Consider the following 72,089-nt stretch of genomic DNA (forward strand, 5'->3'; position numbering starts at 1 on the left):
ATTGCTGCAGAAAAACATGCATTAAATTTCAGGTTGCTTCTATAGCGTACATATGAAGAGAAGAATATGTCACCCAGTGTTACATCGTGGTAGACAAAAGCTTTCTAACATCTACATTGAAGACCGAAAGAAACTGGTACGCCTGCTAGTATCGTGTAGGGCCGTCTTGAGCAGGCATAAGTGCCGCAACACAACGTGGCATGAACTCGACTATTGTCTGAAGTAGTGCTTTAGGGAATTGACACTATGAATCTGGCAGGGCTGTCCATAAATCCGTAAGAGTACGAATCGTGCAGATTTCTTCTGAACAGCACGTTGCAAGGCATCCCGGATATGCCTCATAATGTTCATGTCTGGGGAGTTTGGTGGCCAGCGGAAGTGTTTAAGCGCAGAAGAATGTTCGTGGAGCCACTCTGTAGCAATTCTGGACGTGTGCGGCGTTGCACTGTCCTGCTGGAATTGCCCAAGTCCGTCGGAATGCACAATGGATGCTGGTGGTCAGACAGGATGCTTACGTACATGTCACCTGTCAGAGTCGTATATAGACGTATCAGGGGTCCCATATCACTCCATCTGCAAACGCTCCACACCATCACAGAGCCTCCACCTTCCCGACATGCTACGTCCATGGATTCGTGAGGTTGTCTCTATACCCGTACATGTCCATCCGCTCTATACTCGTCCGACCAGGCAACAAGTTTCCAGTCATCAACAGTCCAATGTCGGTGCTGACGGACCCAGACGAGGCGTAAAGCCTTGTGGTGCAGTCATCAATGAGACACAAGTGGGCCTTCGGCTCCGAAAGTCCACATCGATGATGTTTCGATGAATGGTTCAGACGCTGACACTTGCTGAAGGCCCAGCATTGAAATCTGCAGCAATTTGCGGAAGGATTGAACTTATGTCACATTGAACGATTCTCTTCAGTCGTCGTTGGTCTCGCTGTTGCAGGATCTTTTCCCGGCCGCAGCGATGTCGGAGATTTGATTTTTACCGGATTCCTGATATTCTCGGTACACTCGAGAAATGGTCGTATGGGAAAACCCCTACTTCATCGCTACCTCGGAGATGCTGTGTCTCATGGCCCGTGAGCCGACTATAACACCACGATCAAACTCACTTAAATCTTGATAACCTGCCATTGTAGCAGCAGTAACCGATCTAGCAACTGCGTCAGACACTTGTTGTCCTATATAGGAGCTGCCGACGGCAGCGCCGTGTTCTGCCTGTTTAGATATCTCTGTATTTGGATACGCATGCCTATACCAGTTTCTTTGGCACTTCAGTGTATTTTTCGCAATCCTGTAGTATGATGCGTCATTCGTTTCTGCTCTGCTTATACAGGGTGATTCAGAAGACCCTACTCATGTCGCTTTATGCAATCACACATGACACAACAACGTTGTTGGCTAGTTCGCTCTCTGCATGAGAAGCACTCTGTCAAAATGTCCCAGATACCAAGAAGTCTTCGACCTATCGCACAAATTTTGTTTATGAAGCTACTTTAGCACATTAACGTGGGGAGTCAAATATTGGTCTTTTCACTGGGTTATACACCGAAAAGTCGTTACTTCTACACTTTCTATTTCGATATCTCCTGTTAATTTCGATGTTTCTGTTGATGAAACACACTTTATTAGGCAACGTTTCTGAAGCACTGACGAAAAATTAAACATACTATAAACAGGATAATCTTTCAGAGGTACCAAAAACCTGTATGACTTCACTGCTCATTCCGCAAAGGAAGATTGGAGATACTTGGATAAGTATGACAGAAGTAAGGTAGATGACCTCTATGAATACACTGTCAATTACACAAAGAAAGATTGCAGACACTAAGTGTGGCAAGTATAAGGTATATTTTGGCCCAAAAATACTGCGTAGCTCAGGGCCAATCATCACTTGTATTTGTTACAGTTTTGCTTTTGTTGGTGTTGTGGACTTCAGTCCGAAGACTGACTTGATGCAGCTCTCCATGCTACTCTATCCTGTGCAAGCCTCTTCATCTCCGAATAACTACTGCAACCTACATCTTTCTGAATATGCTTACTGTCTTTCTCTCTTGGTCTCCCTCTACAATATTTTGCCCACACGTTACCCTTCAATACTAAATTGGTGATCCCCTGATGTCTCAGAATGTGTCCTATCAATGGGTCGCTTCTTTGTTGTCAGGTTGTGCCACAATTTTCTTTTCGCTCCAATACTATGCAGTACCTCCTCATGAGTTATGTGACCTACCCATTTGATCTAGAGCATTCTTCTGTAGTTCCACATTGTAAAAGCTTGTATTCTCTTTTTGTCTAAACTGTATATCGGCCATGTTCAACTACCATACTTACGCGCCATATAAATACTTTCAAAAAGACTTCCTAACACTTTAATCCGCATTCGATGTCAACAAATTTCTCTTTTCCAGAAACGCATTTCTTGCCACTGCCACTGTCCATTTTTGCCCTCTATACTTTTTCCATCATACATCATTTTACTGAGCAAATAGCAAAATTCATCAACTATTTTAATGCCTCTATTCTGAATCTAATTCCCTCAGCATTACCTGATTTATTTCTATTGCATTCCATTATCCTCGTTTTGCTTTTGTTGATGTTCGTCCTATATCCTCTTTTGAAGACATTGCCTATTCCGTCCACCGCTCTTCTAAGTCTTTTTCTGTCTTTGATAGAATTACAGCACCATTGTCAGACCTTAAAGTCTCCAAATTTTTCTGTGGTATCCTTTACTGCTTGCTGAGTATATAGACTGAATAACATCGGAGATAGACTAGAACCCTGTCTCATTCCCTCCGTGGCCTCGACTCTTATAACTGCCGTCTGGTTTCTGTACAAACTGTAAATAGCCTTTCGCTCCCTGTATTTTACCCATGCCACCTTTAGAATTTGAAAGGGAGTATTCCTGTTGACATCGCCAAAAGCTTTCTCTAAGTCCACAAATGCTATAAACGCAGGTCTGCCTTTCCTTAACCTATCTTCTATGAGAAGTCGTGGAGTCAGTATTGCCTCTCGTGATCCTACATTTCTCCGAAATCCAAACTGATCTTCCCCAAGGTCTACTTCTACCAGTTTTTCCATTCTTGTATTAAGAATTCGAGTTAGTATTTGTTTTACAAAACTGATAGTTAGTCAATATTCACACTCATTAGCATTTGCTGTCTTTGGAATTGGAATTACTATGTACTTCTCGACCTCTGAGGGTATTTTGTCATATATCTTGCACACTAGACAGAAGAGTTTTGTCACGGTTGGCTCTCTAGGCCTTAAATAAGTCTGACAGAATGTCGTTTACTCCAAGGGCATTATTTTGATTGTAGTTTTTCAGTGCTCTGTCAGATTCTTCTCACACTATCGTCTCTCATCTCTTCTTCTCTTTCTATAATATTGCCTTCAAGTTCATCTCCCTTGTGTAAACTCTCTGTATACTCCTCCCATCTTTAAGCTATCCCTTCTTTGCTTAGGACCGGTTTTCCACCTGACCTCGTTGTATTCATACAGCTGCTTCTCTTTTCTCCGAAGGCGTACTTAATTTTCCTGTAGGCAGTATCTATCTTTACAGTATGATTCCGGTTGCTAACAGTCACCCAAAGCTCTGACAGGGAACGTACAATACACCCATTACGTGGCTGTCGCCTTTCTGGATACCGTTCCTGGTACAGATATATCGCGGGTTGCATAAAACGACATCGGTAGGGGCAATTGAATTGCCCTGTCTACTTTTCTTACAGTGTCAAGTGGTCGCAGTGGGTGGTGGTCACCATTCTTCGGCTCACTGGCGTATGTTTAAAAATACAGACGCCTTTACCACAATGTTATTTTGGGGTAAGGAAGGAGATCGTTACCCTGTACTTTCTCTATACCTACGAGTGCTATGAAAGTACGTTTGCCTTTCTTCTAAGGTTAACCGCAGGATAAATATTGGCTATGGAGTTCCTACGTTACTCAACAACTCAAACTGATCTTGTTTGATGTTGATTTCTACCAATATTTCCATTCTTCTGTATATGACTCGTATCAGTATTACGTAGTTTGGTGCATAAGTTCGTAGCATTTTTATTTTCATGTACAAAGATCTGTGCGCATCATCAAAAGTTAATGTTATGCATCTGGTGGAACAGCGACTGTGGGATGTACTAAGAACTGCTCCCCGAGCTGTAACCATAACTGCTGAGATTTTTTGTTAACAACTGAGACGTCTTGCACACGCAAACCAAGAACAACGATCAGGAAGACTAAGTGAACTGATGCTGCTCCACGGTATACGAGGTGCGGCTAGAAAAAAAACCGGACTGATGCTGGAAAAAACATTTATTTACAATTATTTACAATTTCATGTTATCTCCTTCAATGTACTCTCCTCCTCGGTCTCTACACCGCTCCATACGAATTTTCCACTGTTCATAGCAATGCTGCAGATCATTTTCGGTAAGTCCATGCATTACTTCCGTCGCTTTTTCTTTTACTGCTTCAACAGTCTCAAATCTAGTTCCTTTCAAAGCTGACTTGACTTTAGGGAAAAGAAAAAAGTCAAAGGGGGCCAAATCAGGTGAGTAGGGTGGATGATCTAAGATGGGAATGTTGTGTTTTGCCAAAAACGTCTTCACTGACAACGCACTGTGAGCTGGGGCATTGTCTTGGTGAAGGATCCATGACTTTTTTCTCCACAAATCGTTCCGTTTTCTCCGTACTCGCTCACGTAGGGTAGCCAGGACGCTAATGTAGTAATGCTGATTCACTGTTTGTCCCTCTGGTACCCAATCAATGTGCACAATCCCTTTGATGTCAAAAAAAAACAATCATCATTGCCTTGAATTTCGATTTTGACATTCGTGCTTTTTTTTGTCGTGGAGAACCAGGAGTTTTCCAATGCATCGATTGGCGTTTAGTTTCGGGATCGTAAGTAAAAAACCACGATTCATCACAAGTAATAACATTTTGTAAGAAGGTGGGATCACTTTCAATGTTTTCCAGGATGTCAGAACAAATCATTCTTCGGCGTTCTTTCTGTTCAATTGTGAGACACTTTGGAACCATTTTTGAACACACTTTGTTCATGTTGAAACTTTCATGAAGAATCTGCCTAACACTTTCCTTGTCAACTCTTGTTAACTCAGACACTGCTCTGATTGTTAAACGGCGATCTTGTCGAACAAGTTTACCGATTTCTTCAATGTTTGCATCAGTTTTTGCTGACAATGGTCTGCCAGTGCGAGTGTCATCACTGGTGTCTTCGCGGCCATCTTTAAATCGTTTAAACCACTCAAACACTTGTGTTCGCGATAAACAATCATCGCCGCACACTTGTTGTAACATTACAAACGTTTCACTTGCAGATTTTCCTAGTTTGAAACAAACTTTGATGTTAACACGCTGTTCTTTCTGTACACTCAACATTTTCCGACGCACAGACAAAACGTCAACTACTTAAAACAGACGCCACGGGCAGACTGAGTGCAGGAGGCAGATGAAACTCGAGCAGTAGGCGGAGCGAGAGTCACGTGACAGGCCACGCGACTTTCAGCCTTATTGCATTCGTTTTATTGTTTCACCAGTACTAGTCCGGTTTGTTTCTAGCCACACCTCGTATACTAACAAAAAACACTACGCCGGAGCTGTATTGAGAAGTCAATCCGCATCCGCCTTATTCACCTGATCTTGCGTCCTTAGACTTTCACCTATTCCGGTCTGTGTCAAAAAACCTTTAAGGAACTTCCTTTCGCGGAAGAAAATGCGCTCCGAACATGGCTCGACGAGTTCGCCTCGAGACCACGTCATTCCTACAGTCGCGGAATCGGAAAGTTACCCCAGCGTTGGCAGACCACTTTAAATAGTGAAGGAGAATATATCATTGATGACTAAAGCCTCTGTTACGTTTAATAGTTGTTTTCATTATGGAAAAACGCTACGAAATTATGCGCCAACCCGGTATTTTGCACGCATGACGGTTCGGTAGTACACCTGTCAGCACCTCACTTCTCTGGAATACCTTCGTAAGGCTGAGGATGTGTCACCTGACACATCTTGTATGCAAGCTCAAACAGTTCTCTCATCTCTCTCTCTCTCTCTCTCTCTCTCTCTCTCTCTCTCTCTCTCTCTTTCTCTCTCCCAAGGATCTCAACGATTCTGAGGAAATGCCATCTGCTCCAGCGGACGTGTTTCGACCTGAGTCTTTGAGACCCTGTCAAAGTCCTATCTCCATTTTTTTCTCCTCTGGTTCGTTTGGTTGTAAAGAACGGCGATTCTATTATCGGCCGGATCTAAGCCAGCCCGCTTAGCTATTTGAAATGGAGAATGAAAAGTTCAAGGAAAAAATCTCGAATATTGTCTCGAATTCGTTTTTCTTGTATTGCCCTTCTATATATTCCTTCCACATTTTAGCTTTTCCTAAAAGCGGCTGTTTCAAAATATTGAGCGTTGAGTGTAAAATCGCTGAGTCATACAGCTTTTTTATCGTAGTAAGATTCAACACACTAAGCACCACAAGAATACACCAAAGTGATTAGAAACTTTTCTTCATCGTTCGCTTTTTTTTATAATGAACATGTCCGTCGTAATACTAATGTCCTAGTAAACAAACTCCTTGAAATATTAGAAGGGTACGCTGTCGCGTATAATATTACTGCTCTTATTTTCAGCCATAATGGCTATGTTTGTGAACCGTGACTGTGTGGGATAATTAATTATTCCAAGTTTCTGCTATCAGTCACTGGTAGCAGAAACTTGAAATAAATAATTACTGCTCTTGATAAACGAAATACTTTCTGTAAATTTGACACCGGTTACATGCTACCATGTGGAACCATTAACATGTGAAGGCCGTTCCTTGAGCAACAGTAACAAGTCTGTGTTTTGATGATCATACGTACATGGCTCACTAAATACCGTTAACTGGCAACCGTTTCGAATAAACAGCGCGAAGAGAAACCACTGAGAAATACCTTCACGTTGCAGTCATATCCTGGCAGCCTGTTCCTGAATTTTCATAAAGTTCCTGAGTTGCTAATCAGCATCGTTAGGTATACCGGTGGAGACTTCCTTATTCCGTAAACAAAACACGAGGTATTCAGAATACGGAATTACGCAATTTGATAAGGAGAAAGTGGAAAGGAGGGCTGCTCTGAAACTTTCCTCTCGCCCGATCCGTAAAGCATGGCACTTGTTTTAATAACCGAGCATAAAATTAGCTATTAGTTGACGTACACGTGTGACAGGAATCGCGGCGCAGAATTATTACGATCACAATGTTGACCGCTCAACAGGATACGGGAATGAACTGCAGCTGATCCGCCTCCAGCGCGGGGAAACTTTTGCGGGAATGGAGTTGAGCCGGTGCCTTGAGCATGCAGAAGTACAGCAGTTAACAGACCGGTCTAGGCGGCTGTCTCGCTTAAAGAGGTGCCATACAGAAGCATCTGCATCCACATCTACATCGATACCCCGCAATCCACCTTACGGTACGTGGCGGACAGTACTTCGTACCTCTACTAGTTAATTCTTTTGCTATTCCACTGGCAAATAAAACGAGGGAAAAACGACTATCTAAATACCTCTGTGTGAGCCCTAATTTCTCGGATCTTATCCTCGCGGTCCTTGTATGTTCTGTAGCATACCGATGTTATGGATATTGGTCTGGAATTAGGCACGGTAAGGTGAGGTGTTTTTGGCGTTTCCATACTTTCGTCCACTCCGTATATTTTTTATGAATATGATGTTAAATTCAGTGTAGCTTTATGTGGTACAAAGACTGCTGTGTTATAGTTGTCAAATGCATTTCGTTCGGAAGTATTATCTGTAGCGGTCCATCACATTGCGAGGCCTGTATAGAAGGAAGTGAGAAAAAATTGCAGATATTTGAAAACTGTATTGTATTCATTCTAATACTAACCAAATAACGCGTTCGAGGTCTTAACTTTCGCAGATACTGTTTTAATGCTGTGGTAACTATAGAACATCTCTATGGCTTTTATTTTCAGCTAGCTTACGATTTAATCTCATACTGACAACACAGTTATCTGTACTATATTTCGTCAAAGTACAATTTCATCTCGATGAAGATGAATTGAAGAGTTATATACCCTCTGATGTTTGTACAGCATACCTAAGATATCAATCACTGCAAAATTAGATATTAACGGATGCATTCAGTTTAGTACAGGAATCAAATAATACGAGACCCGAATTATAAGCTATCACTACAAGGCCCAAGTACTCGTTATCTTATAATAATTACACCAATAACCTCTAAAGAACCTGCAAGTGCAGATATTTTTTCACTATACACACGACTGCTTCCGCGTCTATGCAGCAGACGTTTTACTGTATTTGATGAGGGAGATAACAACAACGGTTCCAGGTGATCTGTTGAGATTTTTTATCATTCGGAAACTTTTTGCTTCTCAGAGTTAGCTAATGTCCCTAAGAAACTCTGGTGGTTTAATCCGTGAAGTTTTTAGAAGAGAGATCAGGGATAATCTTTTGTTGTTTGACACCAATTTTATATACGGTGTGTGGAACCGTTTGAGGATAATATCGACTTCTGTTGTGCAGTAAACATGACAATGCAAATTCTAATCATAGTGGAATGGAACTTCTTGAGGGGGGAGTAAAACGCGTAGATATCAGATCTAGATAACTAGCTCGATTTGGAGAGGTATGTGTGGGAACCATCCTGGCATTCACTTCAAGTGATTAGAGTGCAGTCGAAAAACCTTATTTCTGGTTTTTGTTCTCTTTCTTCTGAACAGAATTTTAGGCAAGTGTACCACGATAATGTTTGGTACTGTGTGGTACCTTTCATTGCTGCCATGTTTCCAAAAATAATCGCACACTCTCTCAATCTCGAAAGGTGTGCTATTAGGTCATCATTGTACACTGACCAAAAACAAAAAATCGCAACACCATAAACTAATTGATGTGTAGTAATGAAATTTTGAGAATATATTCGTTTGGGTAATATACACTCCTGGAAATGGAAAAAAGAACACATTGACACCGGTGTGTCAGACCCACCATACTTGCTCCGGACACTGCGAGAGGGCTGTACAAGCAATGATCACACGCACGGCACAGCGGACACACCAGGAACCGCGGTGTTGGCCGTCGAATGGCGCTAGCTGCGCAGCATTTGTGCACCGCCGCCGTCAGTGTCAGCCAGTTTGCCGTGGCATACGGAGCTCCATCGCAGTCTTTAACACTGGTAGCATGCCGCGACAGCGTGGACGTGAACCGTATGTGCAGTTGACGGACTTTGAGCGAGGGCGTATAGTGGGCATGCGGGAGGCCGGGTGGACGTACCGCCGAATTGCTCAACACGTGGGGCGTGAGGTCTCCACAGTACATCGATGTTGTCGCCAGTGGTCGGCGGAAGGCGCACGTGTCCGTCGACCTGGGACCGGACCGCAGCGACGCACGGATGCACGCCAAGACCGTAGGATCCTACGCAGTGCCGTAGGGGACCGCACCGCCACTTCCCAGCAAATTAGGGACACTGTTGCTCCTGGGGTATCGGCGAGGACCATTCGCAACCGTCTCCATGAAGTTGGGCTACGGTCCCGCACACCGTTAGGCCGTCTTCCGCTCACGCCCCAACATCGTGCAGCCCGCCTCCAGTGGTGTCGCGACAGGCGTGAATGGAGGGACGAATGGAGACGTGTCGTCTTCAGCGATGAGAGTCGCTTCTGCCTTGGTGCCAATGATGGTCGTATGCGTGTTTGGCACCGTGCAGGTGAGCGCCACAATCAGGACTGCATACGACCGAGGCACACAGGGCCAACACCCGGCATCATGGTGTGGGGAGCGATCTCCTACACTGGCCGTACACCACTGGTGATCGTCGAGGGGACACTGAATAGTGCACGGTACATCCAAACCGTCATCGAACCCATCGTTCTACCATTCCTAGACCGGCAAGGGAACTTGCTGTTCCAACAGGACAATGCACGTCCGCATGTATCCCGTGCCACCCAACGTGCTCTAGAAGGTGTAAGTCAACTACCCTGGCCAGCAAGATCTCCGGATCTGTCCCCCATTGAGCATGTTTGGGACTGGATGAAGCGTCGTCTCACGCGGTCTGCACGTCCAGCACGAACGCTGGTCCAACTGAGGCGCCAGGTGGAAAGGCATGGCAAGCCGTTCCACAGGACTACATCCAGCATCTCTACGATCGTCTCCATGGGAGAATAGCAGCCTGCATTGCTGCGAAAGGTGGATATACACTGTACTAGTGCCGACATTGTGCATGCTCTGTTGCCTGTGTCTATGTGCCTGTGGTTCTGTCAGTGTGATCATGTGATGTATCTGACCCCAGGAATGTGTCAATAAAGTTTCCCCTTCCTGGGACAATGAATTCACGGTGTTCTTATTTCAATTTCCAGGAGTGTATTTAAGAGCTTAACACTGCAAGATAAGAGGTTCACCCAAGCGCGCGATTAGCCACTGCAAATGTGAAATGCTGGTAGATTAATAAGCGGCATAACAGCCAGATTGTTGAATGCAACCTTGAAAACGTGCGTGCATTGTGTTGTACAGGTGCCGGGTGTCAGTTTGTGGGCTGGAGTTCCACACGTGTTGCATCTGATCGGTCGTACAGGGATGGTTAATACTGTTTGTTGATGACGCTGGAGTTGTCATCCGATGATGTCCTATACGAGCTCGATTAGATACATATCTGGTGATCGTGCAGGCCAAGGCAACATGTCGACACTCTGTAGAGCAAGTTAGTTTACAACAGTGGTATGCGGTCTTACGTTATCCTCTTGGAAAACACCATTCGAAATCCCACCCCAGACCATATCTCCTGGCGTAGGTTCAGTGTGTCAAGTTGGTTGAAGACCCTTAAGATCGCTCCTTCTAACCACCACAGGGCCATCACTGGCACCGAGCCAGAACCAGCTTTCATCAGAAAACACGACAGACCGTCCTGCCCTCCAATGAGCTCTTGCTTAACACCACTGAAGTCGCAAATGGCGGTGGTTTGGGGTGAGTGGAATACATGCTACAGGGCGTCTGCCTCGAAGCTGTCCTCGAAGTAACTGATTTGTAAGAGTTCGTTGTGTCACTGTGGTGCCAACGCTGCTCAAATTGTTACTGCATATGCAGTATGATGCGCCAGAGCCATACGTCGAACATGATGGTCTTCCTTCTTGGTAGTGCCACGTGTCCATCCGGAGTCCAGTCTTCTTGCGACTGTTCATTCTCGTGACCACAGCTGCCAGGAATTGTATACAGTGGCTACATTCCTGCCAAATCCTTCTGCAGTGTAGCAGTAGAAACGCTGTCACGCCAAAGGTATTATTGACATACATCAACTCACCACGTCAAAGGTAACTAACCCTCACGACCGTTACAGCGTATATTTAAAAAAAAACTTGATTTGCACCCTCGTAGTGGCACTACTAGCGCCAGTGTTATGCGACTAGTGCGATATCTGATAACACATCACTTTTCAAATGTAGAAACACGTCTATGAACGTTCGAGTATGTGACACATCTACTTCTTGACGTTGCGATTTTTTTTTTTCTGTCGGTGTATATGGTGTCTACCTATCCTGTTCAGACAGCTTGTATCATGATTTAATATAGTGAATGAGAGAAATAGTTTCCTGTGTCTTGATGATTCCTAATACAGTCCAAATGTGTAGGGGTGGTTTAAGATAGAAGCGGCACAAACCGCTTCTTCGAGCGTCAAGCAGAGAGGAACGCCAAGGTCGGCCAAATGAGAGATTGGTATACGGCGCGTATCATAAGTAGTAGCGAAAATTAACAAGGGTCAAAGGGAACGAATGAAAAAAAGGGGAGGAGGGTCGCCAAATTATGAGCCACTCGTATGGAGAAATGTTGTCGAAACGATCCTGAGAATTACACCACTGGCCATTAAAATTGCTACGCCAAGAGGAAATGCAGATGATAAACGGGTATTCATTGGACAAATATAATATACTAGAACTCACACGTGATTACATTTTCACGCAATTTGGGTGCATATATCCTGAGAAATCAGTACCCAGAACAACCACCTCTGGCCGTAATAACGGCCTTGATACGCCTTGTGTCAGAGCTTGGATGGCGTGTACAGGCACAGTAGCCCATGCAGCTTCAACATGATACCATAGTTCTGACAAGCCAGTTGCTCATCCACCATTGACCAGACGTTTTCAGTTGGTGAGAGATCTGGAGAATGTGCTGGCCAGGGCAGCAGTCGAACATTTTCAGTACCCAGAAAGGCCCGCACAAGACCTGCAACATGCGGTCGTGCAGTATCCTGCTGAAATGTAGGGTTTCGCAGGGATCGAATGAAGGATAGAACTACGGGCCGTAACACATCTGAAATGTAACGTCCACTGTTCAAAGTGCCGTCAGTGCGAACAAGAGGTGACCGAGACGTGTAACCAATGGCACCCCATACCATCACGCTGGGTGATACGCCAGTATGGCGATGACGAATACACGCTTCCAATGTGCGTTATCCGCGATGTCGCCAAACACGGATGCCACCGTCAGGATGCTGTAAACAGAACCTGGATTCATCCGAAAAAATGACGTTTTGCCAATCGTGCACCGAGATTCGTCGTTGAATACACCATCGCAGGCGCTCCTGTCTGTGATGCAGAGTCAAGGGTAACCGCAGCAACGGTCTCCGAGCTGATAGTCCATGCTGCTGCAAACGTCGTCGAACTGTTCGTGCGTATGGGTGTTATCTTGCAAACGTCCCCATCTGTTGACCCCGGGATCGACACGTGGCTGCTCGATCCGTTACAGCCATTCGGATAAGATGCCTGTCATTACGACTGCTAGTGATACGAGGCCGTTGGGATCCAGCACGGCGTTCCGTATTACCCTCCTGAACCCACCGATTCCATATTCTGCTAACAGTCATTGGATCTCGACCAACGCGAGCACCAATGTCGCGATACGATAAACCGCAATCGCGATAGGCTACAATCCGAACTTTATCAAAGTCGGAAACGTGATGGTACGCATTTGTCCTCCTTACACGAGGCATCACAACAACGTTTCACCTGGCAACGCCAGTCAACTGCTGTTTGTGTTTGAGAAGTCGATTGGAAACTTTCCTCACGTCAGTACTTTGTTGGCGTCGCCACCGGCGCGAACCTTGTGTGAATGCTCTGAAAAGCTCATCATTTGCATATCATAGCATCTTCTTCCTGTCGGTTAAATTTCGCCTCTGCAGCACGTCGTCTTCGTGGTGTAACAATTTTAATGGCCAGTAGTGTATGTGGGACCCAAAACCACATCAGTCGATGCTATACACTAAGAGAGTATTACGTCTACCTGTGGTGTCGACCACAATACTGTTGTAGAGTATTAGTAGAACTACCCTTCAGCCAGTTTTGGAGCCAGCACAGCTACCGAGAAGAAGAGAAGAGGCTTATGCACAAAGAAGTAGGTTTGTTCCAAGTGGTAGGAAGGGAATTTAGGTGAATGTGCGGAAGAAATGATAATAAACACTTGCATTAACGTGTATCACAAAACATATTATTTGACAAGAATACATTTTCAACACTGCAGTGAGAAATCCGTTTGCTGGTGTTGTGCGAAGTATTCTGTTTCGCTGCTCGTGCGCGCAGTGCCCGTTCAGGCCGTGACGTCTACGATTCGGCGATCCTGGTGAAGTAGGGCAGGGTGCTGAGAGGCGCGTAGTAGTCGTAGAGCCAGCGCGGGCCGCGCACCGTGGGGTGCTCCGGGTCTGCCTCGTCCCTCCAGGTGCCCGCCGGCAGGTAGACGTCGCGCGCGACGACGCCCTCGTCCAGCACCGGGGCCACCAGCAGGTCCTCGCCCAGCAGGAACTCTGCGCACAAGGACACACAGAGCGCTGTGTGACAGAGGCAGGTTACGTAACATTTACCAGAATACTACCGCCTGACTACAAGTGACCGAGTGACAAATCAGTACCTGTCGACAGTACAGCATCGCTAAGCTGCTGACATTGTACCCGGTGACCCTACCGAAAAAATTAAGCGGTGAAGAGGGGAACTTGCAAATAGTTCAAATGGCTCTGAGCACTATGGGACTTAACTTCTGAGGTCATCAGTCCCCTAGAACTTGCTGTTGTTGTTCTGGTCTTCAGTCCTGAGACTGGTTTGATGCTGCTCTCCATGCTACTCTATCCCGTGCAAGCTTCTTCATCTCCCAGTACCTACTGCAGCATACATCCTTCTGAATCTGCGTAGTGTATTCATCTCTTGGTCTCCCTCTACGATTTTTACCCTCCACGCTGTCCTCCAATACTAAATTGCCGATCCATCTATGTCTCAGAACATCTCCTACCAACCGATCCCTTCTTCTAGTCAAGTTGTGCCACAAGCTCCTCTTCTCCCCAATTCTATTCAATACCTCCTCATTAGTTATGTGATCTACCCATCTAATCTTCAGCATTCTTCTGTAGCACCACATTTCGAAAGCTTCTATTCTCTTGTTGTACGAACTATTTATCGTCCACGTTTCACTTCCATACATGGCCTCCGGGAGAGGCTACAACCCTGTCTCACTCCCTTCCCAACCGCTGCTTCCCTTTCATGCCCCTCGACTCTTATACCTGCCATCTGCATTCTGTACAAATTGTAAATAGCCTTTCGCTCCCTGTATTTTACCCCTGCCACCTTCAGAATATGAAAGAGAGTATTCCAGTCAACATTGTCAAAAGCTTTCTCTAAGTTTACAAATGCTAGAAACGTAGGTTTGCCTTTCCTTAATCTTTCTTCTACGATAAGTCGTAACGTCAGTATTGCCTCACGTGTTCCAACATTTCTACGGAATCCAAACTGATCTTCCCCGAGGTCTGCTTCTATCAGTTTTTCCATTCGTCTGTAAAGAATTCGCGTTAGCATTTTTCAGCTGTGACTTATTAAACTGATAGTTGGGAAATTTTTACATCTGTCAACACCTGCTTTCTTTGGGATTGGAATTATTATATTCTAGAACTTAGAACTACTTAAACCTAACTAACCTAAGGGCATCACACACATCCATGCCCGAGGCAGGATTCGAACCTGCGACCGTGGCGGTCGCTCGGTTCCAGACTGTAGCGCCTAGAACCGCTCGGCCACTTGCCAGTGGTGTGTTGTCAGTTAAAGACTAAAGAACTCCCATGAGCTGTTAAATAAAGACCTGAACTGTCATCCAATTGGGAAGGTGGTCTCATCACAAGTGTTTTTAGAAATAATGACATGCGAATACATTTGTTTAATGTACAGCGGGCGATGAAAAAATTTCATTCTGGGGGAGTTGCCGCAACGTAGCGGGTCCCCGATGTAGGTATACAGGGTGAACATTAATAAAACCGACAAACCGCAGGGTCGGTATTTGACTGGAAATGGAGGATAGAGGTCCTACGAACATGTGTCCTGAAATGTGTCACTGCCACGGTAGAAAGCGATAACGAATGAAAGTTCCTCTGACCATGTGCCATGTGTTCCTTGTGTGTTGAAGGCTGTGTGATTGACGCAGTTCTGTGACCAGCATAATGGTCCGGTATTCATAGCGGGACCAAGCCAAAATAGTCGAATCCCTGCCCACACGCTGATGTTTAGATTAGATCAGTCAGTTTTTTGTTCCATAGATACGTGCTGAGGAAATCGTCGTGGATGTAAAACATGTCTTTTTTTAGCTGAAATAACAATAATAATAGTATGAATATATACAATACATCATTTGTTTCTATTAAAAAATTCGTCAATGGAATAGAAGGAGTTGGCTACTAGTAAGTCTTTCAGGCTCCTTTTAAACTGATCTTTATTTGTAACTAAATTTTTTATGTTTGCTGGAAAATTATTGAAAATGAGTGTTCCTGAGTAGTGGACTCCTTTTTGAACTAAAGTAAGTGCTATTAAGTCCTTGTGCAAATCACTTTTGTTCCTGGTATTGTATGTACGAACTGAGCTGTTTGTTGGGAGAAGAGATATATTATTTAGAACAAATTTCATTAAGGAGTAAATATACTGAGAGGCAGCAGTTAGCATACCTAGTTCTTTGAGGAGGTTTCTACAGGACGTCCGTGAATTTGCTCCACAAATAATAAGTATTACACGCTTTTGGACTCTGAAAACTTTTGTTTGAGTTGAAGAGTTACCCAAAAATATTATACCATATGACATTATGGAATGAAAGTAGGCAAAGTATGCAAGCTTTTTCATTTTTATGTCGCCTATGTCTGCTAACCCTCAAATTGCAAATACAGATTTGTTAAGGCGTTTTTGCAGTTCTGTGGTATGCTCCTCCAAACTGAATTTATTATCAAGTTTTAATTCCAGGAATTTAAGACTGTCAACCTCTTCTATCTGCTCTTCTTAATACTTTGTACATATGCTGGGTAGAAACCTCTTACAGGTTCTGAATTGCATATAGTGAGTCTTTTCGAAGTTTAATGTCAGTGAGTTGGCTTTATACCATTTATTAATATCCATGAAAATATCATTAGCAGATCTTTCTAGAACTACACTCGACATACTATTTATTGCAATACTTGAGTCATCTCTTAACAAAACGAACTCTGCTTCTGGCAGTGTAACTGTTGAGAGGTCATTAATGTACACAAGAAAAAGCAATGGCCCTAGGGTGGATCCTTGTGCGACACCACATGTAATTTCTTCCCATTCTGGTGATGACTGATGACATGCTATTTGCTCCTGTTCCTTTCTGGTTCTACCAGTCTCATGCTGATGTTGAATCAGTGCTGATGAGACCCCTCGACCATTCCCTGAGGATTGTTTGTAGTCCACAGATATCCATTATGCAGATTAACGATGCCAATTCTGGTAAACGATCTTCGTCGGTAAAGAGGATTGATGATAGAAATACAATAATTGTGATGGTCTGGTGCAAAAACCATGGACAAAATTCTTCCCTTAGGGTGAAATCCGCTGCTGTTAAACCTTGCAGTCGCAGCAGGTTATACGGATAGTAGCGGCTGTCATGCAGGGGACTCACAATCGTTCTTTGGTATAGACTATCTTGGCGGGCCACTTCCCTAGAGCTTGTACTAGGGTCTGTTTCAGTATCCCATAGCACTCGGACCTCAAAATCTGGTGTACGGAGAGTCCGCCGCCTACCTGCACGTTCGTCTGTCTGAAAGGATCCTTGATCACACTGAAACGTCCCCTTAGAAAAATTAATGAATTACTGTGCTGCTAAACCTCTTACATTATTTGCTTTTCAAACAGCTGAGCAAAACTGAACGTGCTCACACATTTCGCTCTTTATCTATTCTGATCAACACTAAACTGACACACAATATTTTTAGCGCAACGCAATCTGACTTTCAATAATCCCTACAAGAGAATGGCTCTGACTAACATTAACCTATACGTTTCACAAATCACTTACCTCACAAGAATCTTCGTTACTCGAACTACTGCAATACAGCGAGCGCCACTATTGCCAGCTAAATAAAAGATTCAAACTACTGAAGGCACTAACTACTGATAGCAAATGAAAAATTTTGATAAAGAACAATATATATATATATATATATATATATATATATATATATATATATATATATATACTCCTGGAAATGGAAAAAAGAACACATTGACACCGGTGTGTCAGACCCACCATACTTGCTCCGGACACTGCGAGAGGGCTGTACAAGCAATGATCACACGCACGGCACAGCGGACACACCAGGAACCGCGGTGTTGGCCGTCGAATGGCGCTAGCTGCGCAGCATTTGTGCACCGCCGCCGTCAGTGTCAGCCAGTTTGCCGTGGCATACGGAGCTCCATCGCAGTCTTTAACACTGGTAGCATGCCGCGACAGCGTGGACGTGAACCGTATGTGCAGTTGACGGACTTTGAGCGAGGGCGTATAGTGGGCATGCGGGAGGCCGGGTGGACGTACCGCCGAATTGCTCAACACGTGGGGCGTGAGGTCTCCACAGTACATCGATGTTGTCGCCAGTGGTCGGCGGAAGGCGCACGTGTCCGTCGACCTGGGACCGGACCGCAGCGACGCACGGATGCACGCCAAGACCGTAGGATCCTACGCAGTGCCGTAGGGGACCGCACCGCCACTTCCCAGCAAATTAGGGACACTGTTGCTCCTGGGGTATCGGCGAGGACCATTCGCAACCGTCTCCATGAAGCTGGGCTACGGTCCCGCACACCGTTAGGCCGTCTTCCGCTCACGCCCCAACATCGTGCAGCCCGCCTCCAGTGGTGTCGCGACAGGCGTGAATGGAGGGACGAATGGAGACGTGTCGTCTTCAGCGATGAGAGTCGCTTCTGCCTTGGTGCCAATGATGGTCGTATGCGTGTTTGGCACCGTGCAGGTGAGCGCCACAATCAGGACTGCATACGACCGAGGCACACAGGGCCAACACCCGGCATCATGGTGTGGGGAGCGATCTCCTACACTGGCCGTACACCACTGGTGATCGTCGAGGGGACACTGAATAGTGCACGGTACATCCAAACCGTCATCGAACCCATCGTTCTACCATTCCTAGACCGGCAAGGGAACTTGCTGTTCCAACAGGACAATGCACGTCCGCATGTATCCCGTGCCACCCAACGTGCTCTAGAAGGTGTAAGTCAACTACCCTGGCCAGCAAGATCTCCGGATCTGTCCCCCATTGAGCATGTTTGGGACTGGATGAAGCGTCGTCTCACGCGGTCTGCACGTCCAGCACGAACGCTGGTCCAACTGAGGCGCCAGGTGGAAAGGCATGGCAAGCCGTTCCACAGGACTACATCCAGCATCTCTACGATCGTCTCCATGGGAGAATAGCAGCCTGCATTGCTGCGAAAGGTGGATATACACTGTACTAGTGCCGACATTGTGCATGCTCTGTTGCCTGTGTCTATGTGCCTGTGGTTCTGTCAGTGTGATCATGTGATGTATCTGACCCCAGGAATGTGTCAATAAAGTTTCCCCTTCCTGGGACAATGAATTCACGGTGTTCTTATTTCAATTTCCAGGAGTATATATATATATATATATATATATATATATATATATATATATATATATATATATATATATAAAATCAGTCCATGATATCCAATATTACAAATTTACTCTTTCTGATGAACACACGTCCAGATCGTCCGCTCTCAAAATTCCGCCATCTCTCTCCCCACATCCACCACTGCTGGCGGCTCACCTCCAACTGCGAAACGCTACGCGCTGTTAACAGCCAACTGCCCAACACTACAATAACTTATTCCAACAATGCCGAACATCCACAGGCTGCACACAGCACAGTCAGTGATTTTCATATAGAGCGCTACATGGCGTTACCAACATAAAAACCTAAACAGCCTACTTACAACACGAACTCCGAAAAAGGGCCTTGAAATGTTGCCTGATGTGGGTGGTGTCTGTGAGGGTACTTGTTTTGGTATAGCCGTGGTCCCTGTCGACACTTTTTCATCTGCTTGGCTGCAAACAAACACCATCTCGGCTTGTTCCCTACATGAATACCAGACCATTCTGCTGCTTACAGTACGCTGCATCAATCATGCAGCCTGTAGCACACAGGAAACACACGGCGTGAGATCAGAAATTGGAAATTTGTGGTGAGTTCCTATGGGACCAAACTGCTGAGGTCATCGGCCCCTAGGCTTACACACTACTTAATCTAACTTAAACCAACTTACGCTGAGGACAACACACACGCCCAAGCCCGAGGGAGGACTCAGTCGGGGGGAGCCGCGCTAACCGTGACAAGGCGCCGTAGACCTCGCGGCTACCCCGCGCGGCTCGTGATCAGAGAAAGTGTTATTAGTCAGTGATATCTACCGTGAAAACGATGCATTTCCGTACACATATTCATTAGAACTTTTTTTCCCCACTTCCACACAGGAATCCGTTCCTGCAGTTTTTCGGTTTTATTAATGTTTACCCTGTATATGCACCGACATGGAGACAGGGAATTAGCGAAGCATTCTTGTCTTTCCGGCGTGTGTGCGATAAATCAGGAAACGTGAACTATAGTGACGTCATTACCAAATACGTCCAAACAGGGTGAACGTGCTGTTATTCTTTTCTTGGCTGCCGAAAGACAAACACTGGTAGACAGTTATCGGAGAATGGAGAATGTTTATGGGGCAGCACGCCTGTCGAAACCACCGTTGTGGAATGGTGCGCCAAGTTCCACGCCGGTCGCGATTCAGCACAAGACGTCGGTCAGTCTGGACGTTACGCAGAAGTTACACAAACTGAAGTGGGAATCAGTCGAGCACCCGTCGTCCTGATCTCTCTGCATGCGATGATCACGCCTTCTGTCTCTGAAAAAGGCATTCAAGCGTCGACAGTTACTGTCGCACGAGGATGTGCAAGAGGCAGTTACGGACTTCTTCATTCAGTGGGTCACGGCATTTTACCAAACGGCTATCTTGAACCTGGTGCGTCGCTGAGAAGATTGCCTGGATGCTCACGTCGATTTTACCTGATTGCCATACCGATTCTCGATTGTACGGCCTTCGAACGGACACTGTTTGATCGCTCCTTATAGCTATAACGGAAATGAATTTTGTACAGTGAGTAATGAAACATCGAACAATAGGTCATCATTCATCAAGAACCTGTACAAAAGTAGTATAATGTGTACGCTTTCAGTTTATAGAAAAGCCTTGATAAGAGGGTGATCTCTCATACATGCAGTCGCTGAATTTGGACTTGAAAAGAATGTTTATCGTAACACTTCATTATACGATGTAGATCAGTACATAATTCAAGAACAAAATCTCGGCACAGTATTGCAAATAGAGGACTTCTCGCTATCATATGTTCTTCGGAACATCTCACTAACATATCAGAACACTCTACATTTCATTGAGAAATCAGCAGTCTTCCGAAACAGCATCAATCGACTTATCTGCCGCAGCTTCTAACCTTGGTAACTCAGAGCAAATCAGTAAACATTCTCAAACCAGTGCAGTTAATTCAGAAAGCCCACATGGCTTCTTAATGTAGCTAACGCAAATTAAGTTTCTCGAGAAGAGTAACCAGATTACATATGAGCCGTGCGCGGATAGTGTTCCCGCCATCATGTATTTTACACCCTGTTTTTAACGTACTTCCACCTCACTACGTTAATTTAAATTACTACTGTCACTGAGTTGTTGCTTCGCCTGACCGTGAGCGGCGTTAGCAGCGCGTATCGATATATCCCCTCTCGTAGTATCTTTGCTGGACTGCTATTACTTCCCGGTCGTTGTCTGTCGTAATGAGTTCGGGTTGGGAGTTCGTCCGAAGTTTGGGCTGCCAGTCAGTGAGAACGCGTCTGGAGCGCAGTCCGGACCTGCCAGTCGGGGAGTTGCAATGCGGCACTAGTGCAGTCGAGTTGGAGCAGCAGTGAGGTCTGCGTCGACATGGCTCGCTCGACCACTGCCGCCACGCATCACTTGAGCCGGGCCACGGTCTTGGGGATTAGTCGGTCGGTCGTCCTACCGGACGACGCGTTTTGGTTCGCCGATCGTTGATGAATCGGCTGTGTGTGTGTGCATCGACTCCCGATTTGTCTTCGTGCGTGTTTAGTTACTGCTGAGTGTCGTTTAAGTCTTCGTGCAATGTTTGTCAGGTTGTGGGTGTAGTTGCCGTTATTTCCACTGACGTCTATATTAGATGTTGCCGGCATTCTGAAGGAGTCGGTCGGTCTGCTGAGAAGAGACCATCTCGTTTACGAGTTGGCAGTGAGGCGTCAACTGTTCCGGTTACCTGCCCTGGCCACTAACGTAATTTCAGGCAGCGTCCTTTTCCTCACCGGTTGTCGCTGTCCAACATGGTGTGTAATTTTGACAGCTAATACATACTCCATTGTGGATTTTCACGTTTGTAACGTTGCCGGTTTGAGTTCTGATGTACAGATTGACGGGAAGCAAGTCGTTGTGTCGGTCGGTCCGAGGCTGTCCTCTGGTTGGGTTCCGACGGATGAAGTATAGCTGGGCTCACCACCTGTCTCACCTAAGTGAACGAGGGCAGACCGACCTCCCTCGAGGCTTTCTGAGTGCCACCGGTGTTTAATTATGTGTTGTCAGCTATTTTAAATTTTAGGCTTATGGTTATTTGTTTTATTTTCTTAAAATTTTGCAAAATTAATTTTTAAATTTATCTTTCAAGCTTAAACACTGCGGCCTTCTGCCTTTAAAGTTTATGGTAATATATTTTAAAATTTTGAAGTTTAATTGTGGCTCTCAGCCATTGGTATTGCACCTTGCCTATGTTGCTTCTTTAAATTATTTTATTGCTATCTTAACTGGATTTTTATCTTGTTAAGATTTCTTGTTGGAGGCCCTCAGCCGTGAAAGACGTGCATGCGGTAAAGATTCGGCTATGTGCCGCTTTGGTTGTAAAGGTTATTAAATTACAATAAATGACCATTAGAAGCAGAAACTGACCTCAAGTCTTGGCCCTTTCCACAATGCTACTACCTGTTCTGCCCAGCGGGCGTAGCGGGCGTCTCAAAATATTCTCAATAGACGACTGCTAGCAGTGCAGTAAAGTGTTTACAATGTACTAGAGGGTTACAAGTTTGAATCTACAAAGAGAAGTACTGAGAACATACTACTCGATCAGCTTTCATTTCACGAAAAGTGAAATGACTACGAAATTCGTTTCAAAATGCGGAAGGGTACCATTGATTCCGTATGCGAAGAGATCGCAAAATAACGGTTCGAATATTTAGCAGGAACTTCTGAAATAAGCTAAATGTCACCTAGCTGGCACAATGGCAAGTAATTGCAAAGATCTCGCTCATAATATTCATCGGTGTAGAATCTCCGAACCATCTCGCATCGACAGACGCAGTAAGCTGCAGAATCGACGAGACTGTCTCGGGAACAGAAAACGTGGGACAGAATGGATGTTCGTACAGAAATATATCGGTACGTGGTTCCACATCCGCGATCTTTTCCCACTGGCTGATGGCCTTCGCAGCCCAGCAAAGATACAAACATACAAGGCGGCTCAAAGAGACAGGCCAAGGAGCTTCTTTCTGCTAAGCGAAACTCATCGATGATACACAAGCAAATCTTGCAAAGGTAATCACGCGATTTAGGAAAAGCAATAATATTGTAGGCGAAAAGTGAAAATGCAAATAAAGAGATGGTTTTCATATTTTGGATCTTTCCTTTGCTAGTACGTGAACGTTAGGTAACATTCACTTGTTCCGCAAAATTATGGCACAGAAGCCGCAAGTGAAAGTCCGTCAGTGCGATCTCCTGCAATATTTGGTCGTTGTTGTTGTGGTCTTCAGTCCAGAGACTGGTTTGATGCAGCTCTCCATGCTACTCTATCCTGTGCAAGCTTCTTCATCTCTCAGTAGCTACTGCAACCTACATCCTTCTGAATCTGCTTAGTGTATTCATCTCTTGGTCTCCCTCTACGATTTTTACCCTCCGCGCTGCCCTCCAATAGTAAATTGGTTATCCCTTGATGCCTCAGAATATGTCCTACCAACCGGTCCCTTATTCTAGTCAAGTTGTGCCACAAGCCCCTCTTCTCCCCAATTCTATTATATATCTCCTCATTAGTTATGTGATCTACCCATCTAATCTTCACCATCCGTCTGTAGCACCACATTTCGAAAGCTTCTATTCTCTTTTTGTCTAAACTATTTATTGTCCACGTTTCACTTCCATATATGGTTACACTCCACACAAATACATTCAGAAAACACTTCCTGACACCTAAATCCATACTCGATGTTAACAAATTTCTCTTCTTCAGAAACGCTTTCCTTGACATTGCCAGTCTAGATTTTTTATCCTCTCTACTTCGACCATCATCAGTTATTTTGCTCCCCAAACAGCAAAACTCATTTACTACTTTAAGCGTCTCATTTCCTAATTCAATTCCCTCGGCATCACCCGACTTAATTCGACTACATTCCATTATCCTCGTTTTGCTTTTGTTGATGTTCATCTTATATCCTCCTTTCAAGACACTGTCCATTACGTTCAGCTGCTCTTCCAGGTCCTTTGCTGTGTCTGACAGAATTACAATGTCATCGGCGAAGCTTTTGTTTCTTCTCCATGGATTTTAATTCCTACTCAAATTGTTCTTTTGTTTCCTTTACTGCTCGTTCAGTATACAGATTAAATAATATCAGGGATAGGCTACAACCCTGTCTCACTCCCTTCCCAAACACTGCCTCCCTTTCATGCCCCTCGACTCTTATAGCTGCCATCTGGTTTCTGTACAAATTGTAAATAGCCTTTCGCTCCCTGTATTTTATCCCTACCACCTTCAGAATTTGAAAGAGAGTATTCCAGTCAACATTGTCAAAAGCTTTCTCTAAGTCTACAAATGCCAGAGACGTGGGTTTGCCCTTCCTTAATCTATTTTCTAAGATAAATCGTAGCGTCAATATTGCCTCAAGTGTTCCAACATTTCTTCGGAATCCAAATTGATCTTCTCAGAAGTCGGCTTCTACCAGTTTTTCCATTCGTCTGTAAATAATTCGTGTTAGTATTTTGCAGCTGTGGCTTATTAAACTGATAGTTCGGTAATTTTCATATCTGTCAACACCTGTTTTCTTTGGGATTGGAATTATTATATTCTTCTTGAAGACTGAGGGTATTTCGCCTGTCTCATACATCTTGCTCACCAGATGGTAGAGTTTTGTCAGGACTGGCTCTCCCAAGGTTATCAGTAGTTCTACTGGAATGTTGTCTCCTCCCGGGGCCTTTTTTCGATTTAGGTCTTTCAGTGCTCTGTAAAACTCTTTACGCAGTATAATATCTCCCATTACATAGTTGGTCGAGATCGCTGAAAATGAAATGACATTTTGACAGACTGCGGATTAGTTCACAGGTGAGCATGTGATCGCAAGATTATTTTTCGCTCTATCCTAGTCAGTTAATGACTATGTAAGGGGAAAATCAGGTGTTCCGTGTATGTACCTTTAATGTCGCCTCGGTGAACACAGATTTTGGTAGAATTCTCGTACATCATCAATACACCACAATACTTCGCCGTTATGAATAATTACTGTACAAATCTGATGAAAAAAGTTTATACCGCAGAACGCATGTCTGCTTGTTGCAAACTGGTGTGCCTCCTACACGCGTGATAATCAGCGTCGGACTTTAGAGCGTGCCACACACATGCACCAGGCAGTCTCAGCGTGGCGCCACACACACACACACACACACACACACACACACACACACACACACACACACACACACACACACACACACAGTGTGGTCAGCCGCCTCCTATATGACGAGCATACCGGAACTATACTTCATACTTCCGCTACAAGACATTCAAATAGGTCATTCATCCGTCAATAGTTACATCTGCCACCACAGAGAGCGCTTGGTCCCAGAACTATTTGATGCATCGCCAAATGGACCGCAGTCGCAGATTCAAAGGCCGAGTGCAGGATTTCAGCAGCCACACGGTCACTCGGACAGTTCCAGGTATGATTCAGTTGCCTCCAGTCACCTGCAGTTCTGTTTCCATTAGCTTACAGCTGCCTACAATGACTATTCAGTTCCAATCTGAAATCATCAGTTGCCGACCAGTTACAGTCGTCAAACAGTTAACACCGGGTGCCATCCCACCGCTGGCGTGCTCCAAGGCCTCGTTCTGTTTCCTGTCCTTTATCTCCTTTACACTGCTGATTTGCCCAAACCAACCCCACCCGTAGTCCATCTCCTTCAGTATGCTGATGACACCACATCTCTCGCCCTCTAACCTACACTCCAGAAATACCAACGGTCCCTCCAAATCCACCGTGATCAGTTTACCTTTCGATTTTAACAATGGCTCCTCAGGATCACCCCTCCAGAAGCCAGGCAATGATTATAGAAAGAACCACCCACATCTTCCCTCTTAATGACATTTACCTTATCATTTATTCACAATCCTGTCCAGTTAACTTATATACTAAAACATCTTGGACTGACCCTCGACTGGCAACTATTGTGGAAACCAGCGTTACTAACCATTCAATAATCTAGAACTACCTCCTGGTCGAACCTGGTGATTACACCTCTCAACTATTCTCCATCCAAGAAAACCTTGATTCGACCCATCCTCTACTATGCAAATGTTGCATGGATATCCGTCCCCACCAAAGTTCTATAAATCCCTCCACATCGTCGAACGCCATACTCTCCTTCTTACTTTCCATATCCGTTTAGCTTCCCTCATGTGTATCCTCTACCGTCTCATCAAATTCTCTCTCTTCCTCAACCACATCCAACACCTCCTTAACTCCTCTGTTAACTGTAAACTAGATCCAAATAGCCTCGTTGTCTCCCCTCTGATCACCAATCCCAGTACACTGCCACACCTCTACAAAACTACACGCACTACATACCCTATCCAAACGCAATTTCAACCTACTCCCTCTCCTAGACAATGAGATCCGCCCCTATATTTATCCCTCCTACGAACTTTATAACTCTTCCCTTCCAATCACATTCCACACCAGGGCTCCCCTCTCCTTTTCCCTCTCCACCCATCCCCGTCGCTTTCCTCTTTAAACCACTACCCTCAACACGCAGCAAACTCTCCCATCTTCTGTAGTCACACTATCCACCACAACACCTACTTCCATAGTTTCCTTCCCAACAGACCTCTATCTTTTTCTAACCACGCACCTCAACCCTATGGAACTTCTTCTCTCGTCTCGAAATGCTCCTTCGCCGTGCAGGTCCTTCAAATTTGAAGTGAAAGTGGAGTGTTTCAGAATAATTTCATCAATTTCTGCTGTGTCTTTAAAATGTTCATCTTTTCGTTTTTTAGCTGTTAGTTGTTTGATTTTTTTAATTTTAAAAAGGAACACAGTCTCAAACATTTTTGTTGAGGCAAAAAAACAGAAAGCCATCCTATTTATTGTTCTTGAAATCATGTGCTAATAACATTCCTTCTCATGCGGCTGGGTGAGTGGGTGGGGGGAGGAAATAAAAATAAAGAAAAAAATCCGTGTGCTGAACACTAATCGAAGTGTTTAACTACTAAGAGACTGAATTTATGAACTCTCAAACTGTAGTCTATACTGAACCTCAGTCACATTAATTAGTAATCATTTACTGTCAGCCCAGGTTACATTTGTAAATTTACATCAGTGCTATAGTGCTATACCTCTTCGCAAAACAAAAGCTGAGCACATTTTGATATACATTATTTTAATAGGTTGTTGTTCTTGTTTCTCATATGTTGCTGCAATGGTTGTTTCACATATGTTCGCCCTTGTGGAGACCGAGGAAGCAGGGTACTATCTTACAGCCGTGCAAATCTGTAGCTGGGTTTTTCTTCCTGCTACCTTTGTGTTGGACAGATGTATTACATAAACGAAATAAAGTCACGCGCTTATGGAGACGTGTTAATTTAGGCAGCAAAATACTTTTGTCGGTACGTTAAACGTATTCGCAATTGTGAATAAGGACAATCATCAGCTGTAGAATAGATTGACGACAGTGAAAATTTGTGCCGGACAGCGACTCGAACTTGGATTTCCCGCTTATCGGGCGACCGGTCGCCTTACCATTGAGCTATCCAGGCACGATCCACAGCCAGGCCCAAACTTCCGTATGTAGTCACCATTTGTCGGTGGTGGTTAATGAACACACAATGCGGAGGAAAGACCACCGGAGTGGAGACAGAAAGTGGGAGAAAAACTAGGTTAGAAGAAAGCAGCAGGCGATACCTGAGTCGATAGTGTGCGCTACGGAGTCGCTGGGGTCGACCCACCAGACGGGCAGGTTGACCGGCGAGCCGTCGGCCGCCGCCTTCTGCAGGAGCTGCTCGATGACCGGCGCGTACTGGGCGCGCAGCTCCATCAGGCTGCGGCAGATCTCCAGCGTCTGGAACACGGCCGGCGGCCACAGGTCAGGCGGGTCACCGACCTCGCCCGGAGGAACTCGGCAGCAGAATCGACGGTGGAAAACGTTAACTACGGACAACAATCTGAGTGCAGCGTAACTATTACCTCTCAACCGTGGTTTCAATCACTGAATCTAGAGCCCTATTCCTCGACGAGTACGTTTCACAGTTTCCACCCAGACCAGCAGAAATCATGAAATAAGCGAGGAAGGGTAAATACGAGACTCGGGGAGAGGTAGTATCCTTCCGGTGTTTTGGAGAGGCACAGCTGTGTTAGTTCTGGAGTCACGCTGAGAGAGCCGTCGGGTCAGACGCGGGTTCCCAGGTAGATGCCGTGTTTCTTGACTTCCGCAAGGCGTTCGATACAGTTCCACACAGTCGTTTAATGAACAAAGTAAGAGCATATGGACTATCAGACCAATTGTGTGAGCCGGCCGAAGTGGCCGCGCGGTTCTGGCGCTGCAGTCTGGAACCGCGAGACCACTACGGTCGCAGGTTCGAATCCTGCCTTGGGCATGGATGTGTGTGATGTCCTTAGGTTAGTTAGGTTTAACTAGTTCTAAGTTCTAGGGAACTTATGACCTCAGCAGTTGAGTCCCATAGTACTCAGAGCCATTTGAACCATTTGAATTGTGTGATTGGATTGAAGAGTTCCTAGATAAAAGAACGCAGCATGTTATTCTCAATTGAGAGAAGTCTTTCGGAGTAAGAGTGATTTCAGGTGTGCCGCAGGGGAGTGTCGGAGGACCGTTGCAATTCACAATATACATAAATGACCTGTAGATAACATCGGAAGTTCACTGAGGCTTTTTGCGGATCATGCTGTAGTACGAGGTGCGGCTAGAAAAAAACCGGACTGATGCTGGAAAAAACATTTATTTACAATTATTTACAATTTCATGTTATCTCCTTCAATGTACTCTCCTCCTCGGTCTCTACACCGCTCCGTACGAATTTTCCACTGTTCATAGCAATGCTGCAGATCATTTTCGGTAAGTCCATACATTACTTCCGTCGCTTTTTCTTTTACTGCTTCAACAGTCTCAAATCTAGTTCCTTTCAAAGCTGACTTGACTTTAGGGAAAAGAAAAAAGTCACAGGGGGCCAAATCAGGTGAGTAGGGTGGATGATCTAAGATGGGAATGTTGTGTTTTGCCAGAAACGTCTTCACTGACAACGCACTGTGAGCTGGGGCATTGTCTTGGTGAAGGATCCATGACTTTTTTTCTCCACAAATCGTTTCGTTTTCTCCGTACTCGCTCACGTAGGGTAGCCAGGACGCTAATGTAGTAATGCTGATTCACTGTTTGTCCCTCTGGTACCCAATCAATGTGCACAATCCCTTTGATGTCAAAAAAAACAACAATCATCATTGCCTTGAATTTCGATTTTGACATTCGTGCTTTTTTTGTCGTGGAGAACCAGGAGTTTTCCAATGCATCGGTTGGCGTTTAGTTTCGGGATCGTAAGTAAAAAACCACGATTCATCGCAAGTAATAACATTTTGTAAGAAGGTGGGATCACTTTCAATGTTTTCCAGGATGTCAGAACAAATCATTCTTCGGCGTTCTTTCTGTTCAATTGTGAGACACTTTGGAACCATTTTTGAACACACTTTGTTCATGTTGAAACTTTCATGAAGAATCTGCCTAACACTTTCCTTGTCAACTCCTGTTAACTCAGACACTGCTCTGATTGTTAAACGGCGATCTTGTCGAACAAGTTTACCGATTTTTTCAATGTTTGCATCAGTTTTTGCTGACAATGGTCTGCCAGTGCGAGTGTCATCACTGGTGTCTTCGTGGCCATCTTTAAATCGTTTAAACCACTCAAACACTTGTGTTCGCGATAAACAATCATCGCCGTACACTTGTTGTAACATTACAAACGTTTCACTTGCAGATTTTCCTAGTTTGAAACAAAATTTGATGTTAACACGCTGTTCTTTCTGTACACTCAACATTTTCCGACGCACAGACAAAACGTCAACTACTTAAAACAAACGCCACGGGCAGACTGAGTGCAGGAGGCAGATGAAACTCGAGCAGTAGGCGGAGCGAGAGTCACGTGACAGGCCACGCGACTTTCAGCCTTATTGCATTCGTTTTATTGTTTCACCAGTACTAGTCCGGTTTTTTTCTAGCCACACCTCGTATATCGAGAGATTGTAACAATGGAAAATTGTTCTGAAATGCAGGAGGATCTGCAACGAATTGACGCATGGTGCAGGGAACGGCAATTGAATCTCAATGTAGACAAGTGTAATGTGCTGCGAATACACGGAAAGTAAGATCCTTTATCATTTAGCTACAATATAGCAGGTCAGCAACTGCAAGCAGTTAATTCCATAAATTATCTGGGAGTACACATTAGGATTGATTTAAAATGGAATGATCATATAAAATTAATCGACGGTAAAGCAGATGCCAGACTGAGATTCATTGGAAGAAACCTAAGGAAATACAGTCCGAAAACAAAGGAAGTAGGTTACAGTACACTTGTTCGCCCACTGCTTGAATACTGCTCACCGGTGTGGTATCCGTACCAGATAGGATTGATAGAAGAGACAAAGAAGATCCAACGGAGAGCAGCGCGCTTCGTTACAGGATCATTTAGTAATCGCGAAAGCGTTACGGACATGATAGATAAACTCCAGTGGAAGACTCTGCAAGAGAGACGCTCAGTAGCTCGGTACCGGCTTTTGTTGAAGTTTCGAGAACATACCTTCACCGAGGAGTCAAACAGTATATTACTCCCTCCTACGTATATCTCGCGAAGAGACCAAGAGGATAAAATCAGAGAGATTAGAGCTCACACAGAGGCATAGCGACAGTCTTTCTTTCCACGAACAATACGAGAGAAGGGCGAATCGATAGAGGAACTCAAAGTACCCTCCGCCATACACCGTCAGGTGTAGATGTAGATACAGCTGGTGGTGACACAGGGAACTTTGCCGACAGAACTGTATGTCGCGAACATCTAGCGTCTCTACGTGTAACCCTTGTGTGACAGTATCATTGTGCCACTTTCTAATACGACAATACTCGTCGGCACATGAACTATCCGCGTGGCTTTGAGGTGCTCCCACGGTCGGCGAAATTCCCAGCTCCGTCTCTGGTAGAACACATGAGGGACCAGTTTGGACGTCCTCTCTGTCCGACTGCCAGTATGACCAAAGAGGTTGCAACATCATATTGGCAAGTATATGGCAAAGATCAAAGCCAAACAGTTGAACAAGCGTGGTCCAAAGTAGGTACATTCGAAACGAGAAGCAGATACGAAAAAAGAGAGCCTCACAGACAAATTATATACGCTAATAGCCACCGCCTCACAAGATAGCTCAACAGATGACGTGCCAGAAATGGACGCACCTCGTCGTCGAAGTCCCACGGCGTGAAGGAGAACTTGACGGCGGGCATGAAGACGGTGGCCTGCAGCCAGCGCGTGTACAGCTCCTGGGAGGGGAGGACGTGCGTCGCGCCGCCCACCATCTCGGGCATCACGAACGGGTGGCCCACCATGCTGATCTCGAGCAGCTTTGGCAGCAGCGTCCGCAGACCGCCCGAGGCGCCCCAGCTGCTGGACACGATGTCCATCAGGAAGAAGTGAGGCAGCCGCTGGCTCTCCACGGCAGCCTGTATCTCGACAAGGGGCCCGAACTGCGAGGCGGTCGCCGCGTACTCGTCGGTGAAGCGGACGGGGTTCCGCTCCACTGGCTCTATGACGGGCAGCTGCGGCAGCCAGCTCGTCTGGCCGGCATCGAATTCGAACGAGTCGATGCCGGTCTCATTGCGGAGGGCCTGAAAGTAGTTGAGAAATAAACAGTCAGTGGACGTGAAAGGGTGAGATGAAACAGCTTTAGAACAAGTTCGTTGTCGCACTGAATGAACTGATGTATAGAATCAGCCGGTATGTGTATGTATAGTCAGTCGGTACAGCACTTTCCCGCCTGATAAACAAAGTAAGAGTCTACGGAATATCAGACGAGCTGTGTGGCTGGATTGAAGAGTTTTTAGCTAACAGAACACAGCATGTTGTTCTCAATGGAGAGACGTCTACAGACGTTAAAGTAACCTCTGGCGTGTCACAGGGGAATGTTATGGGACCATTGCTTTTCACAATATATATATATATATATATATATATATGACCTAGTAGATAGTGTCGGAAGTTCCATGCGGCTTTTCGCGGATGATGCTGTTGTATACAGAGAAGTTGCAGCATTAGAAAATTGCATTATAATGCAGGAAGATCTGCAGCGGATAGGCACTTGGTGCAGGGAGTGGCCGGCCAGAGTGGCCGAGCGGTTCTAGGCGCTACAGTCTGGAACCGCGCGACCGCTACGGTCGCAGGTTCGAATCCTGCCTCGGGCATGGATGTCCTTAGGTTAGTTAGGTTTAAGTAGTTCTACGTTCTAGGGGACTGATGACCTCAGAAGTTAAGTCCCATAGTGCTCAGAGCCATTTGAACCATTTTTTGGAGGCAGCCAGAAACATTTGCTCTACTAATAGGGGTAATGCCGTTGGACGGAGTACGGCGAGAAAACGGTTTTCTCGTTTTAAGGGAGGGTAGGACGTCAAACGGGCCGACTTTGGTCAGAGGAGGCACCACAGGACATTTTAATTTCCACTGTCTATACTTTTACAAATGAATTCATAAAACTGTGTCAGCATGATCAGGAAGGATTCAGGATTCACACTAATAGCACTGGAAGCTCAAAAACGTAACAAAATAATTTTTTTACATGCAAAATTTCACTTACTACTTTTTCACTTAGTACTGGCTGCATTTGTTGCTATGGGTACACGTTTCTCCATAAGTAAGAGAGATTCTACGATGAATTTTACACAGCACACAAACATACTTACAGGTGTATAAAACTCTAGAATTTTCCAAATGTATTAAAAAACTGTGGTAAAAATTGGGTAAATAGCTATACAATTTCAGTTTTTTATAAACATGAAGTTTAAAATGTAACAGCTCATTCATTTTTTCATAAATTAAGTAAATTCTAGAGTTTCATACACCTGTAAGTGTGGTTTGTATGCTGTGCAAAATTCATCAAAGAATCTCTCTTACTTATGAAGAAACGTGACCCTATAGCAAGAAATGCAGCCAACAGTAAGTGAAAAAAAGATGAAATTTCACATGTAAAAAAATTTATATTGTTATGTTTTTGAACTTCGACTGCTATGAGTGTCAATCGTGAATCCTTCCTGGTCATGCTGACAAGGTTTTATGAATTCATTTGTACAAGTATAGACAGTGGAAATTAAAATATCCTGTGGTGCCTCTCCTGCTGAAAGTCGGCTAGTTTGACGCCCTACCCCCCCCTTAAGGAGGATCGTTTTGACATTATGACTTTCCACTTTCAGGAAGATCTTCGGGGCTCGATGAAGACCGTTTAAATGCATTAATCCACAGTGACCGACGTCAGCCTACTCTAGAGCTGGTAAATGTAATGAACTGTCGTCATTCCACGATCGTGCGACATTTGCATGAAGTGGGAAAGGTTCAAAAATCGGGTGTATGGGTACTGCATGCTATAAGCCAAAAGCAACAAAATCTGCGGGGTGTTATATGTGCATCTCTGCTTGTTCGTTATCAATTGGCTCGTGACCAACACCGACTATTCTTACCCTGTATCATTACTGGTGACGAGAAATGATCTCTTTGTACTACCATAAGGAAAAGAAAGGAATAGTTTTCCCCAAACGAAGCAGCAACACTCCTAGAAAGACTTGCGCGCGAAAGACAATGTTGCGCATCTGGTAGAACAGCGACGGTCCGGTGTACTACCAACTGCTTCCCCGAGGTGTAACCACCATTGCTGTCGTTTACTGTGAACAACTGAGGCGTCTTGCAGACGCAGTCCAAGAGCAACACCACGAAGACTGAGTGAAGTGATGCTAGTCTACAATAACTCCCGCTCGCATTCTGATAGACTGACTGCGAATTAATGCACCGACCTAATGTGTTAGAGCCTATTTAAAATTATTAGCAAATTCTCTTTGAGTTACTATGTAATTCAGAGCAAGATGATCTAACATTAAATATCCTTGCACAATATATCCTGAACAATACAGCTACTTGCGTGTTTGCATTCCTAATCACGTATACAATATTTTGAAAGAAAATGCTTTAAATACCAATGACACAGCTACCATAAAACAGTTGTTTAAAACAAATGATGATGGATGTTTTTCCATACAATACTGTTTCGTTTGTCTTGCTAGGTCTCGTACTTTCTAATTTATCTTCATAGAATGCATGGAAACTAAATCTGTAACGCACGTCTGTCTCCTGAGCCTCCATCTGTCACAAATGATTGCAACTATTTACATCCATGCTTCCATCAAATAACTGGGATTACGAAAATGACTTTATGACAGGATCGTGATTGCTGATTGTTATGTAGTGGGATGGGTTGATTACGAAATTGAAAGGTTGTGGCTGTCGTCATTTTGGCAAATTTTGTTCTGGGGTCAATTGGATTGATTCCTATGTTGCAGATGAGGCTATAGGGCGATAATGGTGTTGTGTCCAAAAATTTTTGCGGCTTGGCCTGAATGATGTTACGGATTTTGTCAGTGTCTAGGTTTGTGTACAGATCTCTGTTTGGTTGTTACCGGCTAGCACCCATGGCAACTGCGATAAACCTGTTTTGTATTCGTGTTACTGTCGGAGGCCCTCGACCTCATCTCAAAATCATATATAACAGCCGACAGGAGGTTCGTTTAAAATTCTCATTTTTGTTGTGATGGTTAGCCTTTATTAAGCGACAAAATTTAAAAACCATGCCGGATCTTTTATTATAAATGTCAGTGACGCGATCGTTGTTAAAACTACGTTTTGTAATTATGTCGAAGCTGAAATGAGAAATATCCTTTATTTGCCGTGACAAGTTTCGGACACGACGTCCATTAATTATCAATCCATCGACTTCACTGCAAATGTTGAAACATAACAAAACCAGTACAATATTGCAAAGAGCTACAATAGGCGATTAGGCGTAATATGTACTAAATCGTCTGCAACATATTGTCGGTCCCCTTACAAAATTATGAATGACTGTGCTAGTAAACCTCTTACGTTATTTGTTTTTCAAACAGCTGAGCAAAACTGAACGTACTCAGACATTTCTCTCTTTACTTATTCTGATCAACACTAAACTGACACACAATATTTTTTTAGCGCAACGCAATCTGACTTCCAATAATCCCCACAAAAGAATGGCCCTGACCAACAATAACCTATACCTTTCATCAATCACTTACTTCACAAAAATCTTCGTTACTCGAACTACTGCAATACAGCGAGCGCCAATACTGCCAGCTAAATAAAAGATTCTAAGGACTGAAGGCACTAACTACTGATAGGCATAGTTAGCAAATGAAAGATTTTGATAGAGAACAAACAATGTATTATCTTAACAATGTTCATAAGTCATCATATATACATATCTATCAATTCATGACATCCATCTTTGCAAATTTCCTTTTTCTGGTGGACACACGTCCAGATCGTGCTCACATAGTAATATCTCAAAACTCTGGCATCTCTCTCTCCACATCCACCACTGCCGGCGGCTCACCTCCAACTGCACAACGCTACGCACTGTTCACATCGAACTGCCCAACACTACAACAGCGAATATTCCAACAATGCCAACCAGCCACAGACTGCACACAGCACAGTCAGTGATTTTCATACAGAGCACTATGTGGCGTTACCAACATAAAAACCTAAACAGCCTATTTACACTTTTTTTTCAGACAGCACCAGGACAACTGGATCATGCTGGAGGTTCATAAACGTGATCTTTGAATGTCAGCCCCTTGCCCAATTTGACGCCAAGGTATTTAATATTGATTTTCCAGGGAAGGATTGCGTCATTAAAACTGAGAATCAAATTTCCTGGCATTCTTTGAAATGTTAATGAGATTGGTTGGTCTCTTGAGCGTTAATTGGTATCTTTCAGTTACTGGCACACTGTTGTACGAATTCTAAGTGTTACTCAATTTTTTTTTACTATTACCTGAAGGTTGAAGTTACTTCTACAGAACACATTGTCACCTGCAAATAATGAAAGATAACCTCCAGACTGTTTCTGGATATCATTTGTGAGTACAGAGTAATGGAAGGTAACCTACAGACTGACTCGGGATATCGTTTGTAAGTACAGAGAAGTTTATGATGCCCAACACTGAGCCTTATGGGACTTCAGCTTTCATGGGAATTAAGCTGCTTTTGGCTTGAGATATGCCCATAGAAAGTTCTGTTGTTGAGAAATGATGCTATTATAGTTATAATGTGAACTGGGCAATAATATTCATGAAGGATATGTATGGGACCTTTGTGTCACAAACAGTCAAAGGGTTTTTCATTATCTAAAAAAAAGCCGTTTCCCCGCTATGGCGAATGTTCTGAGCGTTGTAGATTCGTTCAATCAGCCTCGTACCTGGATGTGTTCTTCTGTGAACCCAAACTGTTCGGGACGAAAAGAAGCTGAGTTAACCCTGCGAGACCTAATGGTTTTTGCATGAGCCCTGTTGCAGACAGCTGGATGCAGCACATAGCCAGCGCCAGCGCCGTCGCCGTGTGGTGAGCAGATACCGCAAGCACGTCCTCCACCTCCTCGCTGCCTTCGTCTCTGTTTGCTGTGTTCAGTTGTCTCTCTAACTTATCATTCCCCTACAGTGGAAAGGTAGAATTTAGCCTCTACTGCAAGACAAATTATCTACCATTTTGCTAGCATCTGTTGTTTTGTAGCTTATCAATAACGCCTTTCCCATTCAAGTTTTGCAGCATCGCATTTTCCGCAGTGATTTCCTCATTATACTCATACTTTCTCAAGGTTGTTCTCCGTAACGTGTAAGGTCCCGATTTTCAATACACGAACTTTTAAATAAATTTTTATTTCTTTGTTGTAACCCCTGTCCACCCTCTCAGCCCGTAATTAGCCAGTTTGGAAGCACTTGCAAGTAAGGACTGATTCCGTAACCTTACACGGTGAAGAGTGAAATCGAAATGAACCTCATTTTCCCACGGAGAGGCGCGTCACTTAAGCCGGAGGTCTCCCACACAAGCAAGATTATAGCCTGGCTTTACTGTGCTTGCATTCAATTAGTGTCCGCCCCTGTAGCTGAGTGGTCAGCGCGACGAAATGTCATACCTAACGGCCCGGATTCGATTCCCGGCTGGGTCGGAGATTTTCTCCATTCAGGGATTGGGTGTTGTGTTGTCCTTATCATCCTCATTTCATACCCATCGACACGCAAGTCGCCGAAGTGGCGTCAATTCGAAAGACATGCACCAGGTGAAACGTCTACCCGACGGGAGGCCCTAGACACACGACATTTCCATATTTAATTAGTACTCGACGCACGTTGCTACATGACGTCTGGGTCGATGCCTGTGATACATTAACTCGCATTACCTTAAATCTACAACTTAAGTGTTAATTATGTCAACGAGCGACTGTAGGGGGTTATTTGTTGCACTGTCACTAATGGATCATGAAGATAAAGAGATATAACTGATTAGATTAGGAAATGAGAGACTTAAAGTAGTAAAGGAGTTTTGCTATTTGGGAAGCAAAATAACTGATGATGGTCGAAGTAGAGAGGATATAAAATGTAGACTGGCAATGGCAGGGAAAGCATTTCTGAAGAAGAGAAATTTGTTAACATCGAGTATAGATTTAAGTGTCAGAAAGTCGTTTCTGAAAGTACTTGTATGGAGTGTTGCCATGTATGGAAGTGAAACATGGACGATAAATAGTTTGGACAAGAAGAGAATAGAAGCTTTCGAAATGTGGTGCTACAGAAGAATGCTGAAGATTAGATGGGTACATCGCATAACTAATGAGGAAGTATTGAATAGGATTGGGGAGAAGAGAAGTTTGTGGCACAACTTGACTAGAAGAAGAGATCGGTTGGTAGGACATGTTCTGAGGCATCAAGGGATCACCAGTTTAGTATTGGAGGGCAGCGTGGAGGGTAAAAATCGTAGAGGAAGACCAAGAGATGAATACACTAAGCAGATTCAGAAGGATGTAGGTTGCAGTAGGTGCTGGGAGATGAAGAAGCTTGCACAGGATAGAGTAGCATGGAGAGCTGCATCAAACCAGTCTCAGGACTGAAGACCACAACAACAACAACGCCTCACTACGTGCTACCTCATACAACAGGTTGACTGTACAATTCATGAAACTGTGCACACTGCACACAAGCATGAGTTGTTGCTATGTAATCTCAGCTGAATGTGTTCCCTGTCTGTAGCATGTCATTACTGTACACTATCAGTCCCAGAAAGCAGACCAAACCTTACGGAAAACTTATCTATAATAATAGGCCTACCGTATTTATTCCTTAAGTACGTTTCTTAGTAAGTTTCAAAGACTGGAAAGTTGCACTGGTCACACCAATATTCAAGAAAGGTAGTAGGAGTAATCCACTAAATTACAGGCCCATATCGTTAACGTCGATATGCAGCAGGATTTTAGAACATATATTGTGTTCGAACATTATGAATTACCTCGAAGGAAACGGTCAACTGACACGCAGTCAACTTGGGTTTAGAAAACATTGTTCCTGTGAAACACAACTAGCTCTTTATTCACATGAAGTGCTGAGTGCTATTGACAAGGGATTTCAGATCGATTCCTTATTCCTGGATTTCCGGAAGGCTTTTGACACTGTACCACACAAGCGGCTCGTAGTAAAATAGCGTGCTTATGGAATATCGTCTCAGTTATGTGACTGGATTTGCGATTTCCTGTCAGAGAGGTCACAGTTCGTAGTAACTGACGGAAAGTCATCGAGTAAAACAGAAGTGATTTCAGGCGTTCCCCAAGGTAGTGTTATAGGCCCTTTGCTGCTCCTTATCTATATTAACGATTTTGCAGACAATCTGAGCAGCCGTCTTCGGTTGTTTGCAGATGACGCTGTCGTTTATCGACTAATAAAGTCATCAGAAGACCAAACCAAACTTCAAAACGATTTAGAAAAGATATCTGTATGGTACGAAAAGTGGCAGTTAACCCTAAATAACGAAAAGTGCGAGGTCATCCACATGAGTGCTAAAAGGAACTCGTTAAACTTCGGTTACACTATAAATCACTCTAATCTAAAAGCCGTAAATTCAACTAAATATCTAGGTATTACAATTACGAACAACTTAAACTGGAAGGAACACATAGAAAATGCTGTGGGAAAGGCTAACTAAAGACTGCGTTTTATTGGCAGGACACTTAGAAAATGTAACAGATCTACTAAGGAGACTGCCTACACCACGCATGTTCGTCCTGCACCAATTTCTCGTGCTTTTCTCTTACACAAATGCCTTACTATGGTATTAAATGAAAATTACTTCTACGGAATACTTCACTACGGCATTGACTAGTTGCATGCCGAATTTAAGTATTCTAACGTCAGTTGTTTGTGAGCAAAAGGTACACAAAGTTTCCAAAATGTAATTTATAGGAAATTAGAATCGGACGTTTGACAGTGTTTGTATAACACTTTACCTTAAGTGAGTGAAAGAGTGCAAATTGGAAGGAACACACAGAAAATGTTGTGGGGAAAGGTAAACACAGACTGCGTTTTATTGGAAGGGCACTTAGAAAATGTAACAGACCTGGTAAGGAGACTGACTGCACTACGCTTGTCCGTCCTCTTTTAGAATACTGCTGCGCGGTGTGGGATCCTTACCAGGTAGGACTGACGGAGTACATCGAAAAAGTTCAAAGAAAGGCAGCACGTTCTATACTATCGCGAAACATGGGAGAGAGTATCACAGAAATGATACAGGATTTGGGCTGGAAATCATTAAAAGAAAGGCGTTTTTCGTTGCGACGGAATCTTCCCACGAAATTCCAATCAGCAACTTTCTCCTCCGAAAGCGAAAATATTTTGTTGACACCAACCTACATAGGACGGAACGATCACCACTATAAAATAAGGGAAATGAGAGCTCGTAGGAAAGATATAGGTATTCATTCTTTCCGCGCGCTATACGACATTGGAATAATAGAGAATTGTGAAGGTGGTTCGATGAACCCTCTGCCAGGCTCTTAAATGTGATTTGCAGAGTATCCATGTAGATGTAGATGTAGATATAGATGTACTGTTCGCGGAGATTTTGATCTTTTGGAGACATGGATTTTTCCCTTTAATACGTTTTCTGCACAACGGTCTCTTACCTCAGATGGAAGATAACATCCATTTTAGATTGAACCGTGAGGTAATCAGAAACATATGACAAGAAAAGTCTTCACGGTAGCATCCCACATGGGCGTCCAAGAGAACTGATAACAGGCAAGCTTTTATATGGTGCTTAGAGTGGATCTATTTGGAACAGAAACTGGATGTTTTCCTCGATTACACTCACCCACAGTCGATCCGCCCACCAAGCAGCTGCCTCAGGGTTGGTGAAGTCGACGACGCCGGCGACCCCCTTGTACCAGCGCGTGTCGGTGCTGCCCTCTGTGTTGGTCACAAAGTAACCGGCGGCCAGCGCGTCTGAGTAGTACGGCTCGCAACCCTGCACCACAAACGGATGCACCCACAGCGTCACTCGAAATCCCAGCGCGTGGAGGTCGTCTGTGAGGGTCCGCACGTCGGGAAACTTGCTCGTGTCGAAAGTGAGACTGCCGTAGCACGTCTCCCAAAAGTCGTCGATTTCGATCTGGCTGAAGTTGAATCCGTTGGCGACGATTTCGTTGGCGAAGGAGCGCACCTTCTGCTCGTTGATAGCGGTGCTGTACCGGTTTCCTGTCGACCAGACGGGTTCCGTGGCCATGCGTGTGTCTGGGACGGCAGTCGGCTTCCCCAGGTAGTTCTGGACGGCGTACAGGTGGGCGTCCCTCGGACTGTCGAAAAGACACATGTTCCACTCCATAATGTTGTCCTGCCGGCTCTCCGGGTACGGAGCCGTGTTCTCGGCGATGAAGCACAGCCTGTTCAGTGACTGATCCGTATGCTGGTCGATGAAAAGGGGGACGTTCGAGTGTACGAAGACGAATCTCCCGTCGGAGAAGAGCCAGTACCGCGATGCGATGCCGGCGTGGTTGTCCTGGTCGGTGACGTAAGGGTAGTGGTCGTACACGTTGCTCTCGATGGGCCACACCTGGTTGGTCGCCTCGATTCCGCCGTAGATGTGGCTGGCCAGGTGGTGCTGGCAGCTGCTCAGCACCGTCGTCGAAGCGTTGACCCACTGCTGGAACGCGAAGCAGCGGGCAGCCGTGTCTCTGGGCCGGACCACCACTCTGGAGTCGCCGAAGTCAAAGTGCTCCTCATCGCCACGGAGCTCGTGGACTAGGATGCACGGGCGTTCGCCGCCGCCGCCGCCGCCGTGGGCTGTGATGTAGCCCACCTCGACCTCACGACCGGCTGGAACGCAAAGGTAACCAAGTTGATTTGCAGATAATTACTACAGTGTGTAAACTTTTAGATGGCAGACCTCTCCCTAGTCCTGAATCGGTAGAAGTCGGTAAACGTCGGGAGGCTTCGGTAGGCACGCAGTTTCGACGGCTGCCAACATTACGTAGCTGACTGTGTTGTACAAGGTAGCCATTGTCGTCTGCTTCGTTATTGTTTTGCGCTGTACTGTTCTGCGTGTTTTTATTGTGCAGTTGTGCTAAACATTATCAAAATGAGTGAAGAGGCAGTTGCTGGCCCATCTCGGGAGTCGTCAACAACCCCTACCGGTAGGCCTACGGTTAGAAGGAAACCAGTATTACGTAGCGATGCTCGCAATATTATATTGCGTGTGACTGAGTGTTGCCGAAGGGAAAGGGAGCAGAAAAAATGCTTCACCCCATTTACAAATCTTCAGTGAGAGCCGCTACATACACAGGACAAAGCATGCGTAGCATTGGAAGATTCAAACAGTTTTCCAAGAATCATCCTGGTGTATCACCACAAACGCCTGGCAAGAAAAGGTGAGGTTCCATGTCATATATTTTGTTCGCGATCACTTTGAAGGAGCCCCCTATTTCGTCCGAATTACCTTATATTTCATTTTTCCTTGCTACCGTATTGCTTTGTACGGAAACACCACTGGTTACTGTATTATTTCGAAACACATTCATATTACAGTACATTTCCAAATCCAAGAAAATACATGCAGTGCAGAAGGCATTTTCCTATAGATCTTTCTCTCTCTTTTAAATTAGGAAAAGAAGTGGAGAAATCGAAGTAATGATCGATGATTTCAACCAGCGTGTCATTCACAACACGATAGCGGTATTTTATTCAGTGCGGAAGATTGTGTCGAGCCTGCGAACACTGCTTCCAGTTTTGCACGACAAAATAGGCTGGAAGTGTAGTATTGTCTCGCTGAGAAAAGTACTTTTGTCTATGGGATTCATATGGCGTAAGGTGCAAAACAAGAGGAATGTGTTCTTAGCACGTCCAGACATTGTGCACTGGCGATCTCGTTTCACTGTTGACATGAAGATCTTCAGGGAAGCAGGCAGAGAAATATTTTATCTCGATGAATCGTGGATCGATAATAACTTAACGTTTAATAAATGTTGGCAGAGGAAGGGTGACTTACGTGAAGAGAGTGTCGTTGGTGTCATTACCTGGGGGAGCGCATAGTAGACAAACATACATACATTCATTTTTATAAAAATGGTTCAAATGGCTCTGAGCACTATGGGACGTAACATCTGAGGTCATTAGTCCCCTAGAACTTAAAACTACTTAAACCTAACTAACCTAAGGACATCACACACACCCATGCCCGAGGCAGGATTCGAACCTGCGGCCGTAGCGGTCACGCGGTTCCAGACTGTAGCGCCTAGAACCGCTCGGCCACCCCGGACAACTTCATTTATATATATATATATATATATATATATATATATATATATATATATATATATATATATATATATATTAATGTACATGACGATTTCAGTTCCGTTTACGAACAACATTTAAAGCGAGTTTTACTTCCAAGCCTTTCGTCTGCTTTCGTGTAAGCATGACGCGCAATTTGTAGTGCCAGCAGTGCAACTGGTAGGCGTGCCTTGTCCCCTCCTCAACGGCTCCTCTCCCCTCGCCAACCAATGCTTGCTTCCTCTTCTCTCTGCACTCCCCTCTCAACTCTGCCGTCTTACAGTTAACACACTGTACGTTCACCTGTACAACACTACAGCGAAATTATGCTATCCAAAAAACAGCGAAACGGTGTTCAATTAGCATTTATACACTGAAGCGCCAAACTAACAGGTATAGACATGCCTATCCGCCGGGCGGTGTGGCCGAGCGTTTCTAGCCGCTACGGTCTGGAACCGCGCGACCGCTACGGTTGCAGGTTCGAATACTGCCACGGGCATGGATGTGTGTGATGTCCTTAGGTTAGTTAGATGTAAGTAGTTCTAAGTTCTAGGGGACTGATGATCTCAGTAGTTAAATCCCATAGTGCTCAGAGCCATTTGAACCATGTGTATCCAAACACAGAGATATGTAAACTGGCAGGATACGGCGCTGCGGTCGGCAACGCCTATACAGGGTGTTACAAAAAGGTACGGCCAAACTTTCAGGAAACATCCCTCACACGCAAAGAAAGAAAATATGTTATGCGGACATGTGTCCGGAAACGCTTACTTTCCAAGTTAGAGCTCATTTTATTACTTCTCTTCAAATCACATTAATCATGGAATGGAAACACACAGCAACAGAACGTACCAGCATGACTTCAAATACTTTGTTACAGGCAATGTTCAAAATGTCCTCCGTTAGCGAGGATACATGCATCCACCCTCCGTCGCATGGAATCCCTGATGCGCTGATTCAGTCCTGCAGAATGGCGTATTGTATCTCAGCCGTCCACAATACGAGCACGAAGAGTCTCTACATTTGGTACCGGGGTTGCGTAGACATGAGCTTTCAAATGCCCCCATAAATGAAAGTCAAGAGGGTTGAGGTCAGGAGAGCGTGGAGGCCATGGTATTGGTCCACCTCTACCAATCCATCGGTCACCGAATCTGTTGTTGAGAACCGTACGAACACTTCGACTGAAATGGGCAGGAGCTCCATCGTCCATGAACCACATGTTGTGTCGTACTTGTAAAGGCACATGTTCTAGCAGCACAGGTAGAGTATCCCATATGAAATCATGATAACGTGCTCCATTGAGCGTAGGTGGAACAACGATGGGACCCAATCAAGACATCACCAACAATGCCTGCCCAAACGTACACAGAAAATCTGTGTTGATGACGTGTTTGCGCAATTGCGTGCGGATTCTCGTCAGCCCACACATGTTGATTGTAAAAATTTACAATTTGATCACGTTGGAATGAAGCCTCATCCGTAAAGAGAACATTTGCACTGAAATGAGGATTGACACATTGTTGGATGAACCATTCGCAGAAGTGTACCCGTGGAGGCCAATCAGCTGCTGATAGTGCCTGCACACGCTGTACACGGTACGGAAACAACTGGTTCTCCCGTATCACTCTCCATACAGTGACGTGGTCAACGTTACCTTGTACAGCAGCAACTTCTCTGACGCTGACATTAGGGTTGTCGTCAACTGCACGAAGAATTGCCTCGTCCATTGCAGGTGGCCTCGTCGTTCTAGGTCTTCCCCAGTCGCGAGTCATAGGTTGGAATGTTTCGTGCTCCCTAAGACGCCGATCAATTGCTTCGAACGTCTTCCTGTCGGGACACCTTCGTTCTGGAAATCTGCCTCGATACAAACGTACCGCGCCACGGCTATTGCCCCGTGCTAATCCATACATCAAATGGGCATCTGCCAACTCCGCATTTGTAAACATTGCACTGACTGCAAAACCACGTTCGTTATGAACACTAACCTGTTGATGCTACGTACTGATGTGCTTGATGCTAGTACTGTAGAGCAATGAGTCGCATGTCAACACAAGCACCGAAGTCAACATTACCTTCCTTCAATTGGGCCAACTGGCGGTGAATGGAGGAAGTACAGTAAATACTGACGAAACTAAAATGAGCTCTAACATGGAAATTAAGCGTTTCCGGTCACATGTCCACATAACATCTTTTCTTTATTTGTGTGTGAGGAATGTTTCCTGAAAGTTTGGCCGTACCTTTTTGTAACACGTTGTAGACATGCCTATACGCTGGCCGGTGTGGCCGAGCGGTTCTAGGCGCTACAGTCTGAAACCGTGCGACCGCTACGGTCGCAGGTTCGAATCCTGCTTCGGGCATGGATCTGTGTGATGTCCTTAGGTTAGTTAGGTTTAAGTAGTTCTAAGTTCTAGGGGACTGATGACCTCAGTAGTTAAGACCCATAGTGCTCAGAGCCATTTGGACCACGTGTATCCAAACACAGAGATATGTAAACAGGCAGCATACGGCGCTGCGGTCGGCAACGCCTATACAAGACAAGTGTCTGGCGCAGTTGCGAGATGCTACAATGGCGACTTACCAAGATTTAAGTGAGTTTGTACGTCGTGTTACGGTCGGCACACGAGCGATGGGACACAGCAGCTCCGGGGTGGTGATGAAGTGGCGATTTTCCCGTATTATAATTTCACGAGTGTACCTTGAATATCAGGAGTCCAGTAAAACATTAAATCTCCGACATCGCTGTGTCCGGCAGAAGATCCTGCAGCAAGTACCGGACCAACGACGACTGAAGAGAAGAGTTCAACGTGACAGAAGGGCAACCCTTCGGCAAACTGCTGCAGATTTCAGTGCTGGGTCATTAACAAGTGGCAGCGTGCGAACCATTCAACGAAACGTCATTGGTACGTGCTTTCGAAGCCGAAGGCCCACTCGTGTACCCTTGATGATTGCACGACACAAAGCTTTACGCCTCGCCTGGGCCCGTCAACACGGTCATTAGACTGTTGATGACTGGAAACATGTTGCCTTGTCGGACGACTCTCGTTTCAAATTGTATCGAGCGGATGGACGTGTACGGGTACGGAGACAAGCTCATGAATCCATAGACGCTGCATGTCAGGAGGGGACTGCTAAAGTTGGTGGAGGCTCGGTAATGTTGTGGAACGTGTGCAGTAGGAGTGCTACGGGACTCCTGATACGTCTACAGGGTGAAAAGTATTTAAACCGACAAACTCCGGGAGGTTGTAGGGGACATAAAAAAAATATTTTTTCCTAATGTCATTTTTTCCTATGAGGATTATTTAAACCGATGAAGGCCGTATTACGATCTTCAGTTGTTGGAGGGCGTATTACGCTCTTCGGTTGTAGGCAACTGCTGTCCACCAGTGTAGTAGTCCATTGTCTCTGTTTACTAATGGAACGTTACACCTGGAGTGAGTACACTGATATGGTTGGTGCGTACTACGTAGCGCACCACAACGGACGAGCTGCACAGCGGGTTTATCAACAACAATATCCTAATAGCCGTATCCCGCACCAGACGACCTTTGCTGCTGTGTACCAACATCTGCGTGAGACCCGGTGATTTAGCAGATACCTGGACAGGGACGCCGTCGCACGGTAACAACGCTGCAATCTGAGGAAGCTGTCTTGCAGCATGTGGAGCGGTATCCTTCAATCAGCACTCGTGCAATTGCACGTAAAATAGGGACGAATCAGACGAATGTAAGAACTGTCCTTCGAGATCAATTGTTACGTCAATTTCACTTACAGCGTGTCCACAACCTGGAACCAGTTGATTATCCACCCAGACCACAGTTTTCGCAGTGGTACATGGAACAGTGTGAAATGCATCCTACATTTCCATCCTCTATATTGTTTACCGATGAAGCAACGTTCGGGCGTGATGGAGTCTTCAACATGCACAATTCTCATGTTTGGTGTGAAGATAACCCACATGCCACAGTTATGAGCGCTCTTCAAGTGCTGTTCTTCGTTAACGTGTGGGTCTGTGTGGTTGGGGACTGTTTAATTGGGCCGTATCTGCTACCTAGGCAATTAAATGGCAGGCACTATTACAATTTTCTCACCAGAGCATTGCCAGAATTGCTGGAAGACGTCCCGCTCCATACAAGACAACACATGTGGTTCCAACGTGACGGGGCGCCGGCACATTTCAGTCGTCGTGTGCGTCGATTCCTGGACCGACGGTTCCCAGAAACGTTGATTGGCAGAGGTGGTCCTGTACCATGGCCTGCCCGATCCCCAAATATGTCCCCTCTGGACTTTTTTGTGTGGGGAGAGATACGCAACCTTGTTTACGCAACTCCTGTTGCATCAGAAGAGGATCTGTTTGCCCGGATAGTAGCAGCAGCAGGAACAATTCAGGGTACTCCTGGGGTTTTTGCCCGCGTCGGACAGAACATGATCCGACGGTGTAACCTTCGTTTACGTGTCAATGGAGGCATTTTTGAAAATCTACTGTAATTGAAATTGGGTTGTGTTAATGTGCTGTCTCTTGGTCATAAAAAAATGTACAAGTGTTTGTTGGTTTAATTAATTTGCCGCCAGAGGAATCTTCCTCTACCGGTTTAAATACTCATAGGAAAAAATGACATTAGGGAAAAATAATTGTTTTGATGTCCCCTACAACCTCCCATAGTTTGTCGGTTTAAATACTTTTCACCCTGTAGATGCGACTCTTGCAACGTGCCGTTCAGAAAATATCTCCACCCCTCGTACTCTTACGGATATGCGCCCTGCAGGATTCATGGTGTCAGTTATCTCCAGCAGTACTTCAGACATTGGTCGAGTCCATGGGCCGTCGTGGTGCGGGGCCCTACAGGATATTAAGCAGGTGTAACAGTTCCTTTGGCTATTCAGTGTATAAAAACATCAGCCACTAACAAGTAGCTCCTGCACTCCCCCAGTAGCCTCGAAGTGAGAAACATTCAATTTTCTATTAGATGGTACATCAAATTAACCTGTTCAGATGAGCGTTTCAGACAGAAACACCGACCATAAAACACATCGCGGATGATGCTTGTTTGTTTGACAATTCCATTTAACCGACTATATTCTTACTTTTCATAAATCGCGACTGTATCTTTAGCTACAGTTTGTTTTTCTGCTGTACTGGCGACGAAAACAAGGCAATAGCAATAACCCCTATGTCCTATTTCCCAGAAACTTCGCTCAGTGGAAGAGGAGTCAAAATAAGCGAACACGTGGCTCGTCTTATCACTAGATAATCGGCAGTCTGTGACAAAACAGCGATCAAAATTTTTGACGTAATTACAGACTGAAAATTATTCAACTGTATGAAAGAAAATCGTCAGTGCGTTAGGAAGTTCAAACTGCGCAGTTGGCCGTCGTGCATGATGGGAATTAGTATGTGATGCACATGCACGTGCTGACATTCATTTGGATGGATTCGTCAAAGAGCAAAATTGGCGCATTTTGGGGACTGAGAATCCGCGTTTCGCGATCGAGAAGTCTCTTCATCCTCTACAGGTGACTGGCACGGAATAATCAGTGCCATATTCTTTGATGGCACGGCAACTACCGATCGATACGTGAATTTTTTGGAAGATGGTTTCATCCCCATCATCCAAAGTGACCCTGATTTCGGCAAGATGTGGCTCAGGCAAGACGGAGCTCGACCCCATCGGAGCAGAAGAGGGTTTCATGTCCTGGAAGAGCATTCTGGGGACCGCATTCTGGCTCTGGGATACCCAGAGGCCACTGGCAAGGGCCTCGATTGACCGCCACATTCTCCGGATCTGAACACATGTGCCTCCTTTTTGTGGGGCTATATTAAAGACTAGGTATACAGCAATAACCCCAAAACCACTGCTGAGCTGAAGACAGCCATTCAGGATGTCATCGACAGCACCGATGTTCTGACACACCAGCGGGTCATGCAGAATTTCGCTATTCGTCTGCGCCACATGTTAGTTAACGAGCATTATTTAAGTATATCGCCGAAAGAGTCAGCCTTGAGGAATTGTGAAACGAACCCTGTCGTGCAGGACCGGATGCCACAAAGGGCGCAGATTCACCACGGGATGGAGAAATTCACAGGCGTCTATTGTCTATTGAGATCTAAGCACTGTAGTGTGCGAGTGAGACAGACGAGAACCTATGTCATAACGAAACCCAGTAGAAGGCGTTTGTGGTCAGGGATACGTAGCGATGTTAAATATGGCCTACGGAAGATCGACCATAAAGGGAAACATTTATGGAAACTATTTAATTCTATAGTAATGCAGGAAATCAGGCCACAGTGATTTTAATCTGCCATCCTCCATTAATTTTCATGGTGATCCCAATAAAACGTGAATATGAACCATATCTGTAATAGTTTAGGATTTACTGCCAAAGTGAAATTAACAAGTTTTACAACAAAGATCTGAATGCTAAAATCTGAACGCTTTGGACAATCTTAAACGATCGATATTTCATATATAAGCGCATCATTAAAATCACAAATGTTGTAAACTCTATAGCTTTTATTTGTTTAAAAAATATGGTAAATTTAAATTATCAGTATGTTCAGTTAAGCATCAGATCATCATTTCCTCCACACAAAACACATTGAACGATGACAGCATAACACCTTATTAAATCATTAGGTAATAGAGTATTTGTTATAAAGTTTAGTGCATAATAGTTACTTTTGTTCTTTATTTATTCATCAGAAAACACATTGGTGCAAGGCTGCTGGCCGTGAAATTCAAAGTTAAGAAGGAAATTGTACTGGTTTAATGTAAAAGAATTTAACGTTTATTATGTAATGGATATTATTGTTACTTTATTTAGAACGTGAAAGTGGTCAAGCTTTATTTAAATATGTTAAAATGTAAAATAATGTAGAATAAGCTGTAGTCAATCACACGGACGGCTTCAGGAAAAGGGAACTGCGCTAGTCAGTTGAGCGAAGATGTTCGGCGCGAGGGAAACGCGGTCGGAGACGGGCAGAGGGCAGTTCTGGTCGAGACACACGAAAGTGAACAGGTCGGATGCAGACCCGAAGGCAGACAGTCGGTCTTTAAGCAGCTAGGAAGTGAAACGACTTAGAAAATTTCGCGTTGTGTGATATCGCGGGACTTAGTCTCTGAGCGGTTATCAGCCGCCCGCCTGGTGTGAACGATTAACTTTTCGTATGAATATCGACGTGGAGTATCGACCCGCCAGGTTAGCCGAGAGCGCTAATGCGCTGCTTCCTGGACTCGCGTAGGCGAGCCGGCCACGGATCGAATCCGCCCGCCGGATTAACGACAAGGGCCGGTGTGCCGGCCAGCCTGGATGTGGTTTTTAGGCGGTTTTCCACATCCCTCTAGGTGAATACTGGGCTGGTCCCCAAGTCCCGCCTCAGTTACACGACTCACAGACATTTGACACACATATGATTTACACTAGATGCAGACAGATGGGGTACTCTGATTCCTTCCCGAGGGGTACGGGCTGGCGGCAGGAAGGGCATCCGGCCGCCCCTTCACATTAACATGTCAAATCCGATTTAACCACGCCAACCCTGGGCACATTGCGGGACAACGGCGCAAGCGATAGATAGAATCGACGTGGACTTGTGTTTCGCGATGAGATTGTGGATGATCGAAGTGTGTCAAATGGAGATGCGCTCGAGTATAACAGTAACTCTAAATACGACCACTTTCGCTATTAGTTTTCTTTCTGAATAAACATTATTCTAACCACATCGCAACTGTGTGGCCTACACCATTTATGGGTCGTTAATTTAGTTCCCGATATTACTATTACTGTTACTGTATGTTATATTAACTTTGTAGTTCGCGAACTTGCCGTCAGCCAGGTAATTTAACCAAAGGGTCACAAGTGTCTAATTTAGGGTGAGTAATGCGACACGTGCGGTTCACCCCCTAGACGAGTTCGAGCCAAGACATTTCGACGAAGAGGAACCGCATGTGAGTCCGAATACATATGGGATGTTAGCTCGCCCACATCATCGCCAATGATGGCAGGCATATCGAACATGACATAACCTAAATCCGAATATGTATAGTGACGTTTACATGTTTAATAAAGTGTTTGCATGCCGTAGTTTGTAACTAATTTACGTTTTTTTCATATAATTCAATAACTGTCACCATGTATATGCCGCCTAGCACACTATAATCTCAGACGAAATACCAGCACAGAGGATAGTGCTGCCGTGTCTCGCAATTGCTTGTTTTTCCTTTTATTTTATTTCCATTTATCTGCTCATACCCGAAAAAGGTTATTACGCGAATGTTTCTTGTCAAGTTAGGCGATATAAGGACGTTATATTATTATCGTAAAATTACAATTGGATTTCACAATAAGTGTCATACATGTATTATGCATGTATGTATGGTATTTCCAAGGGCTACAATGTTCTTATATTTCATTCTTATGTTTATTTTTTCTTATGTTTATTCATCAAGAAGATTTGATGCATCTCTTTGGATGACACTGTTGGTAGAAACATTCGAAACAGAAATTCCGAACGCCACGAACGTAGCGCCAACTCAGGTTTGCGACGGTGACATTTCGTCAAGAAGCATTTTCGCATCTATGGAAGCTCGGTTAATCTATCAGCCAATAGGAAGCTTTCGCGGTTTGGAACTCACGATTTGTTCCTTGTTTGAATGCGCATTTGCCATTGTAGTGGCATTTTTCGTATAGTGAGTTCCTTTTGGGTTAGAAGGAGGTCTGGCTTTGTTTGGTTGGTTCGAGATATTTCGAAATTTCTTCAGTGCTGAAGAAGCCGGTTGAGATCATATTGATTGGTAAATCGTTAGCGACTGGTTAGGTTTCTTCGGGACTGCATTCTAAATTTTTGCCCAGATGAATTTGCTATTACTCTGCGCTCAAGCTTGCTGCAATATTCTTCCGCATGGCGAAATGGGACCTCACAGGTTGCTCATTTCTGATTGAATGGGAGCTAATTGTGGGAACAAATGTTATTTCCTCAGTCGGTAGTGCCGTAATTCTAAAGTTACCAATCTCTCTTGATTGTAAAAGAGCCATTGCTTTGAAGTTGTATATTCAGAACATATTCTTCCGATTACGCTTTATGAGATTCACACATGGGCTTGTAAATTAACTGCATTCTTTGGGTAACGACATATCTTAATGAGATTCTTTCCTGAATTATTTCCCTCCAAGCCAAGTCATTTCTTTCTTATATATAGGTGACGCAGCAACACGCTGCCATGCTGTCGTATTGCTGAAAGTTGTTGAAACCAAGCACGATCAGGTCAGTATTCCGAAGTTTCAGAGGCTGCTCACTAAATTAAGTCTGCAATTGCAAAACATTAGGAATAAGTATTCTCTGTTTGCACGAAATTAGTTTTCAGATGCAGGAAGATAACTCGACGACGGCTGTTGCGGACGACGTCCAGTTTCTCACTATGCTAAGGTGTGGTCTGGGAAATTACTGAGATGATAGCTGCAAATAGTATTCGAAACTTGCGTGTTCATCTCAATAGTTCAGTTATTCCTTCACATTTAGAATCAACGATTACATGTCTGATGTGACATCTTCACTGCACTGCTGGGGGCTACAGGCCGAAAGCAAACACTTGGTCAGTTCCTTGATGAATCATTTATCGTTTAATGTTTGAACAGAAGCTATGAAAGATACATTTTCGTTGAGCCTAGGTTACGTAAGCGTGTGTGTTTCTGTGTTTATTCTTCTAAATGTCACAGTGCGTTTCCGCATAATACTCTGCGGTTCAAGATTCGTGCTTAATGCATAGCTTAAAAGTTCATGGCATTACTTTTACTGCTGATGGGTAGAGTTGAGTTTTGCGACCCAGCCACCCGACCACACACACACACACACACACACACACACACACACACACACACACACACACACACACACACACACAACCCCTTTACAGTCTGCTACAGCACTGGCCAGATTGACATCATTCTACACAAAAAGAGGAGCAAAACATTATTCCCCGTTTTGTAAACGAGCCACCAAGAACTGTTCACAAATTTCAAAATTTATACATTATCCAATACTTTGGCAAATGTTTCTATAAAAATTAGTTCCGCCAAATAGGATATGCAACACCTGCTGGAAGCAGTGGGAATGTGGACGTGGAGAAGAATACTAAAATTTTAAAAAAGCTGGAAGAAAAGTAAATCAATTGGGTCCTCAAGGAAGTAAACGAAACTGGGAACTAATCGCTACAGCAAAATAAAATTCGTAGGCCACACGGTACGGCACACTGAATTCTTGATCGGCATACTGAAAAGAAAGGCTTTAGGGAACAAAGAAGTTGAAGACTGGGGCAGAATCGATCTGGATTCTGTGATGGATGGACACAAACTCAGTGATTACGCTGAACTGAAATTCTCGTGAGGGGGAGACAAATATGGTTACAATGACGAGGCCTACCCTTTAGAAGATAGCGACGATGGTAAAAATACGTCAGACCATTGTTTTCCATCACTCGTTTCAGGAACAGAGGGAATGAAATCGAAAGAGGATGTCACCCCTTTAGAAGCAGCAGGTGGTATCGGAGAACCGGTCAGGTAGATCGTGCAGGTCCGTGACCCCAGACCTACTAAACAGTAAGTCGCTCAGTTGACAACAGCCACAATGAAGACGTGGTACTGTAGCAATGCTCACACACTCACCTCGTTTGGTTAACAGCTGGATGCGGCCGCTGTCCTCGTCGTAGCGAGTGGTGAGACCACCTGCTGACGTTGGTGCTGATCCTGCTGGTGACGTGGCCAGAACACCCAGCAGCAACAGCAGCACCAGCTGCCGAGTACGTACACCTGCGGCAGAGAAGCGCTCCAGCTGTAACTCACCATCGCTCCAGTGAGTTGACTGTTACAAGGCGCCTGTCGTTTATACTTTTAGCTCTACACGTCACGCAGTTGCCGTGGAGAGTAGCGTAGGACTGGTAGGATGTTGCAAACTAATTCTCAGGACCGTTTCGAGTACATTTCTCCAAACAAGAGGCTCATAATTTGGCAACCCTTCTACCCTGTTTTTCACTCCTTCGCTTTGACCCGCGTCTGTTTTCTGTACTAGATGTGATACGCACCGCATACAAATCTCGCACCTGGGGCGGCCCCTGGCGCCCCTCTCTGCTTTACGCTCCACGAAGCGGCTTCCGCCACTTAGGTCTTAAACCGGCCCTTCTAATTGCGAACGTAAATCAGAAATCACCGAGATATAGTAAACCATTTCGCTCAGTCGCTATATTAAATCGTGGTATAGTCAGCCTGAACGGTGTAGATAGATTCCATACACAATGATGACCTAAAAAGATATCCTTGCCAGGAACTGAAAGAATTTGCATCTCTCTTTGGGAGTGTGACAGCATCGAACGGCGCCACACAATACCGAAGAGTATAGTGGTACACTTTTCAAAAATTGTATTCAGCAGAAAAAGGATAGAAACTTAAATTCAGGTTTTCCGATGATACTTTAATCACTTCGTCTACATCTACATGATTACTCCGCAATTCACAATTAACTGCCTGCCAGAGGGTAAATGCCAGGGCTGTTCCTTACAAACACCTGTTGAAACCAGCTAGTTATCTCTAGCTAATGTCTACTCGTTTTACTCCCCACTTCAAGAAATTCCATTCTCCTATACCTAGAATTCGCATTTTCATGTTAATTGCACCACGGAGTAGATACTATCCTCCAATACGACGACATTTTCCGACATCGTATATCAAAAATAGTATCAAATAACTAGAGCTTTGCCCCATACAAACTTCACGAACTAAATCCAGCAGACTTTCTTAGGAACATTAACTAACTCTAAGAAGCAAAGAGTTGGGGAATGTTGAAGAAATCTGAGCAGCTCACCTCGAACCATTTTAGTTATCCCTCTCATCAAATATAGGAAAACGTCTGCTGCATAGACGCGGCAGCAGGCGTATATATAGTGGAAACTTATCTGCACTTGCGGAGTCTTTAGAGACGATCGATGTAATTATAATTATAAGATAACGATGACGTGGGCTGCGTACCGATATCTTATCATTCGGATCTTGTGATATTTCATTCCTGCACTAAAGTGAATGCAGCCGTTAATTACTATTTTGCAGCGATCGATTTGTTGCGTATGCTGTAAGAAAGTCAGGAGATAAATAACTCTTGAATTTACCTTAATCGCGATAAAATCGTACTCTGATGAAGTGTGCAGGTAACCACGTTGTCTGTGTGAGATTAAATCTCAAGCTAATGGAAAGTAAAAGTGATAGACATGTTTTGCAGTTATCATAACTTTAAAATAATATCTGAGAATATTAAGACCTCAAACGTGTTATGTGTTTCAGATTAAATACAATACTGCTCAGATTTCCGCCACTTCCAGTTTCCATTCAGGCATCGCATTGTGGTAGACCGCTACAGAAAATATTTCCAACCTAATGACAGAGTCACGTTTCAGTACAACCAAGAAATGCTGCTATCATGCGTCTGACAGCGTAAACACGAACACACGACAGTCTGCGTACCACAGAGATCCATATTACATTTGATATCATATCCGTAGAAAGTACAGGGGGTCGACAATAAAATGGAAACACCCGAAATGCAACACATTAACAAGCCCAATACGGCGTAGGAAAATCATTGCCATTCAAAACAGTTTCCAAGTCCTCTCGGAATGCATAAACACAGCTACTGTACGGTTTTCGAGGGAATCTTATACCATTATTGCTGCAAAACAGTGGCAAGTCCATGTAACGGTGATATAGGTGGAGAGCGATCACACACGCTTCCCCCGCCCCCCCCCCCCTCCCCCAAAGTAGACCACTGGACCTGACGGGATACCAATTCGATTCTTCACAGAGTACGCGAAAGAACTTGCACCCCTTCTAACAGCCGTGTACCGCAAGTCTATAGAGGAACGGAAGGTTCCAAATGATTGGAAAAGAGCCCAGGTAGTCCCAGTCTTCAAGAAGGGCCGTAGAGCAGATGCGCAAAACTATAGACCTATATCTCTGACGTCGATCTGTTGTAGAATTTTAGAACATGTTTTTTGCTCGCGTATCATGTCGTTTCTGGAAACCCAGAATCTACTCTGTAGGAATCAACATGGATTCCGGAAACAGCGACCGTGTGGGACCCAACTCGATTTATTTGTTCATGAGACCCCGAAAATATTAGATACAGGCTCCCAGGTAGATGCTATTTTCCTTGACTTCCGGAAGGCGTTCGACACAGTTCCGCACTGTTGCCTGATAAACAAAGTAAGAGCCTACGGAATATCAGACCAGCTGTGTGGCTGGATTGAAGAGTTTTTAGCAAACGGAACACAGCATGTTGTTCTTAATGGAGAGACGTCTACAGACGTTAAAGTAACCTCTGGCGTGCCACAGGGGAGTGTTATGGGACTATTGCTTTTTTCTATATATATAAATGACCTAGTAGATAGTGTCGGAAGTTCCATGCGGCTTTTCGCGGATGATGCTGTAGTATACAGAGAAGTTGCAGCATTAGAAAATTGTAGCGAAATGCAGGAAGATCTGCAGCGGATAGGCACTTGGTGCAGGGAGTGGCAACTGACCCTTAACATAGAAAAATGTAATGTATTGCGAATACATAGAAAGAAGGATCCTTTATTGTATGATTATATGTTAGCGGAACAAACACTGGTAGCAGTTACTTCTGTAAAATATCTGGGAGTATGCGTGCGGAACGATTTGAAGTGGAATGATCATATAAAATTAATTGTTGGTAAGGCGGGTACCAGGTTGAGATACATTGGGAGAGTCCTCAGAAAATGCAGTCCATCAACAAAGGAGGTGGCTTACAAAACACTCGTTCTACCTATACTTGATTATTGCTCATCAGTGTGGGATCCGTACTAGGTCGGGTTGACAGAGGAGGTAGAGAAGATCCAAAGAAGAGCGGCGCGTTTCGTCACAGGGTTATCTGGTAAGCGTGATAGCGTAACGGAGATGTTTAGCAAACTCAAGTGGCAGACCCTGCAAGAGAGGTGCTCTGCATCGCGGTGTAGCTTGCTGTCCAGGTTTTTGAGAGGGTACGCTTCTGGATGAGGTATCGAATATATTGCTTCCCCCTACTTACACCTCCCGAAGAGATCACGGATGTAAAATTAGAGAGATTCGAGCGCGCACGGAGGCGTTCCGGCAGTCGTTCATCCCGAGATCCATACGCGACTGGAACAGGAAAGGGAGGTAATGACAGTGGCACGTAAAGTGCCCTCCGCCACACATCGTTGGGTGGCTTGCGGAGTATAAATGTGCCCGCATCTTGTGGTCGTGCGGTAGCGTTCTCTCTTCCCACGCCCGGGTTCCCGGGTTCGATTCCCGGCGGGGTCAGGGATTTTCTCTGCCTCGTGATGGCTGGGTGTTGTGTGATGTCCTTAGGTTAGTTAGGTTTAAGTAGTTCTAAGTTCTAGGGGACTGATGGCCATAGATGTTAAGTCCCATAGTGCTCAGAGCCATTTGAAAAGGAGTATAAATGTAGATGTAGATGTAGAAAGTCTGGATAATACTGAGATCTGGTTGCTACAGTACCCAGGTGAGCTGCGACCGTTCATCCTCGTGGTCCCAAAAAGAATTCTCGACGATCCGCGGTGTGTGAACAGAGACTCTATTGTCTCGGAACACAGCATCACCACTGGGCAACAAGCATTGTACCACGGAATGGACCTGATCGGTAAAAATGGTCACATAGCCCTTGGCCGTAATTCAGCCTTGTAGATTAATCAGGGGGCCCATGGAATACGACGATATGGCTGTCCAAATGATCACCGAACCCACGCCATGTTAAACTCTTGGGCCGTAAACTGCGTCAGAAGTTGGAAACAGTGTGAAACAAAATTCATCCGACCAAATGACGTTCTTCCATAGACTATTTTTTATGGTTTCGGCACGACGTTTTCCTCTTACGGGCATTTGCATCACTGACGAGTGGTTTTCCAGTTCCAGCTCGTCGTGCAGTTCCCTGCTCATGCAGCTCCCTTCGTGTTGTTTGGTGCTGATAGGGTTCATAAGTGCGAAATTCAATTCTGGGGTGACTTTTGCAACTGTCGTTCTCTTATTTTTCGTCGTAGTCCTCTTCAATGACCGCCTGCTACATCACTCGTGATATGCGTTTTTCCACATTATTTTGTCTGACCCTGCATGTGACATAGCAAGATGTTGTGACCAATGAGGTTGAGGTTGCAGGTATGGGTGGATCATTCGGAGGCAAGGAACAACGTATTAACGAACCTTGTGCCGGCGCCTATTCTTAACAGCTCAGTTCAAATTTGATTCTGCTCAGTCAAACGTTAGCATACGAATTCAAGTTGGATAATAGTTTGTGTGTACATAGTTTTAACTCAAAATGGCTCTAACCACTATGGGACTTAACATCTTAGGTCATCAGTCCCCTGGACTTAGAAATACTTAAACCTAACTGACCTAAGGACATCACACACATCCATGCCTAAGGCAAAAATGGTTCAAATGGCTCTGAGCACTATGGGACGAAACTTCTGAGGTCATCAGTCCCCTAGAACTTAGAACTACCTAAGCCTAACTAACCTAAGAACATCACACACATCCATGCCCGAGGCAGGATTCGAACCTGCGACCGTAGCGGTCGCGCTGTTCCAGAATGTAGCGCCTAGAACCGCTCGGCCACACCTGCCAGCTGCTCGAGGCAGGACTCGAACCTGCGACCGTAGCAGCAGCGCGGTTCCGGACTGAAGCGACTAGAACCGCTCGGCCAAAGTGGCCGGCCGTACATAGTTTTGGTAATACGTAGATTTTTATAGAGTGGGATGTAAAGTTGGGCTAAACTTCATACAGAAACAGATACGGTGTAGATATAACAAACTACAAACTTGTTTTTCCCGGAATACGATTTTTCAAAACGCAACGCAGCATAACTCCAACAATTTTCAATCTTTTATTTGAAAAGTGAATCATATAGGGGATTTTCGATTAGTTAGTTTAAACAATATTTAATAACCAATTATTCTTCTTTTGTTGGTGGAAATTTAACGACTTTATTCAAACACAAAAATCAGTATTTCTAAAATCATCTACTTGCTTCACTGGCTACACTCATGTAGTTTACAATGGTTTTTTTTTTTCTTTTTGTTCAGATTGAAATTGACATAAGTTACAGTGCTTGCGACAGACTGTCTCAAATTCAGCATGTCTCGCGGGAATTGCTGCAGTGTCGCCATTTTGTAATATTTTCCGATAACATTTTTTTGTATTATAGTTAAATACATGCTCAACAATACCTCAAGTATTATTTCTCTAGTGCCCTTCTTTCCACGCAAAAAGAAATTCTCAAGGAAACGATCCTTGCAGGCCACTACGGTGGTGTTACCGTTTAAGAGCGACGTGTTGAGTTCTGCATGCAAGGAAGTCCTGGATTGCATTCGGGAGGACGACGGTTCAATCCCGTCTCCAGCCATCCTGATTTAGGTTTTCCGTGATTTCCCTAAATCGTTTCAGGCAAATGCCGGGATGGTTCCTTTGAAAGGGCACGGCCGATTTCCTTCCCCATCCTTCCCTAACCCAGGCTTGCGCTCCGTCTCTAATGACCTCGTTGTCGACGGGACGTTAAACAACACTAACCTAACCTAACCTAAGTCCTGGATCCAGTCACATGTCTGGTCCGATATTTAGTAGGCTCGTATATTGTTCATTAAAACAACAGTGCGAAATGGTATCGGATGCCTCCCACAAATGAAGTAACACGGCATCAAACGGGGATCGTCTGTCTATGGCGCCTAGGGTTTCTGGATGAACAGAGAGAGCTGCGTTTTGCAAGATCTCTGGTTGAGGAACGCATGTGAAGTACTACGGAGGATATTTTATTATCATCTTCGTCTGACAGCATGATTATGTCAACGGCGACACGTATCTTCGCTCCATGACGTACCGCAGGAGTTGGCTACTCAACGGTGGACATATGAATCCGTGTATGGGGATGCAGGAACTTTACGTTACGACTATTATATCCCTTACTGGCCAAACATTACAGACTAAAGTATCGTCAACCAGCAGAATCCGAACCAGCTAGTTAGTCACATGTTCCATAGATCACTTAAACGATTATTTTGTCAAAATGATGTGGAACGAGTCAGTTCACAGGATATGTATACATGATTAGTGTTAACATTAATAAACACATTTGTAAATTATAGATTGCAGCGATCAGTCATCCTTTTCAAATTTTATTGTGCAGATCTAGATTTCGACTACAAGCTAGCCATTCTCAATGAACCATTATTTTCGCTCAATGCATGTAATTCCCCGTTGGTCGGGCTTCATCCACAGTTCATTGAATACTATGGTAGTATTCAATGAACTGTGGATGAAGCCCAACCAACAAGAAATTACATGCACTGAGCGAAAATAATAGTGCATTGAGAATGGCTAGCTACTGCCATAGTATTCAATGAACTGTGGATGAAGCCCGACCAACAGGGAATTACATGTATTGAGCGAAAATAATAGTGTATTGAGAATGGCTATGTTCTAGCCGAAATCTAGATCTGCGCAATAAAATTTAAAAAGGACGACTGATCGCTGCAATCTACACTACTGGAAATGGAAAAAAGAACACATTGACACCGGTGTGTCAGACCCACCATACTTGCTCCGGACACTGCGAGAGGGCTGTACAAGCAATGATCACACGCACGGCACAGCGGACACACCAGGAACCGCGGTGTTGGCCGTCGAATGGCGCTAGCTGCGCAGCATTTGTGCACCGCCGCCGTCAGTGTCAGCCAGTTTTCCGTGGCATACGGAGCTCCATCGCAGTCTTTAACACTGGTAGCATGCCGCGACAGCGTGGACGTGAACCGTATGTGCAGTTGACGGACTTTGAGCGAGGGCGTATAGTGGGCATGCGGGAGGCCGGGTGGACGTACCGCCGAATTGCTCAACACGTGGGGCGTGAGGTCTCCACAGTACATCGATGTTGTCGCCAGTGGTCGGCGGAAGGTGCACGTGCCCGTCGACCTGGGACCGGACCGCAGCGACGCACGGATGCACGCCAAGACCGTAGGATCCTACGCAGTGCCGTAGGGGACCGCACCGCCACTTCCCAGCAAATTAGGGACACTGTTGCTCCTGGGGTATCGGCGAGGACCATTCGCAACCGTCTCCATGAAGCTGGGCTACGGTCCCGCACACCGTTAGGCCGTCTTCCGCTCACGCCCCAACATCGTGCAGCCCGCCTCCAGTGGTGTCGCGACAGGCGTGAATGGAGGGACGAATGGAGACGTGTCGTCTTCAGCGATGAGAGTCGCTTCTGCCTTGGTGCCAATGATGGTCGTATGCGTGTTTGGCGCCGTGCAGGTGAGCGCCACAATCAGGACTGCATACGACCGAGGCACACAGGGCCAACACCCGGCATCATGGTGTGGGGAGCGATCTCCTACACTGGCCGTACACCACTGGTGATCGTCGAGGGGACACTGAATAGTGCACGGTACATCCAAACCGTCATCGAACCCATCGTTCTACCATTCCTAGACCGGCAAGGGAACGTGCTGTTCCAACAGGACAATGCACGTCCGCATGTATCCCGTGCCACCCAACGTGCTCTAGAAGGTGTAAGTCAACTACCCTGGCCAGCAAGATCTCCGGATCTGTCCCCCATTGAGCATGTTTGGGACTGGATGAAGCGTCGTCTCACGCGGTCTGCACGTCCAGCACGAACGCTGGTCTAACTGAGGCGCCAGGTGGAAATGGCATGGCAAGCCGTTCCACAGGACTACATCCAGCATCTCTACGATCGTCTCCATGGGAGAATAGCAGCCTGCATTGCTGCGAAAGGTGGATATACACTGTACTAGTGCCGACATTGTGCATGCTCTGTTGCCTGTGTTTATGTGCCTGTGGTTCTGTCAGTGTGATCATGTGATGTATCTGACTCCAGGAATGTGTCAATAAAGTTTCCCCTTCCTGGGACAATGAATTCACGGTGTCCTTATTTCAATTTCCAGGAGTGTATTATTTACAAGTCAATATAATAGTAGCTGAGTGCAACAGCTTTCTGAATGGAAGGTAACCCTAATATCACATTACTACACTCCTGGAAATTGAAATAAGAACACCGTGAATTCATTGTCCCAGGAAGGGGAAACTTTATTGGCACATTCCTGGGGTCAGATACATCACATGATCACACTGACAGAACCACAGGCACATAGACACAGGCAACAGAGCATGCACAATGTCGGCACTAGTACACCTTTCGCAGCAATGCAGGCTGCTATTCTCCCATGGAGACGATCGTAGAGATGCTGGATGTAGTCCTGTGGAACGGCTTGCCATGCCATTTTCACCTGGCGCCTCAGTTGGACCAGCGTTCGTGCTGGACGTGCAGACCGCGTGAGACGACGCTTCATCCAGTCCCAAACATGCTCAAATGGGGGACACATCCGGAGATCTTGCTGGCCAGGGTAGTTGACTTACACCTTCTAGAGCACGTTGGGTGGCACGGGATACATGCGGACGTGCATTGTCCTGTTGCAACAGCAAGTTCCCTTGCCGGTCTAGGAATGGTAGAACGATGGGTTCGATGACGGTTTGGATGTACCGTGCACTATTCAGTGTCCCCTCGACGATCACCAGTGGTGTACGGCCAGTGTAGGAGATCGCTCCCCACACCATGATGCCGGGTGTTGGCCCTGTGTGCCTCGGTCGTATGCAGTCCTGATTGTGGCGCTCACCTGCACGGCGCCAAACACACATACGACCATCATTGGCACCAAGGCAGAAGCGACTCTCATCGCTGAAGACGACACGTCTCCATTCGTCCCTCCATTCACTCCTGTCGCGACACCACTGGAGGCGGGCTGCACGATGTTGGGGCGTGAGCGGAAGACGGCCTAACGGTGTGCGGGACCGTAGCCCAGCTTCATGGAGACGGTTGCGAATGGTCCTCGCCGATACCCCAGGAGCAACAGTGTCCCTAATTTGCTGGGAAGTGGCGGTGCGGTCCCCTACGGCACTGCGTACGATCCTACGGTCTTGGCGTGCATCTGTGCGTCGCTGCGGTCCGGTCCCAGGTCGACGGGCACGTGCACCTTCCGCCGACCACTGGCGACAACATCGATGTACTGTGGAGACCTCACGCCCCACGTGTTGAGCAATTCGGCGGTACGTCCACCCGGCCTCCCGCATGCCCACTATACGCCCTCGCTCAAAGTCCGTCAACTGCACATACGGTTCCCGTCCACGCTGTCGCGGCATGCTACCAGTGTTAAAGACTGCGATGGAGCTCCGTATGCCACGGCAAACTGGCTGACACTGACGGCGGCGGTGCACAAATGCTGCGCAGCTAGCGCCATTCGACGGCCAACACCGCGGTTCCTGGTGTGTCCGCTGTGCCGTGCGTGTGATCATTGTTTGTACAGCCCTCTCGCAGTGTCCGGAGCAAGTATGGTGGGTCTGACACACCGGTGTCAATGTGTTCTTTTTTCCATTTCCAGGAGTGTATTTTTAGTCTTAGTCGTGCAACTTATTTTTTTTTTCTTTTCTATTTGCTGGCTGCCAGATTTTACGTGGAAATCCATCAACGGAGTAGAAGGATACATGACTGCTTACCAATCCATATAGCGAACATTTTTCATTTGAAATACAGATGTTGAAACTACAAAATGAATCTGAATGAAATGTCCAATGGTGTTCTGTAGCTGAATTTATTCAGTTTTTTGAAATACAGGTGTTACAAGTATTAAAATGAAACTGAATGAAATGTCCAATGATACACTGTAGCTGTATTTGTTCAGTCACTTAAAAACCCACATAACTGGTTCCGCAACTTTTAAGTTGCATCTTCTGGTGCAAATATGAATGCTACATCGTAGGTTACAGAATGCCACAGTGTAAAGACTGACATGACTTGGTTAGGTTTTCAGCCCTTCTCAGTTGATAAAAAATCATCGTCAGTTGATAAAAGACCTTCGTCAATGATGAATGACATGTATGTGTTAAGTCACAGCATACGTTTCGATAACATGCTGGCGGCCGTGGTGGCCGAGCGGTTATAGGCGCTCCAGTCCGCAACCGCGCGACTGCTACGGTCGCAGGTTCGAATCCTGCCTCAGGTATGGATGTGTGTGATGTCCTTAGGTTAGTTAGGTTTAAGTAGTTCTAAGTTCTAGGGGACTGATGACCACAGCAGTTGAGTCCCATAGTGCTCAGAGCCATTTGAACCATTTGATAACACGCTGGACGCTCGTAGCTTATCTTAGCTGCTATGTTGGTAACAAATACACATAAACATGTCGGCTTTGTCACTACAGGGCCCAGTACCTCCATGAATAACGTGTATCAGGGGCATTTCGTTGCTTTACGTAGGCCGACAATAGCATATTTTAGTCGGAAAGTGTACAGTTTGAAACCTAACGCAGACATGACATTCATTGCCGATGGTCTTTTAATTAACTGATGATGGATATTTATCAATGGAGGAGGGTTGAAAACTTCACCTAGCCACACCAATAGTTAATCTGCGGCATTCTGTAACATATGACATAGCATTTATATTTGCACCAGAAGATGCAAGTTAAAAGTTGCGAAACCAGTTGTGTGGGTTTTTAAGTGACTGAACAAATACAGCTACAGTGTATCATTGGACATTTCATTCAGTTTCATTTTAATACTTGTAACACCTGTATTTCAAAAAACTATTCACTGTATGACTTTGAAACGTCACCTTAGAAAAATTTATGAATTACTGTGCTGATAAACCTCTTACATTATTTGATTTTCAAACAGCTGAGCAAAACTGAACGTACTCAGACATTTCGCTCTTTACCTATTCTGATCAACACTAAACTGACACACAATATTTTTAGCGCAATGCAATCTGACTTTCAATAATCCCTACAAAAGAATGGCCTTGACTAACATTAACCTATACCTTTTACAAATCACTTACCTCACAAAAATCTTCGTTACTCGAACTACTGCAATACAGCGAGCACCACTACTGCCAGCTAAATAAAAGATTCAAACTACTGAAGGCACTAACTACTGATAGACATAGTTAGCAAATGAAAGATTTTGATAGAGAACAAACAATGTATTTACCTTAATAGTGTTCAAAAGTCATAATATATTTATAGCAGTTCATGACATCCATTCTTACAAATGTACTGTTTCTGATGGACACACGTCCAGATCATCCGCTCTCAAAAATCCGCCATCTTTCTTCCCCACATCCACCACTGCTGGCGGCTCCCCTCCAACTGCGCAACGCTACGCGCTGTTAACAGCCAACAGCCCAACACTACAATAGCGAATATTACAACAGTGCCACCCAGCCACAGACTGCACACAGCACAGTCAGTGATTTCCATGCAGAGCGCTACGTGGCGTTACCAATATAAAAACCTAAACAGCCTACTTACAACTTGTCAAGCAATCATGTATAACTATTTTTGTAAATGTGGTTGCCCCACTGTTAAAATTATCTGGAATAAAAGGAGTTTTCCAGGAGAAATGATCTGAACTTAGATTTAAAACTTGCTTCTCTATCTGCCCTATATTTTATGTTATTGGGCAAATGATCAAAAATTTTTGTTGCTCCACACTGAACTCCCTCTGAGCCACTGACAGCTTTAACAATGAGCAATAAAGGTAATATGTCCCTCTAGTGCTGTAGGTACATGCGTCACTGTTGTTCTCAAATTGTGTTGTATTATCATCAGCGAATACATGTAACGCGAAGGCGCAGTCAAAATGCCTAGCTCCTTGAAGAGCTCCTTGACGGCCGCGGGTGAATACCACGTATTACACTAGTCCACAGTGGAGTTTTTACAGAAACCAAAGTAGGCATTTTCTGTAGATTTAGATCCGCTGAACAAGAATATCCCTATTAAAGTTGTCTCCCAGCTCATGGTTACAAATAAATTGGGTTTCTACGTTTCACGTATACTGCTACTGTAATCAATAGGAGATATATATATTAACTAAATTTACGTAGTTCACCAGCGCCGTTTCTTTGCGTTTTTCTTGCGGGTGGTGTCTAGAATATTTCGCTGTAGCATCCAGCAGAAATCGGCCGACACAGCAGCAGTACCATGGCTCCACGAGATGAACCGTTCTCCATGCTCACCACTTTCTTTGGTAACACATCGAGGCGGGAGTAAGGGAAGTGTATCTTCAGGGTGGTGTTGCAGCCAATGATCTTATAAGGGTGCATAAGTTCGACAATAAGATCCCTGTAGCTTTCGGCTCTCTTCTTTCCCTAACAGCTGGCATATCTGTGGACCAATGATATCCCCTTCTAGATCTTCTGTGTGCTGAATCGTGGCAACTTCTTACACAAATACTGATGTTGTTGTTGCTGTGGTCTTCAGTCCTGAGACTGGATTGATGCAGCTCTCCATGCTATTCTATCCTGTGCAAGCTTCTTCATCTGCCAGTACCTACTGCAACCTACATCCTTCTGAATCTGCTTAGTGTATTCATCAGTTGGTCACCCTCTACGAATTTTTACCCTCCACGCTGGCTTCCTATACTAAATTGGTGATCCCTTGATACCTCAGAACATGTCCTACCAATCGATCCCTTCTTCTAGTCAAGTTGTGCCACAAACTTCTCTTCTCCCCAATCCTATTCAATACCTCCTCAATAGTTACGTGATCTACCCATCTAATCTTCAGCATTCTTCTGTAGCACCACATTTCAAAAGCTTCTATTCTCTTCTTCTCCAAACTAGTTATCGTCCATGTTTCACTTCCATACATGGCTACGCTCCATACAAATACTTTCAGAAACGACTTCCTGACACTTAAATCTATACTCGATGTTAACAAATTTCTCTTCTTCAGAAACGCTTTCCTTGCCATTGCCAGTCTACATTTTATATCCTCTCTACTTCGAACATCATCTGTTATTTTGCTCCCCAAATAGCAAAACTCCTTTACTACTTGAAGTGTCTCATTTCCTAATCTAATTCCCTCACCATCACACGACTTAATTCGACTACATTCCATTATCCTCCTTTTGCTTTTGTTGATGTTCATCTTATATCCTCCTTTCAAAACACTGTCCATTCCGTTCAACTGCTCTTCCAAGTCCTTTGCTGTCTCTGACAGAATTACAATGTCATCGGCGAACCTCAAAGTTTTTATTTCTTCTCCATAGATTTTAATACCTACTCCGAATTTTTCTTTTGTTTCCTTTACTGCTTGCTCAATATACAGATTTAATAACATCGGGGAGAGGCTAAAACCCTGTCTCACTCCCTTCCCAACCGCTGCTTCCCTTTCATGTCCCTCGACTCTTATAACTGCCATCTGGTTTCTGTACAAGTTGTAAATAGCCTTTCGCTTCCTGTATTTCACCCGTGCCAACTTCAGAATTTGAAAGAGAGTATTCCAATCAACATTGTCAAAAGCTTTCTCTGAGTCTACAAATGCTAGAAACGTAGGTTTGCCTTTCCTTAATCTTTCTTCTAAGATAAGTCGTAAGGTCAGTATTGCCTCACGTGTGCCAATATTTCTACGGAATCCAAATTGATCTTCCCCAAGGTCGGCTTCTACTAGTTTTTCCATTCGTCTGTAAAGAATTCGCGTTAGTATATTGCAGCTGTGGCTGCGAAATGTTACGTATGTATTATTTGAAGTATCCTGAGTGAGCGCGCCAAGTTTCCATCACTTCCGACAGATAGCGTAACTGCAGGAGTGTTTCAAAAAGGTGTCTGTAGGTGATGTGCCGTTACAAGAAACGTGCCGTCATTGAATGTCTCACTGCAGAGGGAATCTGTGGGGAATATTCACAAACGCTTGTGCAAAGTCTATGGAGCATCTGCTGTCGACAGAAACACAGTTAGTCGCTGGGCACGGAGGGTGAGGCCATCAGAAGGCGATTCGGCGGAGCTCCACGATTTGCAGCGGTCGGGGAGACCATCCACGGCTGTCACACCTGACACACCTTACCTAGCCACCTCGGATTTCCACTTCTTTGAGCCATTAAAGGCTGCCATTCGTGGGAGACATTTTGAGGACGATGAGGAGGTGATTCACACAGTGAAGCACTGGATCCACCACCAGGACAAAGATTGGTACCGACAGGGCATACACGCCCTTGTTTCGCTCTGGAGGAAGCCCATAGAACGGGATGGAGATTACGTGGAAAAATAGGGTGTGTAGATAAAACGCTACCGTGCGTAATTCTCACTATGCTTAACAAAGAATTGTTAAAGAAAAAAAATACGCTGCATTACTTTCTGGCCTACCCTCGTAACATCTGCACAAATGTGACAAAAGTTGTCAGGTTTGTTACAACAAGCGCGGGGCACTTTTGTGAGTGTGTACACACGCTCAGCAACACAGTTCTTCAACTTCAACACTTCATCTCACATAAATTCATTGCCAACCGCCACAATACACCTTCCAGTAACACGTGAACCAATACAGCACAAGAACATGCAGCCGTGACAAGCAATAATTGAAATCACAACTGATTTCTACATTTGGCAATGCGCACGTGACCGTATGGTGCGAATATGAGCGATGGTGTAGGACAGGGTTGCCAAATTGCACAGGAAGCGGCCACCCCACTGGCTTACAGCAGAGAAACCCTTCTGACAACGTCTTTGCATGTAACTCTCTTATAACGTCACGTAAATGTGAATGCGAAACGTAAACACCTTATTTATTTGTAACCATGAGAAGGGAGACAATTTTAACGTTGATATTAGTATTGCACCTAAATCTAGCAAGCACGGCTACTTTCATTTATGAAAAAAAGGTGAAAATTTGTGGACTGGTGTTATTCTTATCACTCGTTTTTGTGTAATCAGTACTTTCTTACTAACTGATGACGTCTGGTTTGACCAGTACAATCAAAGTAGTAAACATGCTAGGATGGCCGGCCGGAGTGGCCGAGCGGTTCTAGGCGCTACGGTCTGGAACTTCGCGACCGCTACGGTCGCAGGTTCGAATCCTGCCGTGGGCATGGATGTGTGTGATGTCCTTAGGCTAGTTAGGTTTAAGTAGTTCTAAGTTCTAGGGGCTCATGACCTCAGAAGTTGAGTCCCATAGTGCTCAGAGCCATTTGAACCATGCTAGGATGTATCCTTTTCAGTTACACTCTTTTACGGAAACAAATAACATGTCACTTATGTCATACGTAATTTACAAAAAACTCACGTTTACAAGTAAATGACTTAAGGTTGTGTGGCAAGAAACACTAATCAAAGCAATTATTTTTCCATATCAAGAAATAAATCTATAATTTCATTTCATTTATCTGTAGAGAGATATTAACTTCAGTATCACACTTCATTAGTAGTGTATATCTACTAAGCCATCGCAATTGGCACGCATTACGAATCAAGCACAACGAATTCATTCGTTATAATGAAAAATCTGATTGTCAGAAATAAATCACACAGATCCCTTACGTCATGTGTAAACCTAACCCGGATACGAATGTCAAATGATAATTAGCGGTATATCTGATGTGGCATTTTATGCATCTTGAAATCAAATATCTAGAAAATTACCGGACTGATAAGAGGGAGAACACGGTCTCGATCAGTGTGGCGTGATTGTTGGTAATCAGAGCTTGAAGTGGGTAACTAGTTCTTACAAGTTTGTTTCCACTATCATTTTGTTTGGAGTGGGTTTTTCCCCACGCTCTCTCTTTGGCGTTCGCATCCGACTTTAATCTCAGAAAGCAGCGGCACGTTGAACAGATGTGCGGTTGCTGTGCGCCCATGTTCCGGAACAAAATGGAAAGTTGTGCAACAAGGTGTGTGAAGCGTCAAATTTATTTTTAGAATAGTTTTCTCCTTTGTTTTTACTGTTGTAAAGGGGCAGGTGTTTCGTGCAGTTGGATCAACTAAAATATCGTGCCGTCCTTTTTTTATTTCCGCCGATCCATCATTAAGGGAAATTCGTAAAAGTTTATTGGAGCTTTATATGGGCTTCACTCCTCTACTTAAATAAGGAATGGGCAGCTAACTGAAACGTGACGCTTTATCCCCGTGAGGAAGGAAAACGTGAAGTCCCATCCAGTAACTGCTACCACAGGTGCACGTATCTTGAAAGTGGACAATGTATGAAACATCTGGCGCCGTATCCTGGAAATCTTTGGGCCGACCTAAAAATAATTTATTTAACATTGTGCACTGGTTTAATATCATGGATGAGATATGGGCACACCGCTTCACGCTACCAACGAAACACCTGTCAAAGCCTTGATGTAGATTTCAGTGGTTCAGGAACACAAAGGCAAAATAGATTACACGTACCAGGAAGGTTATGACCATTGTTTTATTAATCCGAAAGAAAGCTCTTTATCCATTCGCCTCCTAAGATCAAAACAATCGTCCATCAGGACGATCAATTTACCCAAGATGGTTCTACATTTACACTTGTGATCAAACGTATGCGGACACCTGGCTGAAAATGACTTAGAAGTTCGTGGCGCTCTCCATCGGTAATGCTGGAATTCAGTATGGCATTGGCCCACCCTCAGCAGCGATGACAGCTTCCACTCTCGCAGGCATACGTTCAGTCAGGTGCTGGAAGGTTTCTTGCGGAATGGCAGCCCATCCTTCACGGAGTGCTGCACTGAGGAGAGGTATCGATGTCTTTCGATGAGGCCTGGCACGAAGTCGGCGTTCCATAACATCACAAAGGTGTTCTATAGGATTCAGGCCAGGCCTCTGCGCAGACCAGTCCATTACAGGGATGTTATTGTCGTGTAACCACTCCACCACAGGCCGTGCATTATGAACAGGTGCTCTATCGTGCTGAAAGATGAAAGTGTCTTCCCCAAATTGCTCTTCAACAGTGGGAAGCAAGAAGGTGCTTAAAACATCAATGTAGGCCTGTGCTGTGATAGTGCCTCGCAAAACAACAAGGGGTGCAAGCCTCCTCCATGAAACACGACCACACCATAACATAATCGCATCCGAATATTATTGTTGGCACTACACACGCTGGCAGATGACGTTCACCGGGCATTCACCATACCCACACCCTGCCATCGGATCGCCACATTGTGTGCCGTGATTCGTCACTCCACGCAATGTTTTTCCACTGTTCAGTCGTCCACTGTTTACGCTCCTCACACCAAGCGAGACGTCGTTTGGCATTTACCGGCGTGATGTGTAGCTTATGAGCAGCCGCTCGACCACGAATTCAGAGTTTCTCACCTCCCGCCTAACTGTCATAGTACTTGCAGTGGATCGTGATGCACTTTGGAATTCCTGTGTGATAGTCTGGATAGATGTCTGCTTATTAGACATCACGACCCTCTTCAACAGTCGGCGGTCTCTGTCAGTCAACAGACGAGGTCGGCCTGTACGCTTGTTCAAATAAATGGCTCTGAGCACTATGGGACTTAACATCTATGGTCATCAGTCCCCTAGAACTTAGAACTACTTAAACCTAACTAACCTAAGGACAGCACACAACACCCAGCCATCACGAGGCAGAGAAAATCCCTGACCCCGCCGGGAATCGAACCCGGGAACCCGGGTGTGGGAAGCGAGAACGCTACCGCACGACCACGAGATGCGGGCTGTACGCTTGTGTGCCTCACGTGTCCCTTCATGTTCCCACTTCACTATGACATCGGAAACAGTGGACCTAGGGATGTTTAGGAGTGTGGAAATCTCGCGTACAGACGTATGACACAAGTGACACCCAATCACCTGACCACGTTCGAAGTCCATGAGTTCCGCGGAGCGCCGCATTCTGCTCTCTCACGATGTCTAATGACTACTGAAGTCGCTGATATGGAGTACCTGGCGGTAGATGGCAGCACAATGCACCTAATATGAAAAACGTATGTTTTTGGTGGTGTCCGGATACTTTTGATCACATAGGGTACATCTACATCCATTCTCTGCAAACCACTGTGAACTACATGGCAGAGGGCACGTCCCGCAGCATTCACATATGGAGCACGTGGCTCTGTGCATGCTGTAATTACTCTGAACGTGTCCTCACGACCGCTATGAGAGGGACACTTTAGGCGCTGTACTATATTCCTAGAGCAATCAGCCAAAGCCACTTCTTGAAACTTTGTTAGTAGACTTTCTCGGTATAGTTCAAGTCTATCTTCAAAAGTCTGCCAACTGAGTTTTTTCGACATATCTGTGACACTCTCCGGCAGGTCAAACAAGTCTGTGACCGTTCGTGCTGCTCTTCTCTGTACACGTTCAATATCCCTTATCAGTCGTACCTGGTACTTGTACAAAACAAGTGAGCAACATTCTAGGATGAGTCGCATGTCTGATTTCTAATCAGTCTCCTTTGCAGATGTATTGCATTTCCCTGTAATTATACTAAGAAACCGCAGTCTACTATCTGCTTTACTCATGATTCAACTTACATAAATGGGAGTACTGAGGAACCCCACATGCTTTTTGACAAAACTGAGTTAGCTATGCTTTCGCATTTTAAAGCTATAGGCCGAT

The 72,089-nt window shown here is 44.9% G+C and overlaps 1 protein-coding gene across 1 annotated transcript; it reads right to left on the reverse strand.

The window, feature by feature from the left end:
- Window positions 1–13,491: 13,491 nt before the first annotated feature.
- LOC126203367 (myogenesis-regulating glycosidase-like) lies at window positions 13,492–54,592 on the reverse strand. Its single transcript, XM_049937664.1, has 6 exons — window positions 54,507–54,592; window positions 53,315–53,458; window positions 40,203–41,203; window positions 31,181–31,609; window positions 27,634–27,790; window positions 13,492–13,815 (listed from the first exon to the last, which is right to left on the reverse strand). Exons 1-6 carry the CDS (start codon window positions 54,532–54,534, stop codon window positions 13,616–13,618), a joined length of 1,959 nt encoding a protein of 652 aa, XP_049793621.1. The 5' UTR covers window positions 54,535–54,592; the 3' UTR covers window positions 13,492–13,615.
- Between the last annotated feature and the right edge of the window lie 17,497 nt (window positions 54,593–72,089).

Source organism: Schistocerca nitens, chromosome 9 (assembly GCF_023898315.1).
Source record: "Schistocerca nitens isolate TAMUIC-IGC-003100 chromosome 9, iqSchNite1.1, whole genome shotgun sequence".
NCBI classification, from domain to species: domain Eukaryota; kingdom Metazoa; phylum Arthropoda; class Insecta; order Orthoptera; family Acrididae; genus Schistocerca; species Schistocerca nitens.

Bases quoted from the DNA above. Each gene is read 5' to 3' on its own strand.
- LOC126203367 (XM_049937664.1), bottom strand. From the start codon at position 54,534: ATGAGAGGGATAACTAAAATGGTTCGAG. The intron at 53,459-54,506 runs GTGAGCTGCTCA...TCTCTGCCGCAG, and splicing joins GATAACTAAAATGGTTCGAG to GTGTACGTACTCGGCAGCTG. The intron at 13,816-27,633 runs GTATCGCCTGCT...CCTTGTGCGCAG, and splicing joins AGCGCACACTATCGACTCAG to AGTTCCTGCTGGGCGAGGAC.